General features: G+C 34.6%; 4 protein-coding genes across 6 annotated transcripts in view; 1 reads left to right on the top strand and 3 right to left on the bottom strand.

Annotated features, from left to right (window-relative positions):
- LOC127076327 (phosphatidylinositol/phosphatidylcholine transfer protein SFH9) overlaps window positions 1-2,565 on the top strand; it is a 3,284-nt gene extending 719 nt beyond the window's left edge. Inside the window, exons 3-11 of the mRNA XM_051017950.1 lie at window positions 1-55; window positions 145-198; window positions 422-499; window positions 873-926; window positions 1,060-1,119; window positions 1,224-1,319; window positions 1,398-1,499; window positions 1,622-1,702; window positions 2,014-2,565. The exon at window positions 1-55 is cut by the window's left edge and continues 29 nt beyond it. Coding sequence (XP_050873907.1) covers window positions 1-55; window positions 145-198; window positions 422-499; window positions 873-926; window positions 1,060-1,119; window positions 1,224-1,319; window positions 1,398-1,499; window positions 1,622-1,702; window positions 2,014-2,301 — 868 coding nt within the window. The 3' untranslated portion in view covers window positions 2,302-2,565. The remainder of the gene's footprint in view (window positions 56-144; window positions 199-421; window positions 500-872; window positions 927-1,059; window positions 1,120-1,223; window positions 1,320-1,397; window positions 1,500-1,621; window positions 1,703-2,013) is intronic.
- A 19,017-nt stretch (window positions 2,566-21,582) lies between these two features.
- LOC127076337 (WEB family protein At1g12150) lies at window positions 21,583-24,660 on the bottom strand. The gene is made up of 3 exons (XM_051017961.1): window positions 24,213-24,660; window positions 23,896-24,104; window positions 21,583-23,587 (listed from the first exon to the last, which is right to left on the bottom strand). The coding sequence occupies exons 2-3, from the start codon at window positions 24,064-24,066 to the stop codon at window positions 22,013-22,015; spliced, it is 1,746 nt and encodes a 581-aa protein (XP_050873918.1). The 5' UTR covers window positions 24,067-24,104; window positions 24,213-24,660; the 3' UTR covers window positions 21,583-22,012.
- Window positions 24,661-40,176: 15,516 nt separating this feature from the next.
- Window positions 40,177-41,856, bottom strand: LOC127076346 (DNA oxidative demethylase ALKBH2). The gene is made up of 4 exons (XM_051017972.1): window positions 41,543-41,856; window positions 41,285-41,401; window positions 40,667-40,856; window positions 40,177-40,531 (listed from the first exon to the last, which is right to left on the bottom strand). Exons 1-4 carry the CDS (start codon window positions 41,753-41,755, stop codon window positions 40,341-40,343), a joined length of 711 nt encoding a protein of 236 aa, XP_050873929.1. The 5' UTR covers window positions 41,756-41,856; the 3' UTR covers window positions 40,177-40,340.
- A 13,462-nt stretch (window positions 41,857-55,318) lies between these two features.
- On the bottom strand, window positions 55,319-57,386 carry LOC127076355 (protein C2-DOMAIN ABA-RELATED 11). Of its 3 annotated transcripts, none has more exons than XM_051017983.1 (4): window positions 57,260-57,386; window positions 56,879-56,999; window positions 56,033-56,128; window positions 55,319-55,898 (listed from the first exon to the last, which is right to left on the bottom strand). In XM_051017983.1, the coding sequence occupies exons 2-4, from the start codon at window positions 56,987-56,989 to the stop codon at window positions 55,605-55,607; spliced, it is 501 nt and encodes a 166-aa protein (XP_050873940.1). In that variant the 5' UTR covers window positions 56,990-56,999; window positions 57,260-57,386; the 3' UTR covers window positions 55,319-55,604. The 3 variants fall into 3 exon arrangements, with proteins under 3 accessions (XP_050873940.1, XP_050873954.1, XP_050873948.1); XM_051017997.1 differs by lacking the exon at window positions 57,260-57,386 and adding an exon at window positions 57,083-57,232; XM_051017991.1 differs by having other exon boundaries at window positions 56,879-57,260.
- Window positions 57,387-72,089: the final 14,703 nt, after the last annotated feature.

Below are 72,089 nucleotides of genomic sequence, written 5' to 3' on the forward strand. Positions count from 1 at the left end.
CTTGATTCGGTTTCTAAAAGCAAGGGAATGGAATGCTTCAAAGGCTCATAAAATGGTTTGTTTTTGCTGAATGCTTTGTTTTTGCTGAATTGACTGTGATATCTGATTTTTTTTTGCTAATGTGTGTTCTACGTAACGTTTCAGTTGATTGAGAGTTTGAACTGGAGAGTGCAAAATGAGATTGACAAAATATTATCGGTAAGTCTCTATATTGAATCGCCACTTGGAAATTCATATAATATTTTAGAACTTAGATTCTTGTAAGATATAAACAGATTACTCTGATTGTGATACTTTTTATTAGATTTTGTTGCACCGCGTTTTTATATTTGTTATTGGCAAAATCTTATTACCATATATATCTTTTGTAAATGACAATTAGTTCTTTACCTTCGATGCTTATATTGCGATTTATTTTCAGAAACCAATAATCCCTCCAGATTTGTATAGAGGTGTGCGCGATTCTCAGCTCATAGGATTGTCAGGGTACTCACGAGAGGTACTCATCAAACTTAATATTTTCTAATTTCATTTTCATCTTACTTGTACTATAAAGTGTTTGTTTGGTCTAAATGTTCAAATTATAATATATCCAAGGTTGTTAAAGTTGTAATTATGCCGATGAATTTCCACGCTTTTCTCCTTTTAATTTTTCCGCAATTCCCCCCCGCTGGTTAAGCGGTTCCTACAAACTAAGGCATACTGGATTTGGGCAATAGCAGACACTAGGAGTTGTGAAAACATGTCTCTTTGTTTAGGGTGCCAAAACTTTGTTGCGTGTGTGAGCGTGCGTATGCGTGTTTACATGTCTTGTATTTTACGTCGTGAAAGTACAAAGTCACTTAACTTGATTTTCTCTGCACCCTTTTCAGGGTCTTCCTGTCTTTGCAATCGGTGTTGGACTTAGCACATTCGACAAAGCATCTGTAAGTTTCGTTAATTAGAAAGGGGAAAAGAAACATGGTTTCTTTAACACACTGTTTACTACTTTATCTTAAAGTCTCGTATTCGTGTTCTTGTTCATATATATTCCAATGCTTGTGTGTTTTTTGATTGCAGGTCCATTATTATGTTCAGTCTCACATTCAAATTAATGAATATCGGGATCGTGTAGTCTTGGTGAGTATCAATCATTCAAGTCTAACAATATTCTTTACTCGCATAGCTTTTCTGTTTGTTTAGCTTCCATTCTTTTGTTTATTTTGACTCGTATATGCTTGTAGCCTTCTGCGTCGAAGAAGCATGAGCGCCCTATTACTACATGCGTAAAGGTTTTGGATATGACCGGTCTGAAGCTATCAGCTCTGAATCAGATTAAGGTATTTTTTAGTTGAATCAGACTAAGGTCTTTTTCGAATACTTTCTGCATCACTGAGGTGTCTTTGGCGTTGTTGCAGCTGTTAACCATAATTTCATCCATTGATGATCTGAACTACCCCGAGAAGACAAATACTTATTACATTGTAAACGCACCGTACATATTTTCAGGTTGTTGGAAGGTAAGAAGATATTAGTATTCATTGTGACTCAGATTTTTTATGATATTTTCTAGTTATTATATCGGTTTCGGTTGAGCACCTATTGAAACCTCACGATAATGTTAAACACGTTGCGTTTGCAGGTTGTGAAGCCGCTTTTACAAGAGAGGACTAGAAAAAAAGTGCAAGTCTTACAAGGTTGTGGGCGAGATGAGCTGTTGAAGGTAATCTATTTACTTATTTTAAATTTTCGATTATTTTCAGACGACTATTTGAGTATATAACACTACACATGGATCCTTATAGTGTCATCATAATAGAAGAGAATTGCAAAAAGATGCTTCGATGGCAATTTTTAACGCAAGACGCGAGACATCGGCATATACTTATTCTTGAAAGTCCTTATTGCATAAAACTTTGGAATATGCTTATTCTTGAAAGTCCTTATTGCATAAAACTTTGTAGACCAATCTCTGAAATGCCTTAATATATTGTTCTTTGTTCAATTTAATTAACTTTGAATTTTGTTATGTAGATCATGGATTATGCATCTCTACCGCATTTCTGTAGAAAAGAAGGCTCGGGATCATCGAAACATTCAGGAAGTGGGAGTGAAAATTGTTATTCCTTGGATCATCCCTTCCATCAAGAACTCTACAACTACATCAAGGAACAATCAAGAATCGAAGCTAGGGGACCAATGAAGCAGGGATCTTTTCATGTAGAATTTCCGGAACCTGCTGCTGAGGAAGAAGCAGATATTGCCAAGACTATAGAGTCAGAGATACACAAGTTTGAGAACAATCTTGAGATTGTTGATTGATGATGGTTAACAATTTACGAGTTAAATATCATCGGTGTCTTCGCAAATCTGGTTTTTTTGTTGTTGTTGTTAGTCCTATACATGTTATCATTTGAACCAAACCAGTGTAGTAGTAGTAGTACAAAAGGTTCCTTCACATTTATCAGGATTATGTAATAGTAGTTAGATCTATAAGGTTAGAGAATAGTTGAAATAAAACTTACAAGAACTTTGCATTGTGTCATAATGCTAGGTATAAATTAATGTAAAATATATTATTTACTATATGTGGTTTCTTCTATGTTCGACTATAGTTCAATCTTTTTGCAATGAGCTATGATACCATTTTAAAGAAAAACTTTACTTGTTTTTGGTAGTGTATTTTTAGATGTCATAACATTGAAAATTCATGTTATTTTTTTTTAATGTGTATGAAGTGGTATTGTGGATTGTGAAAAGTTTTATGTAAGGTTTTCAAACTAGAGTTATGACATCAATGTGTTTTATTTATACGAATTTAGCTCATATTAAATTGATTTTTTATATGTGTGAAAATGATGTCGGAATTATAAAATATAATAGATTTTTTGATCGATAAGAAACCCACAAGGATAGAAAAGAAGAAAACAATAAGAATACAATGATATTGGTTATAAACTACTATTCTTTACTTTCTCTTTGAAACAAGATTACTAATGTTACATAATAGCAAATAATCTCTCTCACTCTAATTAGGATTAGGATTTGCATTATACAATAATGAGAGACAAATATGTTATTTATAAGAAAACTAACTCACTAAACTAATGAGTTTTTATACATATGTCTATTACACAAGCTAACTTAAACAATTAAGTATAACAAACAAGCCTAATTTAACATGCTAACAATCCTAGCATACTTCGACTACAACATGTGAACAGACTTCGGCGACATGCTAATGATTCTATCGGATTGTCGAACCAAGAAATTACCCTTCTGCCATACTAGAGTTCAATCAAGTATCTCACAAATCTCCATCTTGGATCAAACTCTATAACATCAAGGAAACAAACTAATCTTCATGCAACTTTATCAACCGCATAGTCAAATTTTCTTTATCCTTTAACGCAACGTCCATGACTGCGGCTCCCTTCAGCGCTTCTAAACAACTATGTTGAACCAGTAGAACTTTCATCTTCAAGCGCCACAGACCGAAATCGTTCATTCCGGTGAACTTTTCAATCTCATACTTTGTTGACGACATCTTCTCCATGCTCACCGCACCAATTTGTTGTGAAAACGACGTCGGAATTACAAAGTATAATTGGTTTCTTTATCGGTAAGAAACCCACAAGGGTAAAAAAGAAGAAAACAATAAGAACACAATGAAATGGGTTATAAATTGTTATTCCTTACTTTCTCTTTGAAACAAGATTACAAGTATTACATAATAGCAAATAACCTCTCTCACCGTAATTAGGATTTGCATTATACAATGATGAGAGAGTAATATGCTATTTATAAGAAAACTAACACACTAAATTAATGGACTTTTACACACAAACGCATTACACAAGCTAACTTAAAGAACATGTTAACTTAAACAATTGGCCATAACAAACATGCCCAATTCGACATACTAACAATCCTAGCATAATTCTACTACAACATGTAGACAGACTTCGACGACATGCTAATGATCATGTCGGATTGTCGAACCAAGAAACTATTCTTCGACCATACTAGAGTTCGATCCAATATCGCACAATATGATTTATATCATTTCCAAAAAATCTTACCACTTTAAGCACTTAAAGAGTGTCCTTGGGGCATTAGTTAAGATTTCTCTTTATTTATTTAATATTATAAATTTATCAATATTTTAAAATTTAGCTTAATTATAAATAAAAAATATATCAATGTGAGAAAATGTGGTGCTTTCTCTTTTGTTATGCTTGAAAGAGCCATTTGTAATCAGAAAATATTAGATAATTGGAACACAGTCAATTGTTTCACTTTCATGAAGAATCACTCATATTATTATCTTATTCTTCTCCATTGTGACAAAAGTAGGTTTGATTCGACTAAGTCATTCAAATTTCTGACGGTTTGGACTCTGGATGATAGTTGCAGAAAAGTGATTGTTGATAATTGAAATACTAATGGGGTTGATTGCCTTTGTTTGTTTTATTTGTTAAAGGGAGATCTCTTAAAATTATTATTAAGAAATGGAACAAAGATAATTTGACAATATGCATCTTAAAGTCACTCAAACTACTGTTGAAATTAACATGATACAAGGTTTGGTTAATGATGTATGTTACAATGATGATTTTGGATTGAATAAAATAATGCCTAACTTCTATTAGACCATTTTTGAAGGAACAATTTAAGAAATAAGTGGTTTAACGATGGATATAGGAATACAAAGTTTTTTCATAACACTGTATTTTATTACATTTGAATTGACTTATTTTTATAGGCAAAATGACAAGTAAGATGTTTCAAAAGTTGTTGAGCACATCTTGCCTCGACCTCTCCTTCAAACTGAGTAAACAGTTCATCCAAAGGTGTATGACGAATGTTAGTCTGAACAAAAGTTTGATCAGAATAGAGATAAGAGTTTTTGTCTGGGACTGCAATGACCTCAACATCTGATTCAGATTGTCAGACTAAATCATCAAATTCGATCATGTGTTTGATTCTAGAGTTTATTACAAGATTTGGTCTAGTATTGATCAGTCCAAGGTTCTGCTGAAGTTGCTTTGAAAGAAATACTTGATTGCCAAATTTGTGTAAACAACTTGTTTAACAAAATGTCTTGACTTGTTGTGAGACATCATGGTGAGCGTGCTACTCGAATTGGATTCTGATTCACTTTAGATTTTATTCAAGATTTTATTCAAGATTTTTTTCAATTTTAATTATTTCAGAAGCCATCCAAGAATGTGTTTAAAAGAAATATTTTAATCCAAATAGGTTGAAGAAGATTTCATTAAAATATATATCTATTTGGAAAATATTTTATTTGTATATGGTTAAAAAAAGAGATCTGAATTTGCATTAATTACAAGATTGAGATTTGTATTTAATGAGAAGACCTCCCTCATTTTATTAAAGATGATTTATTACACGTTTATGTCTTGACTTGTTGTGAGACATCATGGTGAGTGTGCTACTCGAATTGGATTCTGATTCACTTTAGATTTTATTCAAGATTTTTTCAATTTTAATTCTTCCAGAAGTCATCCAAGATTGTGTTTAAAAGAATTATTTTAATCCAAACAAGTTGAAGAAGATTCCATTAAAATATATATCTATTTGGAGAATATTTTATTTGTATATGGTTTAAAGAAGAGATTTGAATTTGCATTAATTACAAGATTGAGATTTGCATTTAAAGATCTCGATCCTTTTATTAAATATGATTTATAACACGTTTATGTTTTGAAAGATATTTTATTCCGAATCATTTATTTGAGGGTTTGGAATTCTTAACTATATCAAGTAAAGTTATTATTGAATTTGTTTTAATTAAGATTCAAAATTTCCTTTATGAAAATACGCTGAAAGCAACATGTTAAGCAAAACGTTCGATGATATTTTGTGTGACGTCCTCTCTCGAACTATTTTCTTGACGTGCAAGCTTGATTGAAGTATATCTTGCGCTTTCGAGATTTGTTTCCTTTTCTGTCCAAATTAGAGATATGAGTGTGTTAACATGTGTTTGAATTTGGAAAAGATTTATCCTAAATCTATTTTTAGCAAGAGCGCATTTGGTGTTCTGATTTGTTCAAGATTTGTATCAATCAAAGATCTCAATCATCATAATGAAGATTTGATTGTTTGTGCTTTTGAGATAGTAACAAAAATTCTTGACAAAATCCTAGTGGTCTTTCTAGATGGATCGTGGTGGCTATTTAAGGATGCAATCTCCTTTGTGAAGATTTAGACCTCAAGGAAAAATATCTACTATACAGGAGAATTTTAGTTGAGTTTTATACTTATAGTTTGTACGCTCTATTCTTGGGCATTAATTTTAAATCCTCCTAATAGGGTTTTGAGTTGTATTAGAGTTTATCTTTCATCTTTGTAAATTAATAAACACTTGGGAGAGTGCCCAAGTTAAAGTGAAAGGTGTCTCAGATTCATGGGGAGTCCTGATCGAATCTTCACATACAGTATTAGGAAAATGGAATTGGACGAAGTGAGTTGAAATAAGACCAATTTCACTTCTGCCTATCAGGAGTGAAGTTCCTTTAAGAAAAAGTCATGAATAGAAATTCATGGGTTGTATTAGGAAAAGAGGAATTGAATTTGGTGAGTTCAAATCTGACCAATTTTTATTTTTGACTATTAAAAGTGAATTTCCTTTCACTAGGTTAATGACCTACAGGCGTAGGTGATTTTTCACCGAAGCGGGTTACCAATTCTTGTGTTATTTATATTTTTCTTTATTTTATCTGTTATGCATTTAAATTTTCATACACATTGTTCCCTCATTGTGTCTGACATCTTGTCATCCGAAGAACATGATTTCACAATCAAGTTGAGACACGCCAGTAACAAAATTAGTACAATGAGACATGTCTATTTTTTTGGAGTAGGGAATTGAATTAGATATGATAGTAACAAAATCACTAGACTGAGTCATGACAATATCTACAAACATTTATTTAGCTCAAAAAACAATTGCAGTTATGGTGATCTGGTGGATAGAACTGTCCCATAACTTATAACTCATGCGGATAATAAATATCTCACTAGAATGTCTCAACCATAAGACATTAAGAACGTAGTGCATAATATGAATGATAATTCTGCTCCAGACTTTGATGGCTGATGTTTTTCCAAGCCTAATGGGATATAGTAGGGAAAATGTGATCATTTCAGTGAATTAATATTTTGAAAAATATTGGATCCTTCCTAATCTTAAATTAGTAAGTGTGACTTTGATACTTAAACATCATAGAGAAAATTCTATTGAGAAGTATAAACCTCTTGCACTTATAAATTTTTAATTCAAAATCATCATTAAAATCATTGCATACTGGTTGACGATCTTAACTCCTAAAGTTGTTTCACAAAACCAAAGAGGCTTCATTAGGGGGCAGGCATATTTATGAGTGCATTAGAATTACTTCAGAAGTCATTAATTTATTGGACAAAAAATCCTTTTGGGGTAGTATGGATTTGAATATATATATCACAAAAAGCTTTTGATACTTTAAATTGACATTATCTTATTAACGTTTTTGTTCAACTTGGCTTTGATAAAAAGTTTTATGATTGCAATCTTACCATTCTCCACTCAGCCAAAATATCAATCATGATACATCGAAAAGTTGCAAGATTTTTGTTTGTTCTAGAGGAGTGAGGCAAGGAGATCATATGTCTCATTTTATCTTATGTGTTGCTGAAGAGACACTTAGTAGAAAATTATCTATGTTGAATGTAAGTTGATATGTATATAGGTTGGTAAGACAACCATTTCTAAACACACTTTATTTTATAGATGATTTTAGTAAACAATTATCTTATGATTTATGAATAATCAATCAATCTTCTTGTTAAGCTGGATTCTTGCATCATAAATTTTGTGTGGACATGTAGCATTGATAGTATGAAATTGATTACAATATCTTGAAAGATCATTTCTCAACTTTGTCTGAAGGAAAGAGATATTAAAATAATAAATAAAGTTGGTTATTTATCTCTTTGCTGGAAGTTTTTGACTACCAATAATCAATGGTCTTGTATGTTTATTAGTAGGTATTATAGGCACACAAAAATCAATCATGCATTATATTTCTTTTTCAATATGACTTGGAAATAAGCATTCCTTTTCCTTTCTGGAGAAACATAGGAGATGACAGGTCGATAATGAAAAGGACATTGATTTATGGACTACCAATTGGTTGGGATGCAAAACTAAAGACTTGTACTTGGTATTTCTAGTGGATATTCAATTTATACAAATTGTTGAAGTCAATTCAATTATCCAAGACATCAATTGGAATATTCCTCATGTCTTATCCATTTTGCCTCCTCAAATTATTGAAAATATTTTGAATATTAACTTGTCATTTGATAATACTACTACTGATGAACTCATTTGAATAGGATCTTCAAATGGTTATATGTATTTTAGAGATTGAAATTCTAGTTAACAGACTTTCGATGTCACACGGGATGTTATGACATCCAATTCTGCGCAGACAAGAATTATGCAGAACTTAAAAGTAAGTGCAGTAAATAACACAAGGAATTGTTTACCCAGTTCGGTGTCACACACACCTACGTCTGGGGGCTACCAAGCCAGGGAGGAAATCCACTATTAGTAGTATTAATTCAGACCTTAAACCAACTGTTTAATCCTATCACTTAATACCTACCCAATGCAATTTCAATCTTACACTAAGATCAGAGTTCCTACTCACTCCCCCTCAATCACCTCAGTGATTACAACCTTTAATTAAGTTTAAAGATAATAGTGAAGTCACACTTCAAACAACTCTTGATTGTGCTTAACAGCTTTAATCAAGATACACAGCACTCACGCTTAAAAGCTTAGAGTGACACAACACTTACAACTCAATGAACACCCTAGTCCAATGCAATCATCTAGGTGATAATTGTTTGGCTCACAAGATACACCTAATACAAGACACACAAAAAATACAGCAGTGAAGTATGATGGAACAATAAAATCTTCACGCCTAAAATCCTCGAGTTCTGAATGAAGGATTGCCATCCTTTTATATTGCAGCACTTGGGCCTTGTACTTGTATTTCCTAAAATTAAGGTCAAGCTAGTTAACCTAATTTCCGCATATTAGGGTACTAACAAATAGCCTATTTGTTAGGTTCATTAATTGTAGCTCAGTTGTTAGTTTCCTGGATTTTAGCTTAGCTGTTGGATTCCTGAAAAATAGCCTGAGAAAAATACTGAAACAGAAAAACTAACCATCCTACAATTTAGCATATGCTGTTAGGAATGAATGTCACAACATTCAGTTTGACGTCCAGAACATAGACCATATGCTAAGTCTGTTATTTTTCTGAAAACAGACTGTACAAAATGTTGTACTGTAAAAGACCAACCAGTCTATACTTCAGTACCAGCTTACAGTAATAAATGTCAAAACATCCAATTTGACATTTACAGAATGGGCCTTATGCCAGGTCTGTTATCCTCCTGATAAACAGACTGAGATACATACTGAACTGTAGCAGAAAACCAACCTGCCTATTATTTAGTATATGCTGTCAATGATGAATGTCATAACATCCAGTTTGACATTCAGACAGTAGGCCTTATGCCAGGTCTGTTATTCCCTTGATAAACAGACTGAAATTAAATACTGAGTTATAGCAGACAACCAACTGCTCTATACTTCAGTATCTGCTGTCAGGGATGAATATCATAACATCTAGTTTGACATTCAGTAAATCCTATATTAGCTAAACCTGCAGCAAACTACTCAAGTGTGTCATGACATCAGAGTACAGTTAGATGTTCTAACACACAATGCAGTCAATCAAACATCTCCACAGCATGTCATGACATTAGTCAAGACATTAGAGTCCAGCTAGTGTTTTAACATAAAATGCAGCCAATCAAACATCTACAAACTCCCCCTTTGGCAAATTTTTGGCTAAAACAACTTGGCATCACAACAAAGTTCACAACAACGGAAAACACACATCTAGCAGGGAAAAAAACTAGCTAATACACTCAGAGCAGCTGCACACTCAACACATATAGAAGTTAAATAAAAACTTCTAACAGCAACACACACTTCTAACAGTAGCACACACACAGAAGTTAAATAAAAACTTCTAACAGCAGCACACATACATATAACACACTCACACTCATCACACATAGAAGTGGAACATCAGCTGCAGCATAACCTCTGGATTAGAGGATCTTCAATATCTGTTTAATTAATCTGTTGTCCTGGGGCATCACAGGTGTTACTCCCCCTTTTTGTCAAAAATGTTGCCAAAGCAACACCATAAATTACAGACCAAAATAAACAGAATTACACACAAATGACAGAAATACAGGAAATGATTTAATCATCTGACTCAGAGTCAGCCTCAACATCAGTGCCATCATCAGGACTGGCATCCTCTTCACCTTCTGCACTTTGCCTTGCAGCTCCTTCTGTAGCCTCAGCAGCTTCACCAAGCACACCATCATCAGACATCTCTAATTTGATAATCAACTTTTCCAAAGTGAGCTTCCTTGCCTCTAGCTCTTTGCAAGTCTCTCTGAGTATGGCAATGACAACAACTTTATCTGGTTGATTGCCAACACTTGATGTCTCTCCTGTTGTCATGGCAATGTCAGGGACATGCTTACCCAGGAACAGTTTATAATTGAAGGCCAACAGACTCTCTCTTCTTTTCACAAAGTCATTCTCTGTCAATATGTTTGGAAATTGATTCAACACAATGCCACATATGAGGGAAGGAAAGGCTATATGCCCCTTCACACTGAAGCTCCCAGCAAGTTTCATGGTTTGATAAAAAATGTAGGTTCCATAGTCAAACTTTTCTTTGGTTCCAACAGCATAGATGAACTTTCCAAGCATCAGAGCCACAATGGATTTGTGATTTGTAGGCACCCAGTTGGCAGCTCCAATTTTGTGTAGCATAACATACTTCACACTGAGTTTGCTAGCCACCAACTTACCTTTAAGAGGCCACTTCCTGACTTGATTTGCAGTGATGACTTGATAGATTCTGTCGTCAGTCACTTCAAGCTCAGGTTGAGCTACATCAGGTCTTCCCAAATATAGGTTGATAACTGAGGGAGAGAAGTTCACACACTTGCCTCGCACATATACTTTTCTGAATTCTCTGGACTTTCCATCTGCATATTCCTCAGACACATTGACAATAAACTCCTTTACTAAAGTCTCATAGCACTTTGGGAGTTGAGTCATAGTTTTCATTAACCCTGCCTCTTGAATAAGGTCTACAATCTCCTTACACTCCAGGGCATTCTGAGCCAGTTCCCTCTCCAAGGCCAGCCTCTTGTGATAGACATACTTCCACTTGTTCACACTAGAAGCAAAATGGAATGACACGTTGTCAATAGGTACCTCAGGGACACTAGCAATCAGCTTGCTAACGGTTGGCTTCTTCTTTGACAGAGATGTTGTGACATCACATGGGACATCTGAATCAGACTCCACAACAGCAGACTTGGTCTTCATTTTCTTGGGCACCTCTTTGCTCCAAGATTTCGTAGGTCCATGCCCTTTCCTCTTGAGGGAACTCTCTGTCACCTCTGGATTGGAAGAAGTTGCCACATCAATCTTCCCTTTTGGGGACCTCTGTACCACAGTCTTCTTTTCTCTCCTAGTCCTAACCTTTTTGGCTATGCTAGGGACAACTGAGGTCAACAGTTCATTATTTGAGAACTCTTCCAGATTAACTGTGTCAGCTTTAGGGTTGTCACTGACATCATGAGTGACACGGACTGCCTCACTACCCACTTTCTCTAAGGGTTTGTCAGTATTTGACCCCTCATGAGCATCATTTTGCTCAGCCTCGTCAGAGGCATTCTTTCTTAAGACTACTGCGTTTTCTTGACATGCCACATTATCAGGTATGATAGTGTTTAAGAGAACGGAGACCCCAGGAACCTTATGATTACCAAATAGAATCCCAGTCACCATAGTTGCAATGGCATTGTGCACATACCTGGAGCCTTCCCTGGTTTGTTCATCAAGTGCGATTGCTGAGGAGAATCCGGAGACCGTTTCTTTAGGTCTTCTTGCATGAGACGTCTTTGCAGCGTCAGCCACAGGATCTTCCCGGTTAGGGTTGCAAGACTCAGAGCTGGAGAAATCAGACATGGTTGTGTAGGAAGTTGAGTCAGATTGGTGCGACATGATGAATATCTCGGAGGAGAGATGAATAGTTTCTTTGAGAGAAAGTTTGCAAGACTGAAAGTTGAAACGATGGAATAGGAAACGCTTGTTGCACGAGCAATGTCTATTATTTGTTGACCAATCAGAGTGCACTATCAATTGTTTAATATGTTGACTTACTAAACAGTAAATAACTAACATCATTAGTTGCTATAATTTCTCAGAAGCGCACATTCCCTCTTTGCCCCTAACTTTGTCAAACTGAGTAGCATCCAATGTCATAACATTCTGAGTGACATTGTACTCAGTCTGCATCTGGTTCATCCATACCAGTGGTGAACACCTGCTACCAGAAGCTAGGTACTTAGCTTCTGCAGTGGACAATGATACACACTTCTGTTTCTCCCTTGCTACTACACCATTTTGATGAGGTCCAATAGGTGAGGATGACTCATGGCTTTCAATCTGACATTTTCCACAGCCTTTTCTTTCATCCATGAGCAGATTTGGGATTCCTCTAATTGCTTCCTTGGATATGATCTTCTTCATTCCTCTTAAATGAAGTTGTCCAAGTCTTCCATGCCACAACTTCACTTCCTGCTCTTCCTTGGCCAAGGGGCACTTTGAGGTGTAGTGTGAGACTTTAGATTCCCATAGATAATAGTTATCTTTGGATCTGGCTCCTCTCATAACTTCCTGATTGCAGCCATTCATCACCACACATCCTTCCTTAGTGAACTGTACATTGAAGCCTTGATCACATAGCTGGCTTATGCTGATGAGATTAGCAGTTAGTCCTTTTACTAACAGCACATTACTCAGTTTTGGAACTCCAAGACAATCCAGCTTACCAACACCCTTGATTTCTCCTTTAGCTCCATCACCAAATGTCACATACCTGGTAGCATGAGGTTGTAGATCCACCAATAAGTTGCTCATCCCAGTCATATGTCTTGAGCAGCCACTATCAAAATACCAGTCTTGTCTGGTAGATGCCCTTGGAGATGTGTGAGCTAGTTTAGCAACCCATTGTTGTTTCTCAATGGGGATGTTATGCTTAGATGCCTGCTGCTTCGGTCTGACTTAAGGTGTCTGATTAGCAACCCATTTTTGTTTCTTAATGGGGGTATTATGCTTAGATGCCTTCTGCTTAGGTCTGACTTGAGTAGTCTGGTTAGGATAACCATGCAGCCTGTAGCAGAAAGGTTTTATGTGACCAAATCTACCACAGTAGTGACATCTCCATCTCTGAAATTTCTTCTTCTGATGGTTACTCATCTTGGTTCCCTGATGTTGAGACATCGGTTGTGACTTCTGCTTGAGTTTCTGAACTTCAGCCTTTGATCTTTTGAGTTCAGTTGAGGATTTCTTAGCAAAGCCTAAACCAGACATGGTTCCTGACTTTTATCCCACCTTTAGAATCTCTTCCAAGGTGTCAGTTCCTTTATTCAGCATTTTGATGGATTTAGTCATTTGTTCTAGCTTAGATGTCAACAAAGATATCTCACCATTCAGACCATCTATGACAGTCAGCTGCTTCTGTTTCTCACCTTCCAGCTCTTTGATGAGTTTCTTCTGCTTTTCTCCTTGGATACACACTTCTGCATTTTTAACACATAGTTCTTTATATGAAGCAGCAAGTTCATCAAAGGTAAGTTCATCTCCACTTGAGTCATCATCAGAGGCACAGACACTGGTTAGAGCAGTGACATGTTTAGCAGATTCTCCTTCAGATTCACTCTCAGAATCTCCTTCGGACCAGGTGACAGATAGCCCTTTCTTTTGCATCTTGAGGAAGGTAGGGCATTCAACTTTAATATGACCATAACCTTCACATCCATGGCACTGGATTCACTTGCCTTGAGTGACCTTTTCTTCATATTTTGACCTTCTACTGATGTCAGATGAAGAGTTCTTGACATTAGGTCTACCCTGTTGATCAACCTTCTTTATGAACTTGTTGAACTGTCTTCCAAGCATGGCTATGGCTTCTGAAATGCTTTCATTCCCTCCAATATTTCCTTCTTCTGAATCCCCTTCAGTATTTGATACAAAAGTTATGCTTTTGTTCTTCTTTTCAACATCCTCACATAAGCCCATTTCAAAGGTTTGGAGTGAACCAATAAGCTCATCAACCTTCATATTGCTGATATCTTGAGCCTCTTCTATGGTTGTGACCTTCATGGCAAATCTCTTTGGCAATGATCTGAGAATCTTTCTTACAAGTTTCTCTTCAGCCATTTTCTCACCTAAGCCACCAGAAGTGTTGGCAATTTCAAGAATATTCATGTGGAAGTCATGAATAGTCTCATCCTCTTTCATCCTCAGATTTTCAAACTTGGTGGTCAGCATCTGAAGTTTAGACATTCTCACCTTGGAGGTACCTTCATGAGTTATCTTGAGGGTATCCCAAACTTCCTTAGCCAGCTCACAGTGATGCACCAGTCTGAAGATGTTCTTACTTATTCCACTGAACAATGCATTCAAGGCCTTAGAATTTCCAAGGGCTAATGCCTCTTGCTCCTTGTCCCACTCTTCTTCAGGAATTTGCATACTGACTCCATCTTTACCTGTCTTCGTTGGATGTTCCCATCCTTTGTTGACCGCTCTCCAGACTTTGCAATCTAGAGACCTCAAGAAGGCTATCATACGAGGCTTCCAGTTATCATAGTTAGAACCATCCAACATGGGTGGTCTATTTGAGTATCCTACATCCTTGTCCATGGTACTAGAAAGTAACTTCCCTAGATCTCACCCAGAAATTAACAGGCAGGGTGTTTGCTCTGATGCCAATTGAAATTCTAGTTAACAGACTTTCGATGTCACACGGGATGTTATGACATCCAATTCTGCGCAGACAAGAATTATGCAGAACTTAAAAGTAAGTGCAGTAAATAACACAAGGAATTGTTTACCCAGTTCGGTGTCACACACACCCACGTCTGGGGGCTACCAAGCCAGGGAGGAAATCCACTATTAGTAGTATTAATTCAGACTTTAAACCAACTGTTTAATCCTATCACTTAATACCTACCCAATGCAATTTCAATCTTACACTAAGATCAGAGTTCCTACTCACTCCCCCTTAATCACCTCAGTGATTACAACCTTTAATTAAGTTTAAAGATAATAGTGAAGTCACACTTCAAACAACTCTTGATTGTGCTTAACAGCTTTAATCAAGATACACAGCATTCACGCTTAAAAGCTTAGAGTGACACAACACTTACAACTCAATGAACACCCTAGTCCAATGCAATCATCTAGGTGATAATTGCTTGGCTCACAAGATACACCTAATACAAGACACACAAAAAATACAGCAGTGAAGTATGATGGAACAATAAAATCTTCACGCCGAAAATCCTCGAGTTCTGAATGAAGGATTGTCATCCTTTTATATTGCAGCACTTGGGCCTTGTACTTGTATTTCCTAAAATTAAGGTCAAGCTAGTTAACCTAATTTCCGCATATTAGGGTACTAACAAATAGGCTATTTGTTAGGTTCATTAATTGTAGCTCAGTTGTTAGTTTCCTAGATTTTAGCTCAGCTGTTGGATTCCTGAAAAATAGCCTGAGAAAAATACTGAAACAGAAAAACTAACCATCCTACAATTTAGCATATGCTGTCAAGAATGAATGTCACAACATTCAGTTTGACGTCCAGAACATAGACCATATGCTAAGTCTGTTATTTTTCTGAAAACAGACTGTACAAAATGTTGTACTGTAAAAGACCAACCAGTCTATACTTCAGTACCAGCTTACAGTAATAAATATCAAAACATCCAATTTGACATTTACAGAATGGGCCTTATGCCAGGCCTGTTATCCTCCTGATAAACAGACTGAGATACATACTGAACTGTAGCAGAAAACCAACCTGCCTATTATTCAGTATATGCTGTCAATGATGAATGTCATAACATCCAGTTTGACATTCAGACAGTAGGCCTTATGCCAGGTCTACTATTCCCTTGATAAACAGACTGAAATTAAATACTGAGTTATAGCAGACAACCAACTGCTCTATACCTCAGTATCTGCTGTCAGGGATGAATATCATAACATCTAGTTTGACATTCAGTAAATCCTGTATTAGCTAAACCTGCAGCATACTACTCAAGTGTGTCATGACATCAGTCAAGACATCAGAGTACAGTTAGATGTTCTAACACACAATGCAGTCAATCAAACATCTCCACAGCATGTCATGACATCAGTCAAGACATTAGAGTCCAGCTAGTGTTTTAACATAAAATGCAGTCAATCAAACATCTACAGAGATGCCTACAACTCTATCAAAAGGGATCACATCGAGACTTCTTGAACAAAATTCATTTGACATGCCTGCATACCTCCTTCTAAGTAATTAGTGACTTGGAAGCTAATGCACAATGTTATTGCAACAGAAGACAACCTGATTCAAATGGGGTTGTATATGGTTTCGAAGTGATCTCTCTGTAATCATGATGTGAAAACTACACACCATTTATTTCTTAGATGTAGGTACACCTTCTAGAAATAGATACAATGCTTGTTTGGAAAAAACATTGATAGAAGTAGTTATAAAAGCTTATTCATACTTGTAGATAGAAGTTAGAGCTCTCACATTTAAACTCATTCATGACTCCCGTCTTAATAAATCTTTAGAAAACTTGGCAAAAAAATGATATCAAACTTCAAAATGATAAAATTGACATTGATAGATACATTATTCATGTTATATATATATATATATATATATATATATATATATATATATATATATATATATATATATATATATATATATATATATATATATATATATATATATATATGACATTTACTTATTTCAAGAGACACATTTATCCATCAATTTACGAGTTTAAAATTATTAAATGTCTGTCAAAATTCTTTTGCACCTAAAATCTTATAAGTTAATTGGTTATTTTCTAGTTATAATTAGATCAAGTGCAACCCCGTTAGAGTTTTAAGAGTGAAGACTGGAATATCAACTTAAGATAGCATATTTAGAGATAATTTATGAATACTTTTGAGAGTTTTCTTAGTTAATATTGGAGTTTGTACCTCATTTCTTAGTTAATTAAATGGAATAATACTTTTAAGATTATATATTTCTTTAGATTCAAGATATCTCACATTGTTAGAGAGGGAAATGCATGTGCAGATAAATTAGTCAATGAATGTTATTTTGTTGATTACGACACTTAGTTAAATTTACTTCCTATTTACGTTTTTGAATTTTTTTAAGAATACGTTGGACATGTCAAATTGTCATTTTTGATAGTTGTTTGATGGTTTAAGTTTGATGTTCTCTCGTTTATTTTTTAAATTAATAATTCACCTTTATTAAAAAAACAAATCAAATCATCAGGTCATATTCATAAATATTAATTTACATAAATTATATCATAAAAATATTTTTTTAAAATGTTTTATAATATTTTAAAAGTTAAAATTATTCAATAAACCTATTGAGAAAGCTAGATAAAAAAGAAGAAATTAATAAAATTGATAATTTATTGTAATTTTTACGAAGGCGACAATACTACTATCTCGTACAATTTAAAAAAATATCAAACGAAAAAACAACAAACTCTTTTAAATATAATTTTTTATGTAATAATTACAACCCATTCAACTATAATTTTTATGTTAAAAATCGTAAAACCTTTCACCTAACTATTTTTTTCTCTTGTTACTTTTATTTAACTTTTTTTATTTATAATAATATTTTATTTCTTTTTCTATCCACTATTTCACGTAAGACTTGGACGAATATTCAGTTTCTCACAGACAAAAACCAGAGTTATTTTTTTTCTTCTTAAAATCAAATAAAATTTATGTTATTTGCTTTCTCCATCTTTACTTTCAATTATCTTATTCATGTGAGTTTACTTCGTATTGCCACGACTATTCAACTTTAGATTTATCCAAATTCAACTTTACAAGCGATTTATCTCAAAATCTATATCTAAAAATATAAAATTAAACGAAGTACATATTAAAATTCAATTTTAACTCCCATAATTTTACCCTAAACTGAAATCTGTAGTGGTTATATCATCATATTAAACTCCTAAATTCAAATATAAAAGTATATATTTGAATTATTAGACATGAAAATAGGTTGGCTATTCAAAAATTGTTCCATACCGTTCACAATACCCGAGACAAAACGTCCGCAGAATATGTATACCATTTCTTCTTTAAAAGCATATAATTTTGTCCATTAGAGCTTTGCGAACAATTTAGATCAATTTGACGGCCGACCGTAATTCACACATCACTTCACACTTTCTGTTGTTAACCGTTTCTTCTATATAAGAGGAAAGACACACCATTTTTTAGGGATTCAAATTCATTCTCACTTACACACCTGCCTCGGCTCCGGAACAAAAAAGAAATCCCTTATCTACGCACATCCTCGATATAAATTTTTTTGAGGTCATTACAGAAACCTCTCAAACTTCAAAGCTACGATGGGACCAGGGATCGAGACGAAACATAGAGCACTTGGATGGTTGATTAGATTACTAACTCACCCACAGGGTTGTAAAGTGCAACTTATTTACATTAAATTTGATTGGATCGAAAATGCCTTGGTATAAATCCCTCCCGAATGGTAGCATAAACTCTTTGAAGAGGAAAACCATAACAATGTCCATACTCAATAGGATACTTTAAGATAAAAAGGAAGTCCTACACGAATACATTAACGACTTTACCAAAGTGGCAGTTGCCTGGGAGGCACTGATGACAAATTTAAGTGATGGATTTTTGAAAGGCACTAGAGGCCAGACTGCATTTTTCGAGAGAAACTAGGGCTCAAGGAGGCCCATAGCCTAAAATATTTATTAAGCAGGGCACAACCTTACATCAAATACGAAGAGAAACTCTTGGCCATGGGAGTCAATCGAGGAGTGGGAAGCACTTGACCCAACCGGACACCAGAGATAGACATTGGCCGACAAAAAGAAGAAGGAGAACCTGACCCATAATTCAGATTTTACGCTTACACTCACTTGAATACCCCGAGGGAAAATTTTGGAAAGAGTGCACAAATATAGAATTCAAGGAAGTCGATATCTGAAAATCGTACCTGGTTAAAGAATCTTTCCGAACAGATAAATCCAAGTACTATCGTTCCGTAAAAGCCACAACCATAACACTAACAATTACATCTAGATGAAAGATGCTATAGAAGGATTGGTACAAAAAAGGAGGATTGTGGAGTACACCAGAGATAACAAAATAGGAAGTGAAAGCTCACCAAAGAAAAAACATTCCCCTAGAGGTAACAATTCCCCAAAGAAAATTGTCAAATTTGTTTCAAGAAGGGATCATAAACGAGTTATTTCCTTTGGTGATTACGGATACAATCACCAAATTAGATGTCTCTTCAGTGCTTATCAATGGCGAAAATTCCTATGACATCGTGTACTCGGATATTTTTTAGAAAATGGGGTTGAAAATGATAAGTTATGGCCCTATGAAGGATCCGATCCACAAGCCTCCAACAACACAGTAAACTGTCCTTGGGGTACATTGAGTACAAATATCATGGTGGATTGTTGCTTTCGAGCAATGAATTAAGTAGTAAAAAAATCACAAAGTTCTTTCTAGGAGTTTATACTCCCGTTTGGGAGGGCCTTAAACCATGTCATTGTAGTTCCTTTAAGGGTTAGCATAAATAGTTTGCATTTTATGTCCCATGGGATTGGTAGTAGTCAAGTCAGATGTTGACATGTTTGATATGCTCATTTGGGTCTCCTATTTGTCATAGTTATCCAAGTTTGGAGGTTTCTTGAGAGATTTTGGGTTCCTAATATCAAGAATGCACTTTGAAAACAAATTCCTCTTCCTCTAGGAAGCCTATGTTTTGACGTCGTGCCTTTCGCCTCTTCGAGAGTGGCGTGACAATGAGTTGTGGGGATGGCTAATCTCTGGTGGGGTGTGACTACTTCCTATTCCCTTGGACTCGCATGGTGGTATATGGTGTTTTCGACACCATGTACGATTTGCATATTTTGGGACTTCTCTGCTTGGAGAGATGGTGTCAACACAGACAAGTTCTAGCTCAACTCCTTGATCGTTATGTGAGTCTGACTTGCGTACAGAATGGTCCCTGGGAGGTAGGGGTGGCAAAACGGGCTCGGCCCGCTGGGCATGCCCGTTTTGCCCGCACTTTTGTGCGGGGCGGGCCAATGATTTAGGCCCTCACCCTCAAATGTGTCCGCCCCGCCCCGCCCCGTTTTTTTCGCGGGCTTTTGCGGGCACGTGTATTTACATAAATTTTTGCATTTTTAGGCTTAAAAAGTGCAGTGTCCGCAGGCTTTCCACGCTCCACCCTCACTTTTTTGCGGGACGGGTCTAAGTTTTAGGCCCACATCCTCAACTATGACCGTCCCGCCCCGCCCCGTTTTTTTGTGGGCTTTTGCGGGGCGGGCCTAAACGGGGCGGGCATGCCCGTTTGCCACCCCTACTGGGAGGAGCATAATGTAAATTTTATTTTATTCATATTACTCTTTCAGTCAAAGAGTCTAAATTATATTTGTGTACTAGGTTATAGACATTGTTGAGCAGGTCGTTAGCTTGGCTTGTAGATGTTAGATGATTTGCAACATCTCATGCCCGAGAATCAACGGTTGCGGAGGAAGTTGCCTCGAGGTCTGACCTTGAAGTGGTTATTGAAAAGATTGGAAAATCGTAGTGACTTGGAATATTCCTTGGTCGATTGTAGAAAGGATTGGATTTTGTAGAGGAGGAATATAGAGAGAAGTCACTAGAACAGGATCATCATCGACTATAGAAGGAAGTTAATTCTGCCTCGTGTGATCACGAGCATTGATCATTGCAGCGGACACATGGGAGGCATTGCATTGAGAGGCTGATCGAGTAGCTTTCGTTGTTGTCATGGTTTCACGAGTTTTATCGATGATTCAAACAGGAAGGAAATCAAATGTTTTCTAAATTGCGGTGAAAAGACATTGGTTTCTCGTGAAAATTTGCGGGAATTAACTGTTAGATTTCCATAGATGGCGCCACTATTCCTTCAAGAACCATAAATAGTTGATAACAAAGTGAAATAAGGTTCAAGTGCGGTGGAGTAAGTTTCTGATGCGGTGGAGCGAAATGGACATGCAAAGTTAGCACTCCAACGCTCAAATCAGTGAATGATCAAGAAGTAGTTTGAGTGTGATAATGATTATAATACCTAACAATGCTCCCTAACTTTATTCAGAGTAGCACAATGCTCCCTAACTTTATCCTTCTCCCAAGCAAAAAGGCACCCGTGCCACCTCCAACCACCACCGTCAAAACTCCATCCAAACCCATACATCTTAGCCACTGAAAAATTAATGTTTACCATTAACTTAAACAACCTACTAAACCTGTCACCATCTTAGATGATACATAAAATATGCTAGAAAATCTTTTAGTATTCATTATTTTATTTACACGGTAGATCAAACATTTAATTCACATAATAATTTAGATACAGGTAGAATTTTTTTAAAAACATTTTGTTTGGTATTGAAAAGCTTAAATCTATACATAGAACAACTGCATCTATATTTCTTCTTTGGACTGTGGAATAACTTGTCTGCTTAAGGTCTCAGAAACCAGAATGTTGACAATATGAGCCTAGACATTTGCACAATATTTTCTGGATGATGATAGAAACATTGAAAAATCTTCAAATTCAACTGGTAGAGTTGGTGACAAAAGTGATTCTTGTATTGCAAGCAACCTCCCAATTCTCAATAGAAAGACAAGAAATCCAATGCTATAACCAATGCTCTTTTGTGAGGGATTCACTTTATCAATTCTGAGCTTGAAATGCCTTAAGTTCTAGCTTTGTAGTGAGATCGGTCTCGAAGAATGATCTGAATCAGAAATCCCTTTTTGTTCTTCGCTGCGCTTTCTCTTTAACTCACCTTCAACCGCGAGTTTTGCTGAATCCGCCATCTCTGCATTCCTCAATGCCAAATCTGTTGCTGCTTTTATTTCTTCAATTGCTTTACGATTAGCTTCAACTTTTTTCTCAACTTCGTTTCTTCTCGTGTTGATCGCTTCGACCTGAGCCATTGCAGTCGTTTCCGTCCTCTCAATCAAATCTTCTGATTCCTTAATCTTACCGCTCAAGGCAGCAAATTCGGCAACTGTCAATATGATCTTACCACTCGTATCTGAAACCGAGACTCTACCTTGTGAGTCAGATAACAACTTCATTTCCGCAACAGCTCTTTTCTCTTCTGCTTTTGCTTCTTCAGCCTGTTTCAATAAAAGCTCTAGTTTCCTTTCTATTTCCTCGGACAAAGCTTTGGATTTCGCGATTTCTTGTGACAGTTCCTGAGTTTTTATTCTCATCTCTTCTTCTTCTTTTCTTGCATTCTCCGTCTCGAACGATAACTGCTTGATTTTCATTTCTGTCTCACGACAGTGTCTCTCATTAGATTCTTTGCTCTCAAAAGAATCTTCTTCTTCTTTGCTACTTTGTAGTGAACCGGTTAGGTTCGCGGCAAGTGCTTCTGATGCTTTTTCTTTCTCCCTAAGCTCATCTTGTTCTTTCTTCACTTGTTCTAATTCCGTCTTTAGCGAATCCACTATGTTTCTCAGTAAAGTTTCTTCTTCAGAAATTTCCTGTAATGTCTTTGTGGCTTCTTTGATCTCCAAAGTTATTAACTCAACAGAATCCATCTCAGAATCATGAAACTCTTTCATTTTCTCTTGAAGAACTTGAATCTCATCGCTCGCCTCCACGAGTTTCGCCTCGAGGCTTTGCGTGTCTTCAGCATCATACTCGTTCCTTATTTCCATCAGTTTCTTCTCAATTTCTTCCTTTGAAGCTTTGTACGAGTTTAACTTTTCTTCTTTCTCTCCAACCGCTTTTATCTGTTCTTCTTGTGCTTGCGCAGTTGCTAGCTTGAATTGTTCAGTTGATGCTTTCATGGTTGCAATTTCCTTTGAGAGTTCATTGATCTTCTCCGAGTTCAACTTCGCTGAACGCTGCGCTTCGCCTGCTGCCTGAAACGCAGCCAACTTCGCCTCCAAAGCAGCATCGAAATCTTGTCTGATCTTGTTGAGTTCTTGCTTGGAAGCATCAAGTTCTTTAACAGTTGTAGTGTACTCTTTTCTTGCATGCTCTAGTTCTTGTTTCCAAGCTTCGTATCCTATCGCTTTTTGCGATAACGCTTTTTCAAGTTCTTTGGCTTGATTCCTTACAACCTCGCTTTCTTCTATAGCAGATTGTTTTGATTCTCTCACATTGTTGAGTTTCTTTGTCAATTCTAGAAGGGTCACATTGGCCTTATCGAGCTCGGAAAGCGCTTTGATTTTTGTATTTTCAGCGCTTTCGAGCTGTTTCTTTATTTTGTTCAATTCTCTTTGAGCCAACATAAGCTGAGTCTCCTTTTCCAATACATTCTGTCAATCAAACAAATAATCACATTGTTATAAAAATCACAAAATCACTTAATCACGTTTAATCGCTAAATCATGTAAACTTGAAAAACTTCTCATATTGTGCGTGTGTCATGTATTAAGACGCTCTTTGCATAAACAACTTAATTAAGCATTTACAACTTAAGCGCTTTCTATGCAAATGCTTATACATAAACTATTTCTATAAGGTTTAAAAAGAAATCATCTACAACTGCAATTCTGATCACAATAATAAAGATCGCATCTGATATCAAAATCTCGATTCCTAATACAAAAACGATGATGTTTACCTCTGAAGATCTTCTCTTGATAGAATTACGTTTGTCCTTGTTGACACAAACTTCACCAAACAAACTAACAGCAGCTTTGACAGATTGAAACGGTGCTCGCGTGTCGATCTCCCTCTCCCCAACCGGAGAACCTGTATCCTTCGGAGAAGTTTCTCGGGTACGGAAACTCATTATATGTATATTTTTTGTTACTTTCAAAATTTATATCTCTGCAAGATAAATAGCAATGAGCATTGTTAACATAAATCTTGTTACACAAGATTCTATAATTGCATGACATAACATGTTACCTATGATAAAATAAAATATATGTTTACCTTAATGTATGTATGATGCTACAAGAAAATTCTTTTGATGAGATAGATTTAAGAATATTTTTGCAAAGGTGTTGGAATTCAAAAGAACCAAGATGAAGAATTTGATTCCTTTTAATTTGAACTTTTATTTACCCTTTTGAGACCGTTGAAAAACAAAGAAAACAGGCTAAAATATGGTTGGTTAAATTTGATTTGATGTAAAATATAATAGAAAATATGCTATTTGTAGGTTGAGAAGTGTATAGAGCTTTGTGGCTGTTTTAACAATAAATGCCAACCTCACAGTGTTGTAATAAAAAAAACTCTTCCATATCTGTATTTGGAAAACAGTATAATGGAAGATTCCATAGTAAATATAACTTGACAAGATTTTTAGAACAATTTTAACAAACGGTTAGTTGGTATAGTATGTTGTCATGTCATAAAATCACATGCATTTGACACAACTGTGAGTTTCTGTTAGTTAGTAGCTCTTTTTCTACGGAGAAATAAATAAATTTAAATGATTTTGTAATGCGGTTGATATGATATATCATTATTAAATTGTTACAACTCTCCATATATATTAGGATTCCAAAAATGGGATGTGACCTAATTTTGATTAAAGCTTCTAGATCTAGATCCATGATTATTATTAATACAATTAATTGTGTTCAATAAGGTTAAGGTTTGATCATGTCATCATAACAACTACTCATTTAATGATATAAACCTATAACCACCAAAGAGGTATTGGTCTTAACATAGCATCATTTTTAGACACAAGTATTAAGAAAAGGAGAGGTCTTAAGATCCAAGGTGAGGTTGTGCTTTCCAAGTACCAATACTACATGTTTTTTTCTTTGTAAAAGGAAATGGGTTTTCTGTCTTTGTTTATGGTAAGAAGTGTGTATCAAGATATAAACATTTAGCAAAAGTAATACTAACAACACATTTTCTAAAACACACGTTCCAACACATTCTCTTTTATTAAGTGGATCCTCTCAACTTTTTCTCACTCTCTATTACTATAGTTTTTATTTGATATGTATAACAAAATATTTAAGATTCATTAATGTCACAATATTATATGTATATTTAAAAATATATATATAGTAATGGAAGAAATTTAAAAAAAAAATTGTTAAGTCAGTTCAATTGATAGTTATGTAGAGACATTTAATTTAATTGCAAAATGAGTACGAATTTGAATCCATGAAACCTTACTTATTCACCTTTATGGTGTAGGAAGGCTAGTTGCGTGTATTGAAAAAGAAGTCATGGGTCGGAAAACATTTTAATATTTTACGCAGATTTCTATTATTTTTGTTTTGGACTAAAAGTCGATTAAGGTTTCTTTAAGCCCATTATGGTTTTTTCCTTGTATTTAAACACTTTTGGAAGTGACTATCATGATTATCTTTTATCATAATAATATCAATACTTTTCTCTATCCGGTGGATTCCAAAGTTTCAACTAGCATATTTGTCGCTTGCAAACCTTAGCTTTCATCCTAGGTTTAGCGTTTGCTAATCCATCAGGTGGCATCAGAGCAGGTTTTCTCCTGTTTCTTTTCGTAGTTTGATCAACCATGGAAGATCAACCAGTGACTAGAACAGATCTTGGGAAAATTACAACAGCTTTTACCATGACTCTAACTACTTTAACTGGACAAATAACGACTTTAGCAAATCAAGTGAACAATGCGAACAAAAACGGGAATCAACGAAGAGACAAGGGAGGATAACATATTAGGGTTCCACGAGGTGGAAACAATTGTGTCGTTATTGCTGAAAATTTGAGTTCTGAAGAAGAAGAATCATACAAGGAGGCAATTGATCTTGGGAATCAATAGTATAACTATAACTATCGAGTGAAGGTTGATATTCCATTGTTCTACGGAACGATAGGAGTGGAAGAGTTTTTCAATTGGCAGATCGATGTTCATAGATTCTTTGACGTTATGGGCGTCCTTGAGAATAAGCAAGTTAAAATGGTGGCGATCATACTGAAGAGTATTGCTGCTGTCTGGTGGGATAAACTTGTTGTCCAGAGGCAGAGGCAAAGGAAGGGGCTAGTCAGAACTTGACGAAGAATGAAGCAATTGATGTTGGAGTGGTTTTTACCAGGGGATTATGAACAAATCCTTTATAAGATGTATATTGATTATTGTCAGGGCAAGATAATTGTGACATAATACACAGTTGAGTTCCTATGTTTTCTAAGCGCAATGAATTGGGAGAATCAGAGTGCCAGAAAGTGGCTCGATACATCAGTGGCTTATAGGGATCCATGTAGGAGAATATAGGTTTATAGGTTGTATGAACCATGGTTGAGGCATCTAGCCTAGCTTTGAAGGCGGAATTTATGGATAAATCCCCTATAAATTTCTCATCTTTTAGAAGGTATTCACCCCCAAAATAACTCTGAATCAGAAGGTGACAAGGAAAAGAGTGAAACAACCAAGAATTTCAACCGTGGAAATAAGGGAGCTAGCAGCTCTAGCAGTGTGTAGTAGGGTAAAACACTAGTCCAAAGGCAGAATAATCCACATACTAAACCCACTGAAGACATGTGTTATCGTTGTAATGGAAAATGTCACTTATCAAATGTTTATCCAATAAGGAGAGTCAATGTTGTTGTGGAAGAAAGGGTAGAGAAGGATGAAATAGAAGGAACTACAGTTGAGAACGATGAATATGCAGAGGTTGAGTTTGCAGAGAAAGAATCTGATGAGTGGTGTAAATTTTGTATTATAGAGAATTTTACTAGCATTCAAAGATGAAGGGAAACACAAGAGTTTGTTCAAAACACATTATTCTATCAAGAACAAAGTGTGTAATCTGGTCGTGGATAATGGCAGCACAGAGAACTTGATGTCGTGGAAATTGATAGAGCCCATGAAAAGCCATACACCATCGGTTAAGCCCTAAGGAGAATTAAACTCTAAGGGATAAGATTAAGGATTTGTTGAAGAAAGAATTCATTTGTGAGATCATGAGTCCATATGCAGTACCAGCCCTTCTAGTTCTTAGGAAGGGAAATCAGTGGTGAATGTGTATTGATAGTAGATCCGTTAATAAGATAACTATCAAGTATCGATTCCCAATTTCATGTTTGGAAGACATGCTTGACGAGTTGACATGTTCTAAGGTGTTATCCAAGATAGATCTATGTAGTGGATATCATCATATCAGAATCAGACCCGAGGACGAATGGAAAACAACTTTCAAGAGAAAAGATGAATTGTATGAGTGGTTGGTGATTCCTTTTGGGTTGTCAAACGCCCCTAGCACCTTTATGAGATTGATGAATCAGGTTCTGAGTTCATTTACTGATTCTTTCGTAGCGGTTTATTTTGATGATATTCTAATTTATAGTAAGACAAAGAAAGAGCGTTTGAAGCAATGTTTTAAAAACTGGACCGAACCGGCCGATTCAACTGGTTGGACCGAGAACCGGAGATGAATCTGGTTGGGTCAACCTTTCAAAACTGTTAATGGATCAAAATCGAAGTAAAATAAAAAAAACTGAATTGAATCATCCAAAACCATTCGAATCAAAGAACCGAAGCCGGTTTTGTAGAACCGCTTGGTTAAAAAAATGCATCAAATTAACATTTTTTATTTTTTTTTTAAAATTCAATATGTCAATATTAAAACTTAACATACATTCCCCATACAAACTTCTATATTTTGTCACTCAATTATAGTTTTTCTTTCAACCATATTCCATCATCATCACGTTGTCTCTTTTAAACGTAGTGATATCAAACATAATATTGATTGTCGTTCAAGTCAATATTGTATGTTGTTGCCAACTAAGACTTGTTTGTCGTAGTTCAACTCAAATTCATTTTTTTGCTGTTTAATGAAGTATAATGTATTATTTATTTTTAGTAGTCTATCTTATTTAATATAGATATTCTTAATTATTTGAATTTTATTTTAGTTATTATATTCTATTATTTTAATATTGGTTTGAATTAGTTTAACTTATTTTATAGTAATTCTTTAATTTGGTCAAATTATTATTAAATGAAAGTTGAAATGAAGTGTAGAACTATGTTATGTTATTATATATATTATCGATATTGTTGTATTAACTTTGTAATAGATTTTTGAAATATTTATTTTATCAAGTTGTGAACGTATGATTATGTGTGACATATCTATTTTAATTTCATATTATTAGTTATTTAATAAACGTTTTGACCGTAGGTTTAACCGGTTGAACTAATTAAACCTTAAACCTCAAGTTTCATCGGTTCGATTTCCGGTCCGGATGTTAAAACATTGATTTGGAGCATTTGAATCAGGCGTTGCAAGTATTACAGGAGAAACGGTTGTACATTAATCTAAAAAAGTGTACATTCAACACCAACAAATTACTCTTCCTAGGCTTTGTTATTGGTGAAGAAAGGATTCAGGATAATGAAGATAAGGTTAGTGCTATCAGGGATTAGCCTTCGCCTAAATCAGTGACTGAGGTTCATAACTTTCGTGGTATGACTACCTTTTATAGGAGGTTTATCAAGGACTTAAGGGTTATCACTGCACCTATTACTAAATGTTTAAAAAAAGGGAAGTTCAATTGGGGGTTTGAGCAGAAGCAGAGTTTCACATTGATTAAGGAGAAGCTATGTACCTCCCCAGTATTAACACTTCCTAATTTTGACAAGGTGTTCCAAGTTGAATGTGATGCTAGTGGAGTGGGAATCGGAGTCATGTTGTCTCAAGATAAGAAACCAGAGGCCTTTTTCTAGCAAGAAATTAAGTGATGTTCGCTAGAAATAAAGTACTTATGATCATGAATTTTATGCAGTCTTTAGAGCTCTATGCCAGTGGGAACATTATCTGGTTTAGAAGGAGTTCATTTTGTTTACTGACCATCAAGCTTTGAAGTTTCTTGACATCCAGAAGGTGAGATGAATGCTCAATGGGTAAGTTTTTTGCATAAATTTCCTTTTATTATTCAGCATAAGTCAAGAGCTCTTAACAAGGTAGCTGGCACATTAAGTAGCAAGGCCTCCTTACTAATTACCTTAGCGCAAGAAATAGTAGGCTTTAAGTGCCTGAAAGAGTCGTATGAAAGTGATGTTGAATTCAAGAATTTATGGGCCAAGTGCAGTGGAGAGCATTCTTGTGCAAATTTTCATATTCGAGATGGTTATCTTTTTTAAAGGGGGTCGATTATGCATTCCTTGCTCGTCCTTAAAAGAGAAGTTAATATGAGATCTGCATGGTGGTGATCTTAGCAATCATCTGGGTAGAGATAAGACCATTGTTAGCCTAGAGGAAAGATATTATTGACCACACTTAAGGAGGGGTGCCACTGTTATAATCAGGAGATGTTATACTTGTCAATATCAAAATATTGATCTTTATATGCCTTTACATATTACTAATGATATTTGGCAAGATTTAGCCATGGATTTTATGTTGGGCTTACCTCTTACACATAGAGGTGTAGATTTTGTGTTTGTTATATTAAAAAGATTCTCCAAGATGATACACTTCATTACTTATAAGAAGAATGTTAATGCGTCCAACATAACCAAACTATTTTTCATGGAGGTTGTGCGTCTTCACGTGGCTCCTACATTAATTACTTCAGACAAGGACATCAAATTTCTCAATCATTTATGGATTACTCTCTGGAGATTGTTTAAAACTGCGCTGAACAGGAGTTTTATAACTCATCCTCAAACAAATGGATAAACTAAGGTAACTAATAGAACTTTGGGGAATATGATTCGAAGTGTTTGCGGGGACAAGCCAAAATAATGGGATTTAGTTTTGCCTCATGTCGAATTTTCTTACAACAACGTTGTGCATTCAGCTACATGGAAATCACCATTTTCTCTGGATTATACTTTTGTTCCTAAACATGTGATTGATTAGGTTAAGTTGCCTAAGGTGACTGGAGTTAGTGTGGCTGCTGAGAATATGGTTGAGGAGATGGTAACTATTAAAGAAGTTGTCAAGGCTAAGTTAAAGGCTATTGGGCAGAATAAGACAACTGCTGATAAATGCAGAAGGATTAAAGCTTTCAATGTAGGAGACGGTGAAGGTGTTTTTACGTAACGAGAGGTTTCTGGTTAGTACTTACAGCGATCTGCAACCACGCAAGTATGACTCGTTCAAAGTGACCCAAAAAATCAATGTTAATGTTTATGTGGTGGTTGTAACACCCCGATAAAATATGATAATTATTTAATTTAAGTTTAATAGTATATTATGATGATAATATGAATGAGAAGGTATTATTTAGATAAACCATTCATATATATTATTATTAGTATATTTATTAATTTAATTAAATAATTGGAATATTATTGGATTATTATTATTGGAATTATAAGTTGGAATATATATAAAGAGTTCCATTTGGTAAAAAGGGTTTTTCACGTGAAAACCAGAGAAGCGACAGAAAGTGAGAAAAGGGCAAAGAGGAAGAGCAAGAGAACAAGGGTTGAAGAAGGGAAAAGCTTGAAGCTAAAGGATTGCCGGATTAACTCAGGTAAGGGGGTTTATCGTCGTTTAATGGGTATTATGGGTTAACATGTAATGGGTAGTAATAAGCCATTGAATTGACCCTAATTGGGATGAGGAATGCTGTAAATGGTGATGAATAAGTTATGTTAAAACTGTAATTGAATCTATATGTGGGTGAATCGTAAATTTCTGGACGTGTAGCTTTTTACGGAATTGAAATCGGAGGTCCGGAAGTCCTCCGACGGCGAAAAATGCGGGGGATTCTGCATTTTGTTCGTGTTAGCGCAGGAACAGCTTTCTGTCTTGCGTTAACCGGTTAACCCAGGGTGTTAACCGGTTAATACTGTTATGAATTATGAGAAATTGATGTCTGTCTTGCGTTAACCGGTTAACCCAGGGTGTTAACCGGTTAACACTGTTAAAATGTGCCAGGAAGCGTGTTCTGTGTTGCGTTAACCGGTTAACCCAGGGCGTTAACCGGTTAACACTGTTTGGAAAGTGGAAAATTGATATTCAAATATTGTGTACATATTTGACGTTTGGCCTATATTGGTGTATGATATAGTAGGGATCATTTCCCGTTGTTTTGAGCAGTATAGGTATTAGTAGAGTGTGCTAATACTGTGATTTATTATTTGGCATGATATGAATATGATTCTGTGATAAATATGCTGATGATGTATGATGGTATGCATAATGCTGTGAATGTATCTGTTATGTATGCAATTGTGGATGGACTGTTTATGGCTTAGAGTGTGAGCATATGTCCATTGTGGATTGTTGTTGATGGTTGCAAGCTAGGTGATTTAGCGTGCATAGTATGGCCTTTATGGTGGTAGCTAATTCCCATGGTGAGGAATTAGTGAGTGAGTTATTGTGGATTGTTGTTGATGTTTGCATGCTAGGTGATTTAGCGTGCATAGCATAGCCCTTGGGGTGGTAGCTAATTCCCATGGTGAGGAATTAGTGAGTGAGTCACTAGGTCTCAAATGAGTGGGACTAGTGAGCTTGGTAGCCGTATCTGGATTTGATCGGTGAGGTTGAACTATGTGTTCACGAATAATCGGTACCGCATGCATGGAGTCTCATTGCATAATGTATGTATGGCGTATAATATGAATGGACGTATTCCAATATTATACGTGTGTTTTGTGTTGGGTTGAGTATGATTATGATTTTGAGTTGATGTTGCCATTGCTGAATGTGTGATCTGATTTGGGTGATGAAATGTGTTAAATTACTTAGCATTACATGATATTTTATAATGCTTATTATATCGATTGAGGAACTCACCCTTACAACTATGTTTCAGGTAACGAGCAGTGATTGAGTAGAAGCTAGTGCTTGGAGTCTAGTGTAGTTCCTTAGTGGGTCATGCTCTGGTAGATGTAACATCGGGACAGGATGTTTTACTTTGTTTTCATTTTGGTTGTTGAACAACTTTACATGTAATGTGTTACATGGTTTGCATGATTGATTAGATCTCTATCCGCTGCGAATTGTGCAATGTTTTATTTTGATTAATAAATGAGCATGACAAGTTATTATGGTGAATGGTGTGAAGTGTCAAGTGTGACACCCTTAAATTGCACATCTACTCTGATTTATATTTTGTTGAATTAATTAATTATTGGGGTATTTTAGAAGGGTGTTACATTAGTGGTATTAGAGCATGGTCGGTCGAGTCGAGTCGTAATTATTCTGTTTCCCTGTACGTGATAGGTGTTGTGTAACCCTATCAGTACTTATTGTTTTAGCTTGTTGGGTTTTCAGAATAGAGATGGCTGGAAGAGGTAGAGACGATGCTGCGATTGCTGAGGCTCTGGGTATGCTAGCTGGAGTACTTGGAGGGAATCCGAATGTTGTGGGATTGGGAGCTGCTCGTCAACTGAGTGAGTTCCAGAAGAACAATCCTCCAATGTTTAAGGGAGCATACGATCCAGATGGTGCTCAGAAGTGGTTGAAGGAGATCGAGAGGATCTTCCGAGTGACTGAGTGTGCCGATAACCAGAAGGTCAGGTTCGGTACGCATATGCTGTCAGAGGAAGCAGATGATTGGTGGGTTGCTACCCGCACTGAGTTGGAAGCTGCTGGGAGTGCTGAGATCACTTGGGCGGTGTTCAGAGAGAGATTCCTGAGGAAGTACTTTCCAGAGGATGTCAGAGGAAAGAAAGAGATAGAGTTCTTAGAATTGAAGCAGGGCAACCGGTCTGTTACTGAGTATGCTGCTAAGTTCACAGAGCTGTCGAAGTATTACACTCCCTATGATGAGGCTACTGGGGAATTTTCAAAATGTGTGAAGTTTGAGAATGGGTTACGTCCCGAGATCAAGGAGGCTATTGGGTATCAGCGGATTAGAGTGTTTTCTGACTTGGTTGACTGTTGCAGGATTTTTGAACAGGATACCAAGGCCAGAGCAGAGAGCTATCAGCAGAGGGTTGATAGGAAAGGCAAGAATCAGAATGATCGTGGGAAACCGTATGCAGCTGGCAAAGGTTTCCAGAGACAGAGTGGGATGAAGAGACCTAGTGGGGGAGACTCCAGTGCCCCTGCTAAGTGTTACAGATGTGGCCAGGCTGGACATCGTATCCATGAGTGTACCAGTGCTGAGAAGAAGTGTTTCAAGTGTGGAAAAGGTGGTCACTTGGCTGCAGAGTGCCGGTTGAAGACTATGACTTGTTTCAACTGTGGAGAGGTGGGTCATATCAGTCCACAATGTCCTAAGCCGAAGAAAGAGAACCAGTCGGGAGGCAAGGTCTTTGCTTTATCGGGTTCTGAGACTTCTGCAGATGATCGTTTGATCCGAGGTACGTGTTATATTAATGGCTTTCCTCTTATAGCTATTATTGACACAGGTGCGACTCATTCCTTTATATCTTTGGATTGTGCTGTGAAACTTAAATTAGAGATATCTGAGATGCATGGGAGTATGGTGATTGATACTCCTGCGAAGGGTTCAGTGACTACTACTTCAGTTTGTTTAAATTGCCCTTTGAGTATTTTTGGTAGAGACTTTGGGATGGACCTCGTGTGTCTTCCACTAGTGCAGATTGATGTTATCCTGGGTATGAACTGGTTGGTGTTTAACCGAGTTTATATCAACTGTTTTGATAAGACTATGATTTTTCCTGAGATTGAGGAAGGAAAGAGTTTGTTTCTATCAGCAAGGCAGGTGAATGAGGCAGTAGCAGATGGGGCAGAGTTGTTTATGCTGTTAGCGACTTTGGAGGCTAAAGATAAACAGGTGATTTGCGATCTAGCTGTGGTGTGTGATTTTCCTGATGTGTTTCCTGAAGAAGTGAATGAATTACCGCCAGAGCGTGAAGTTGAGTTCACGATTGATTTGGTACCTGGTACTAGGCCGGTGTCGATGGCTCCGTACCGTATGTCTGCTGTTGAGTTAACTGAATTGAAGAGTCAATTGGAAGATCTGTTGGATAAGAAATTTATTCGTCCGAGTGTGTCGCCGTAGGGCGCACCAGTGTTATTGGTTAAGAAGAAAGAAGGTACTATGAGGTTGTGTGTGGACTACAGGCAACTGAATAAAGTGACGATCAAGAATCGGTATCCTTTGCCGAGGATTGATGATTTGATGGATCAGTTGGTTGGTGCGAGTGTGTTCAGCAAAATAGATTTGAGATCGGGGTATCATCAGATACGTGTGAAAACTGAGGATATTCAGAAGACTGCTTTCAGAACCAGGTATGGACATTTTGAGTATTCTGTAATGCCTTTTGGTGTAACGAATGCGCCTGGGGTATTTATGGAGTATATGAATAGGATTTTCCATCCGTACCTAGACAAGTTTGTTGTGGTGTTTATTGACGATATTTTGGTGTATTCGAAATCTGAAGAAGAGCATGCTGAACATTTGAGAGTGGTTTTAGGAGTTCTACGAGAAAAGAAGTTATTTGCTAAACTGTCCAAGTGTGAATTTTGGTTAGAAGAGGTTAGTTTTCTTGGTCATGTGGTTTCAAGAGGTGGTATTGTTGTTGATCCTTCTAAGATAGAAGCAGTATCTAAGTGGGAAGCTCCGAAGTCGGTTCCTGAGATAAGGAGTTTTCTTGGACTTGCAGGTTATTATAGGAAATTCATTGAGGGATTTTCTAAGTTGGCGTTACCGTTGACGATGTTGACTAGAAAGGGGCAAGCGTTTGTTTGGGACTCAAAATGTGAAGAAGGTTTCCAAGAGTTAAAGAGAAGGTTAACTACTGCTCCTATTCTGATATTACCAAGTCCATCGGAACCATTTGAGGTTTACTGTGATGCTTCATTGTTGGGTTTGGGTGGTGTTTTGATGCAGAATAAGCAGGTTGTAGCTTAGGCTTCGAGACAACTGAGGGTTCATGAGAGGAACTATCCGACACACGATGTAGAGTTGGCAGCTATGGTATTTGTTCTGAAGTTATGGAGGCATTACTTGTACGGGTCAAGATTTGAGGTTTTCAGTGACCATAAAAGTTTAAAGTATTTGTTTGATCAGAAAGAGCTGAATATGAGACAGAGGAGATGGTTAGAGTTTCTGAAGGATTATGACTTTGGTTTGAATTACCATCCGGGTAAAGCAAACGTAGTGGCTGATGCATTGAGTCGGAAATTATTGCATATGTCTATGTTAATGGTTAAGGAATTGGATTTAATTGAGCAGTTTAGAGACTTGAGTTTGGTGTGTGAGAGTACTCACAATAGTGTTAAATTGGGAATGTTGAAGTTAACGAGTGGTATTCTGGATGAGATTAGAGAGGGTCAGAAATCCGATGTGCTTTTGGTTGATAAGTTGACTCTAGTGAATCAAGGTCAAGGTGGTGAATTCAGAGTTGATGAGAATGGTATTTTGAAATTTGGTAATCGGATGTGTATTCCGGATGTTACCGAACTTAAGAAGAGTATTCTTGAGGAAGGACATCGTAGTGGCCTGAGTATTCATCCTGGGGCTACGAAGATGTATCATGATTTGAAAAGGTTATTTTGGTGGCCGGGAATGAAAAGAGAAATTGCGAGTTTTGTTTATTCCTGTTTGACTTGTCAGAAGTCAAAGATTGAGCATCAGAAGCCGTCTGGGCTAATGCAACCGTTGGCTATTCCAGAGTGGAAGTGGGATAGTATCAGTATGGATTTTGTTTCTGGTTTACCGAGGACAATTAAGAATTTTGAAGCTATTTGGGTGATTGTTGACAGATTGACAAAATCGGCTCATTTCATTCCGATCAGAATGGATTATCCGTTAGAGAGATTAGCTGAGTTGTATATTGAGAAAATTGTAAGTTTGCATGGTATTCCGTCGAGTATTGTTTCGGACAGAGATCCTAGATTTACATCGAAGTTCTGGGAAGGTTTGCAGAGGGCTTTGGGAACTAAGCTGAGATTGAGTTCTGCATATCATTCGCAGACTGATGGTCAGACTGAGAGGACGATTCAGTCACTAGAGGATCTTTTGAGGGCTTGTGTTTTGGAAAAGGGAGGTGCTTGGGATTGCTATTTACCTTTGATTGAGTTTACCTACAACAATAGTTTTCATTCGAGCATTGGTATGGCACCGTTTGAAGCTTTGTATGGTAGGAGATGTCGGACACCTTTATGTTGGTATGAGTCCGGTGAGAGTGTTGTGGTTGGACCGGAGATTGTGCAACAAACTACGGAAAAGATTAAGATGATTCAGGAGAAGATGAGGATTGCTCAGAGTCGTCAGAAGAGTTATCACGACAAGAGTAGGAAGTCACTTGAGTTTCAAGAGGGAGATCATGTGTTTCTTCGTGTTACTCCGATAACTGGGGTTGGTCGAGCTTTGAAATCGAAGAAGTTGACACCTCGATTTATTGGTCCTTATCAGATTTTGGAGAGGATAGGGGAGGTAGCTTATCGTATCGCTTTACCGCCGTCACTTGCGAATTTGCATGAGGTTTTTCATGTGTCTCAGTTGAGGAGGTACATTCCTGATCCGTCGCATGTGGTCCAAGTAGATGATGTACAGGTGAGAGATAACCTGACTGTTGAAACATCACCTATGAGGATCGAGGATCGAGAGTTGAAGCAGTTGCGGGGTAAAGAGATTTCTTTGGTAAAGGTAGCTTGGGGAGGACCAGCAGGTGGCAATGTGACTTGGGAACTTGAGAATCAGATGAAGGAGTCTTATCCAGAGTTATTCGCTTGAGGTATGTTTTCGAGGACGAAAACTCTTTTAGTGGGGGAGAGTTGTAACACCCCGATAAAATATGATAATTATTTAATTTAAGTTTAATAGTATATTATGATGATAATATGAATGAGAAGGTATTATTTAGATAAACCATTCATATATATTATTATTAGTATATTTATTAATTTAATTAAATAATTGGAATATTATTGGATTATTATTATTGGAATTATAAGTTGGAATATATATAAAGAGTTCCATTTGGTAAAAAGGGTTTTTCACGTGAAAACCAGAGAAGCGACAGAAAGTGAGAAAAGGGCAAAGAGGAAGAGCAAGAGAACAAGGGTTGAAGAAGGAAAAAGCTTGAAGCTAAAGGATTGTCGGATTAACTCAGGTAAGGGGGGTTTATCGTCGTTTAATGGGTATTATGGGTTAACATGTAATGGGTAGTAATAAGCCATTGAATTGACCCTAATTGGGATGAGGAATGCTGTAAATGGTGATGAATAAGTTATGTTAAAACTGTAATTGAATCTATATGTGGGTGAATCGTAAATTTCTGGACGTGTAGCTTTTTACGGAATTGAAATCGGAGGTCCGGAAGTCCTCCGACGGCGAAAAATGCGGGGGATTCTGCATTTTGTTCGTGTTAGCGCAGGAACAACTTTCTGTCTTGCGTTAACCGGTTAACCCAGGGTGTTAACCGGTTAACATTGTTATGAATTATGAGAAATTGATGTCTGTCTTGCGTTAACCGGTTAACCCAGGGTGTTAACCGGTTAACACTGTTAAAATGTGCCAGGAAGCGTGTTCTGTGTTGCGTTAACCGGTTAACCCAGGGCGTTAACCGGTTAACACTGTTTAGAAAGTGGAAAATTGATATTCAAATATTGTGTACATATTTGACGTTTGGCCTATATTGGTGTATGATATAGTAGGGATCATTTCCCGTTGTTTTGAGCAGTATAGGTATTAGTAGAGTGTGTTAATACTGTGATTTATTATTTGGCATGATATGAATATGATTCTGTGATAAATATGCTGATGATGTATGATGGTATGCATAATGCTGTGAATGTATCTGTTATGTATGCAATTGTGGATGGACTGTTTATGGCTTAGAGTGTGAGCATATGTCCATTGTGGATTGTTGTTGATGGTTGCAAGCTAGGTGATTTAGCGTGCATAGTATGGCCTTTATGGTGGTAGCTAATTCCCATGGTGAGGAATTAGTGAGTGAGTTATTGTGGATTGTTGTTGATGTTTGCATGCTAGGTGATTTAGCGTGCATAGCATAGCCCTTGGGGTGGTAGCTAATTTCCATGGTGAGGAATTAGTGAGTGAGTCACTAGGTCTCAAATGAGTGGGACTAGTGAGCTTGGTAGCCGTATCTGGATTTAATCGGTGAGGTTGAACTATGTGTTCACGAATAATCGGTACCGCATGCATGGAGTCTCATTGCATAATGTATGTATGGCGTATAATATGAATGGATGTATTCCAATATTATACGTGTGTTTTGTGTTGGGTTGAGTATGATTATGATTTTGAGTTGATGTTGCCATTGCTGAATGTGTGATCTGATTTGGGTGATGAAATGTGTTAAATTACTTAGCATTACATGATATTTTATAATGCTTATTATATCGATTGAGGAACTCACCCTTACAACTATGTTTCAGGTAACGAGCAGTGATTGAGTAGAAGCTAGTGCTTGGAGTCTAGTGTAGTTCCTTAGTGGGTCATGCTCTGGTAGATGTAACATCGGGACGGGATGTTTTACTTTGTTTTCATTTTGGTTGTTGAACAACTTTACATGTAATGTGTTACATGGTTTGCATGATTGATTAGATCTCTATCCGCTGCGAATTGTGCAATGTTTTATTTTGATTAATAAATGAGCATGACAAGTTATTATGGTGAATGGTGTGAAGTGTCAAGTGTGACACCCTTAAATTGCACATCTACTCTGATTTATATTTTGTTGAATTAATTAATTATTGGGGTATTTTAGAAGGGTGTTACAGTGGTTCTCTCGGACTCCATGAATATATATTCAATAATTTCAATGTTGTTGAGATTCATGAATATCAAGCAGATACGACTCTTTATCAAGAAGAGAACTCGGGGTCGATTTCTTCAGAGGTGGTGAGACTGATGTAGGAATGATGGATGTGCGTATCGAAGAAGAAGTCGCGCGTCAGAAATCATTTTAATATTTTACACAGTTTTTTGTTTTATTTCTGATTTGGATTAAAACCAGATTAGTGTTTCTTTTTTTTATGTATTTAAACACTCTTGAGAGTGACTTTCAGGATTATCTCTTATCATAATAATATTCAGTGTTTTTCTCTATCGGATGGATTCTAGAGTTTTATCTGATAGGTTTGTCGTTTGCAAACCTATGCTTTCATCCTATATCTAGTGCTTGTAGTGTTTCCGACTACGTAAGGGATATATTTTTTATTATTAGACTATTACACAAAAATAGAAAAAAAATAGAAATGTATCTGATCTTTTATTTAAAGTAATATGACCTTTTTGGCCAGTGAATTTTTCTTGAGTCCATACATTTTTCATTGCGTTTCTCTCTTCATCTCCTTCATTCTTTTATCTTATTCTTGATCACTAACATAAATGTTTTAAAAAGTAAAAAGATTTTATAAAATTAATCACGAATTTTAAATATCACAATTCACCATCCACTTATCCACTTATGTTTGAAGTCTGATCAACAAAATATTATTTATATTTTTCATTTATGGCCTCAATTTATTAATCGAAGGATGACGTGATTAACATACTGCCTTCTTTCGGTGTAAAGAAACCTCTTTTCCATCTTGAATCCACAACTCAAAGGACTCAAGTTTTTTTTATAGAACCAAGCTTTAAAGTGGTGATCTTCTTCTACAACTACATGGTGCTGAACTTTTGAGGGACGAGAAGGGATCGAGGTTGCAGGACCAACCTCCTCTAAACCTAACCACATCTTTGAAAGACACACCGACCTCCGCCTTAAAGATATAGAACGATTTTCCCACCTAGGATTAGATTGATCACTTCTAGCAAACAAAGCCAAATGGCTTCTTAACTTGAAGCTACCAATCCACACTCCATTGAGATGATCGTGAACTTAACATTCTTCACTTCAATATACTAATAAAAAAACAAACCTACCTCCATTTTTATGGAGAAGTTGAAGATCACGTCAACCGATTCACTTTTACCACAAAAGCTACTATCATGTTTGATTCCATGTTTCAGTACAAATTATCGCTGCCATGAATCTTCACTAGATCAAAATTGTGGTTTTGTGAAGCTAAAATTTCTCACTCCTATGCAATCGCACGTCTACACGGTAATATCTTCACCATAGATAGAAATTGTGTTCCGAACTTCTTAAACTGTTCCATATATACTTGATAGAAACAAGACAGGCATTCCACATATAATGCAAGATGCAGATTACAACAATGCATAAGCATCTTCTAAAAACCGGCCTTTATCCCAAGCCAATCAAAAAACTCGCCTAAAGGTGAGATTAATGCGCGTTGCTTCCACTTTTGCACGCTTTGGTACAGAGTGAATCCAATCTCGCTGTGTATAGCCTCTCATCACCAAAAGAGATCCATGCTTAAGCCTAAAAGTATGTTGATCATCATGGACACTCTTCTTTAACCGCTTGCTCGCAGGTTCATCACTTCCATCTGAAAATCCACATCAAATGATGGTATGTTCAAGAACACTGTCGAATTACACATCGACATAGAAAGAGAGACTCTGTAACCATATTTCGAAGAAGTGCAGTGATAACTAAACTCTAGTTACGGAAGGAACCATACCACGGGATTTTTTAGATGGCTTCTTCTTCAAAACAAAGTCACGGTCACATCCGAGAGAAAGAGAAGCAATTTCGGGAGTTGGTCCATAGAGCTTCTCATCATCAGCATGCCAACCAACATAGTCATTACCACCCTTATACCTATTCAAGAGTAAGCTATTAAAACTGCTTCCAGGTAGAGCTTTATGTACCTGGAAATATTAAAGAGTTTGTTTGAATAAACACTTAAGAAAAAGTATAAAAAAAAACTAATTAAATAAAAAAATCTTACAACAACAGTAAGTGCTTATAGTATAAAACTTATTGCATAAGCGCTTATATATAAACTAATTTTATAACAACAACAATAAAAAAGCCTTATCCCATGGGGTCAACCAAAGAGGCTTTTACTAAAGTTAGCTTCTACATCTCACTTTCAAATGCACTTTTACTTAGCTTCTCTATAAACTTCAACAGGCTCAGAAGAACTTATCTCTATGCAAAAAACCATAAAACTTATTTTGATTGAGAAAATTCTATAAGCTAAAAACTAATCCAAACTGGTACCAAAGTAGCATCAACAAACACAAGTAAAAAACTCATTAACAAACAATTAATGCAGATTATAAATAATCCTTACAGCATCCAAGATGTCTTTAAGCGGTGGATAATCATCCCATGAATATGCATGTGGCTGGTATCCACTGTAACTCAACTTAGTCAATCCTGAAGTTGCAACATAACATGTGTCTCGAGGCTGCATATAATTACATGACAACAAAATTTACAAATTGGGATTAATAATTAGGAGCATTGATTTGAAAGGTGAATGAAGAGAAAGATGAAAGTTTGTAGGGAACCCAGAATTTGGGGAGGGTTGAAATGACGAGAGGGAAACCTGGAGGAACGATTTACCGAAGACGCGAATGGTGGGTCTGGTCCATGGGATGTGGTTGTCGAGGTAATGGAACCATTTCCATGATTGTTCGGAAGGTATTAACCTCTGAATGAAAACGACGTCGCTTCCGTTTCCGAGATCCACCGTCTCAGCCTTCTTCGTGGTGTCGTTAGGGTTTGCTTCTGACACCGTCTTTAGCTTCAAGGCGCTCATTGATGATGACGACGAGGAGGACAATATTTGGAAAACGTTTTTTTACAACAAAATAAAATTGTTAAAAAATGCCTTTTCTTTGAAGGGTTATTCATAAATTAGCGCATATAACTATTTATAAGAAGAAGAAGAAAATTCGAAAACTTAAACTTTTGTGTTTTTTAAATATGTTTTATGGAAAAGATGAAAAAATAATTTTGATTGATAATTTATGAAGATATGCAAGTATTTAATTTTATCAATTTTTTTTTAAATATGGTTAAATGAAATAAAGATAATGGTAGTTTATATCCTAGAACTACAAATTAAGAATTAAATGATAAAATATTATTTTTGAAAATTATATATTAATTTTAATAAAAATATATAATTAGTAATTTAATTATTTTTTAATACCAACCTTTTATAAGTGGATTTTTTAATTTATATCTTTAAGGGGCCGAAGATAGCATTAAGTTGATATTTTTTTAATTATAATTTGTTAAAAAAAATAAGTATTTTTTTTTTATAAATAGTTACAAAAGGAGAGTACTCTTTTTGAGGGGAATTTTACCTTGACAACCTTTTAGTATATCCTACAGCTCACATATAATATTATAATATTCTGATTTGAAGAATTTAGTATTTTATTGTGTTATGTTGGTCTAAAAAAAAGAAAATAGGAATAACAAATTTAATGTTTGGGAATGGAAAAAAGAAGAGTGGGTTTAAGAAAAACAGAAATATAAATATATATCTTATTTGTAAATTAAATCATCAAAGATAATTGATTTAATGGTAAATCATATTGTACCTCAATCAAGGTTGTCACGTCAGATTCGTACAAAAATAGACGTCGTTTGTGAAAATTTAATGGAAAGGACTCAAATGACGTTGTTTGAAGACAAATACTACATTGATACTTTTAAAACTTAAGAAATCAAAATTGATCTCTGAGGTAAAGTTAAAGAACTAAAACTGATATTCTATACAATGTATAAAAAAAATAATAAATACTTTTATAATATTTTAAGTATTTATTTTTTATTATGAAATTTATTGCAAAAGTACATTAATTGCATATTTTGAAATATATGCATTTTATGATTTTTTAGCGATTTTTAAAAAGATTCATAGGTAAGTTTATACATTTTTGTTTGATTTTTTTAAATATCTCATAATATATGTGAAGTGTACTAAAAAATTTTAAATATCCGATAAAAAATCATTTTTTATAATATAAGTTTATGACCTTTATCTATGGAATTTATTGGAGAATTTGTTGCGAAAATTCATTACTTTTGAATTTTTTTACACATTTTAGATTATGAGTTTTATGTATTTTATCGGACTTTTAAAAAATCTTGTAAAAAACATTTTCAACTAGATTTTTAATTATAACTATTAAATTTTTCGTCTTTTTCTTGGCTTTTAGAGAGATTTTTTAGAAAAATCCGTAAACTTTTAGAGACATATAAAAAATTAGATGAGTATTTTTGATATTATCAAAATATGTGGGGTGTCAAGATCCGTCGCGTTTTTTTAACGGACTGAAATGGAGTAGGCATGCATGTTTGTCACCCATAATACTCAATTGTCCCTATTTATAGGGGTGGACAGGAACTGCCTACCGGTCCAACCCAATTGAAACAAAAAAGGGAAACTGGGCGGGTTGAATCGCCACAACAGGTCAAACGGTTGAAAGATTCAGTTTTAAGGGGGTTGATATGGGCGGGTTGGGTGCCAAAAGCTGACATGAGAGCATCCTGACCTGCCTGAATGGAAGGGTAAACACTGTCATTTTAGCAATAGGGGAAGGGTAATAGCCAATATTCATTTCCCCATATTTCACTTTTAGTTTGTTTCTCTCTTGCTCTCTAACATGAAAGGGAAACCTTAGCATAGCATCCACCATCCCTCACCCTCTTCTCACCAATCACCACTGTTCCTCACCATATTCTCATCAATCACCACCCTCTACCACCATTCTTCTCATCATTCACCACGGTCTCTCACCCTATTCTCATCAATCACCATTGCCCCTCACTGTTTCGCTTATGAGGTTCAGGATCGGCCACTGGGCCAAGCCATTAAGACTAAGGCTTTAGGCCCCCAAATATATATTTTTTTTATCAAAACAATTATGACCTACAAAAAAGGGCAAATTCCTCCTATCAGTAAATATATTTACGCAGCATGAAAACATAAAAGGAGTATTCAATGTTATGTCGTTCTTGAATCGTAACTTTTCTTCTTTCCAATGTTCCCATAATAACTCAGTAACGCCCTCATATCAGTAAATCCATCAATTTCTTCAAAAATTTCTCCTATCATTTAATTTTTGCATCAAACTTTCCACTTTAAAAGAATGGGATGCCTTCCAATTTTCACCATAGCTCTTCACATGTTCGTTGTCAAACTGCAATTGAACATTTCCTCAAAAGCAAAAAACTTTGAAACTGCAATTGCAGCAATTCTGCGGATTTATATTTGTGATTTACTGATTTTACGAACTCTGAATCTATGTTTGTGATATTGTAGCGCTGACATATCACATTATAGTCACTTCTACAGAGACAAAGACGACTTCCTATTACCTGACTTCTTGAGTTCTTTCTTATTCTCCATCTCTAATCGTTGGTTTGTTTTGTTGTTTTGGTTGACGACAAACAAGTTGTTCTTTCTTTTATTCTCTTTTGGTGGCAAATAGGTTCTTTTATTCTCTTGTTGAATATTTTTGTTGTCACTATTTTTTTAATCTATATTTCTTTGTTATTGTTTAATTATTATCTTGTTTGGTTACTGTTTGATTATTGTCTTGTTTGTATCTATTTGTTTATTCTCTTGTCTAATTTTATTGGCAAACATCTTTTATTCTATTTGTTTTATTTTGGTTCTATTTTAGTTGTTTATTTTATTTTTATTGTATTTGCTTGCTTACTTTCAAAATTTGATTGAATCGTTTACTTGTTTTAAAATATATAAATGTCAACTCAAAAATATGAATCGGGCTATTCGAAACTCAAAAATAAAAAAGTTGAAGCTTTTGATTGAACACAAAAAGGGCTTTAGACAAATATGTTAAGACAAACCAAAAAAGTAAAATTGAAAATACCGGTGATTGCTCAGTGAACGAACAAGTTAATAATGTAAACCATAATTAAAATGAAAATCGAGAAGAGGTAGTTGATGAACAAGTTAACAATATAGGTGTTAATGAAAATAGAGAAGAAATAACTGGTGAAAATAAAACTATAACTAGGCAAGATTGTATTGATTCTAACACTCACAATGAAAATCGAGAAGAAGTATTAGAAGAATCATCTCATAAAAATATATATGACCCAAGTCAATGGATAACTACGCAAATTTGAGAGATTTATTAGGAGAGAACGGTCCTATAAAAGTTATCGATATAGGTTTTCCTAAGGATGCACATGCAAGACACGTTTCTTCATCACTTTACATACAACAATTGTCCAACGGAGAAAATCATGAAAGAAGATGGTTGGTTTATTCTCAAAATTTGGATAAGGTGTTTTGTTTTGTTTTATTTTGTAAATTATTTCATTCTCTTTCTAGTACAAGTAAGTTACCACATGAATGTAGTAATGATTGAAGAAATATTAGTGCTAAGTTGAAGAGTCATGAGATATAAAATAATTGACAAGCATGTTCAAGAAAGAATTAATAGAGAAAGAGAACACTAGAAAAATTTATCAACGGTTGTTAAAACTCTTGAAAAAATTAACTAAACATTTCTTGGAACAAACGAAAAGATTTATCAAGAAAATAATAGAAATTTTTGTATGTCTAATTGAAATGATTGCAGAATTTGATCCTATAGTGCAAGAGCACGTTCATCGAATAAAATATGATGTTACTTCATAACCATTATCTTGGACATAGAATATATAATGAATTAATATATTTGCTAGCAAATAAAATTAAAACAAAAATTATAAAAAAAATTATGGACTCAGTATTTTTCAATGATACTTGATTGTACTCATGATATAAGTCATCAAGAACAAATGTCTATTGTATTAAGATGTGTGGATTTTTCTTCAACCCCAATACAAGTAGTTGAGTATTTTAAAAAAAAATTGTAGTAGATGATACAACTGAAAAATGTATTTTTGATGTTATTATGAATGAACTAAATATACTTGGTTTTGATATTAGTAACTTAAGAGGACAAGGTTATGATAATGGTTATAATATGAAAGGAATACATCAAGGTGTTCAAAAAATATTTTTAGATTTTAATCCTAGATCATTTTATACACTATATGATTGTCATACTCTAAACTTGGTACTTTGTGATATGACAAAGTGTTGTTCCAAAGCTACATCATTTTTTAGGGTGGTGCAACGTATTTATACAATAATTTCTTCTTTTACTAAAAGATGGAAAATTCTACTAGACCATATACCTAGTCTTACTTTCAAATCATTGTCGCAAATAGATTGGGAAAGTTGTATAGAAAGTGTAAAAGCTATAAGATTCTAAACTTCACAAATAAGAGATGTTTTATTAAAATTAGGTGAAATAAATGATGAACTTAAAATAAAAAGTGAAGTTGAATGTTAAACAACTTATGAGCTTGAAAATTTTGAAATTTTGTTAAGCATGAATATTTGGTATGAAATATTGTTCGCAGTAAACTCAATTAGTAAACACTTTCAATCAAATGATATGCGCATCGATGTTGCTATAGAGCAATTGAAATGACTTTTTTTTTTAATTATAGGAAAGATGGTTTTGAAAATGTCATAATTTCTGCAAATGAAATTGCCATCGAAATGGATATAGAATCTAAGTTTCGTGAAAAACATATTATTCATATAAAGAAACAATTTGAAGATATTATTGACAATGAAGTTTTAAAAACTCTTGAAGAATCATTTAAATATGACTACTTTTTTTTTACATATTAGATCATGCAATTACATCATTTCAAAATAGATTTGAACAATTTAAAATATATCAAGATATTTTTTATTTTCTATTTAGTATTGAGAAATTATGGTCATTGAAAATAAAAATTTAAAAAAATATTGTCTTAACCTTGAATATTCGTTAAAACATAACGACAACTCTGATATTGATGGATTAGATTTATTTTAAAAATTGAAACTATCAAGAGAAATCATGTCGAAAATGATACACCAATTAATATACTTAATTATAAAATAAGACTAAACTTCTTTCCGAATGCATCAGCAAAAAGAAGTCTTTCAAAATTAAAATTAATAAAATCCTATCTAAGATCAACAATGTTTCAATAAAGATTAAATGGATTTTACTTTATTATCGATTGAAAAAGAAATGTTAATTGAAATTGATTATAATTGTTTAACAAATTATTTTATATCTAAAATAGCTCAAAAGTTCACTTTAAGTCTCATGTAGTATTGGGTCAGTCCTGCTGAGGTTCTAACTCACATATTTGACTCATATCTCCCAGCTATCTCTTTCACTTCTCTTTTAACTCATATCTTTGTGGTTTCTTGGGAAGGTTCGAAGACTTTTGGAAGTTTGAATCGAATGTGACATTGTTTTCAGCTAAAGGTTCGAAAACTTTCTTTGAATCGATTTGTTCTATATGATTTTGTGATTTGTGTTTTCTATTTGTTTCTTACCAAAGTTGCAATCTTTTTGGTGATAGGGTTGTCATTTTTTTTGTGATAGGGAGAGGTAAAAGTTTGAAGACTTTTTTGGATTACTTTTGTTCTGTATTGCTTTTTCTCTTGTGATTTTCTTTGAATCGAATCTGACATCTTTCTGATTTATTCTTGTGATTTGGATACATAGATCATGGTCAAAGTAGCGGTCAAATAGGCATGGATAAAGTGTTAGAGAAGGACCAATTTAACTGTAAGCCTTTGTATTCAACTATTAATTGTCTAAACAATTTATGAATGTGTTTCTATTAGTTTATTGGAGTAATTTTAAATTATGAATAATGAATCTATAATATAATTTTAGTTTAGCATAAGGAAGTTGAATTGGTTGGTGCAGACAGAATGAAACTTTGAATTGTAACAAGACACTACCTTGGTTGAAAAGAAAATATAATGTGTTAGAGTAAAATATTAATTTCATTTCAGCCGTGTGAAAATGATATGAAAAATTGAATTTTTGGTGTTAATTTTTTGGAGTTAATTCTTGGTGTCAATTGAATTCTTGATGTTAATTGAATTCTTGGTATTTAATTGCTTGGAGTTAAGTCTTGGTGTTAATTGAACTCTTGGAATTAGTTTAACAAGGTAGTCAAAGATGCACATCTTTAAGTTGTACTTTGGGCAAGTAACTTCTTCTCTATGGATGTAATATGCGTCTCTTTCTGTTTCTTTTACTATTTCAGCTAAACTGCATAGTATAAAAATGTGTGATTAGAATTCTAGTTTGTACAAGTGCTAGAGCTTTGGCTTTTCTTCTCTTGATCAAAATGCACTATGAACTACAAAATTAACAGTTGTATGCTAATTGAGACTTATGTGGTTAAGTATGCATAGATTAATGATTCAGGATGCATAGATTAAGATTTTATACTCTTGTATGCAAATTGAATTCAAAGGAAGCACCATATTTGTATCTATGAATTGACGAGTTTATAATCTTTAGGTGCTATAGATCTTAGTATATCTGTTTTGAACTAGTGCTTTGAGAATTATTTTTCAGAGTTAGTGCTTTCATATAGCTGAACTCGTAAGAGTCAATTGCTGTGAAAAATTGTTGATTGGGTGATTTTATCTATTCATATGTTAAAATTCGTCGATTATTTCCTTCTATGAAGTCATGCATAATCTATGCTTGATTATGAAGCACTAGTCCTACATTTAGACTTGTAACTTATCATGTGATAGTCATGGACGTTGATGTGGATCTATGTGTTGTGCATGTATAAGTATCATATGGATTTCTTAATGACAATTGTGGTTTTAATGATTGTTGTACAAGTGACTTTAAGCACAAGAAGTGGGTGAATTGTAGTAGTTAAAATTCGTGATTATTTTTAAATTTTTCTTGATTAAACTTAAACTTGTGTTAATAATTTCTTAAGAGTAAATAGCACTGGAAATTAAAACAATAAAAAGAAGAAATTAAAAGGATATGAATTGAAAGATTGCACCAGAGATTTATACAAGTTTGACCGAATATTGACCTAGTTATGTCCCCAAGAGGTCTTTTTGAGAGTTTGACTATAAACTTTGAAGTTTTGAAGGTTATGCCGACAAACTTTTATACAATCAGATCTTGAGATTTTTAGAGGTTTATCCCCCAAACAAAGATAGCTTTACCGCAGGCTAAGCTAACAAACCTTCTTAGACATTTTCAGGCTGATCTTAAAAACCAAAAACAAAACTTTTTTCGACAAAGCTTAATAAACCAAAACAGAGATTTTATGACTGATTTATCTCATGAACCAAACTCAATCTAAGAGTATCACACTCTCAAGATTTTAACAAATAGCACGCCCACTTATAAACTTTTCCTCACAAGCAAAGTATCACTCGAAAGAACTATGGCGACTTTAAGTGGAAAAAAAATCTTAGAGAGAGAAAGAGAGAAAATAGAGAGATAAATTCCAAAGAAAATGTAAAGTTTTGGAAAGTGGCGTGAAATTAAGAGGAGACGGATCAACTTTATATAAGACTTGAAGATTCTTCTTTACAAATATGGTGCAAAGTGTGTGTGATTTTTCTTAGTATTTAGAAGTTACTTCTTTACATTTATAAAACTTTGGTCACTCAGACAAACATAACTTAACGAGCTTTCGCACTTTATTTAAGGCTTCAAGATTCTTTGTCACATGCATCGATCTTATAAACACTTCAATCTTGAGTCTCTTTTTTTATGAGGTTTTAATTTGTTTTTCTAGTTTCTTCACCACCATTTGAGTGTTTAACGCTATTGTCACTAACTTGATCATCATCGTTGTTATCATCAAAACTTTATAGAGGATACTTGCAAACACACATCCACATTCTCCCTCTTTTTGATGATGACAACGCATCTCTCAGGGGAGGTGGTAAAATAAATACATTTGGAGTGGTTAAACTCCCCCTCAATTAAGTAGAGAGTATTTAAAATCAACTGATTGGTAAGCTTTAGAGAACTTCTTCCCTTTGATTCTTTCTCGAACAGAACTCAAAAGTCTTTGAACCTTTCTAAACCGAGAGAGAATTTTGTTGTGTAGTTAGTTTTTGCTCAGATTTCTCCAAGAGATAATTATTTTCCCTTAGGAGTGTTTTGAACAACCTTTTTTTAGTCTCCTTACACCTTAGACTAGTATTGGGATCTAGATGCATGGCATCACTTTGCTTCACAAACACTTAAAATCTCACCCCCAAAGTTAGTAATAAATTGAATAAGCAATTAATAAATCACTTACCAGAGAATCAATTAGAGTTTTCCAATTTTTAAATCTCTATTAAGTGTACTACCTCAAAGTCTCAAGGTAACTTGAGAAGCTTCCCTTTTTAGGGAACCAAAAACCGCCGTCAATTTTCCTTCTCTACGAATCATTTTTATGAGAGCTTTTCTAACTATATGACTGATAAATCCATTACAAATTTACCATTTTAACTTTTCGTGGTCATAGTCGTTGAACAATAGGTAATTTCGTTGAAAAATACAATCAATGTCTTGATTAAATCCATCAGGGTTGACAAGCGCCGTCAGGTAAACACTTCTTCTTGCACATTTAGGATAGTATAAAGAGCTCTCACATCTTTAGATTTTAATCTTCATCATATCAAAAATAAATTTTCACGAGGATTCATTAGAAGTATAAAGAGCTCGCACAAGAAAAATATATGTTTGGTTTCCTTATAAAAATAGATTTTAATGTGCTGAAAATTGACTTTGTGAATCCTTATAAAAATTCGGCGCGTTCCCTTTTTCAGCCATTTCTTTGACTTCCTCTGACCTAAAACACATGTTAATCCTTTTCCAAAATATCATATTATTAAGAAGATATTCCTGAATTCTCATAAATCTCATTTGTTGATAAACTTGTAAAACTTACTAAGTTTGTTACTCATAAACACTAAAAGATTAACAAATTTAATGTAAACTTAAGGATAAAATATAGTAAAATGGTGACTAACCATGCATCGACTTCATGGGTCTTTTTCCTTCATCTTACTATAACCTTTACATTTTATTTTATGTTGATTATGTCACCAAGTATGTTGAAGTTATAGTTTGAATGGCTAATTGTGACCATCGATGAGGGAAATATTTTTTCAATTAAAATATCTTGAAAGTGTGTTGGAAAAAATACAACATGAAACACAATGTGTCAACTCCCTATCACCCTCAAACTTATGGAAAGGTTGAAGTGTCTAATCGACAACTGAAACAAATCTTAGAGAAGATTGTGGCCACTTAAAAGAATGATTAAACAAAGAATTTAATGAAGCTCTTTGGGCATATAGAACAAATTTTAAAACTCATTTGGGGTTGTCATCATATCAGTTGGTTTATGATAAAGTATGACATTTATAGTGGAGCTTGAGCATAAGGCCTATTAGGCAGTCAAGTTCTTAAATTTTACTGAAAATTCTTGCTGGAAGGAAGAGGTTGTTGAAATTGAATGAGTTGGAAGAGATGAGGCTGCAAGCATATGAGAATGTGGTTCTTTACAAATAAATTATGTAATGGTACCATGACAATAATTTGGTGACGTAAGAATTTCATTTGGGACAACTTGTTTTGTTGCTCAATTCAAGGTTGAAGTTATTCTCTGGGAAACTCAAATCTAAATGGTCATGTTTGTTTGTAGTCAAAGAGGTATCATCTTATGGAACTGTGGTCATATTTGTTAAATGGTCATATTTGTTATACACACAGAGGCATAGTTTTTTGGCACTCTAAGCTTTTTCAAGCCACCTTATATTGAAATTGTCTGTTGTTAAACCCCTTTTGAGCCTTATAACATTTGTGTTGGATGATATAGCCACATTATAAGCCTATTGACTTGAAATATTAATTTTTCCACCCTATTTAGAGTTAGATAAAAAAAATATTTTTCCTTGTTATTGTAAATGCTTAATTTTGGGTTTGCTCTTAGAACTAGCAACCTATAAAGCTTGAGATTGGGGTACTAGATAACTTGTTTATAGAAAAATTATAAAAACAAACGTTAAAATGACTTCTTCAAAAAAATAGAATAAGTTGTTTTTTAGTACTCTTGATATGGTTCTTTAGTACCCTCAACCTCTAACTTAAGATACTTATAAGAATCTCTTGGGCCTAGCTATTAAGCTCAAAGAGAGTAATACCCACTCTCAAGATAATGAGATGTGAGTAGTCAACTCTCTATATTGTTCAGGAGAACATGGTTTCCCATTTTTTAAATTTCGATCTCGTACAATTATGGATATAGGGACACATCACCTTGTGTTTTCATAGAAGGTAGATGATATAGGAAATGGGTACCACAACTAAATGACGGGTGGTCGTTCCAATAAATGGACGGCTAGGAAGCTGGCAGGGACAAAGTATTACATCACCTCTCCTTAGAGACCTCCATATGCCTCTTGTACATCTTTTTACAAATACACCAATACATAGTCCTTCAAACACGGACGTTTGGAAAGGTCAAAGTGATTTAGCCTAATCACCTCTTCTCATTTGGTGAGTCCCTCAAGTGTACCTAGGGTGATTCCCTCATGCTTATCTAAGGCAGCTTTCCTAGGCGTAGACTGGGGTAAACTTACAGGTGTTAATGGGAAGATTTTGTTTAGTTTCATTTGCTATATTTTTTTGTTTTCACTAACACTATCTTATAGCAAAACATAGTTATTACCGACTATATTGGTATGTCTCTATAACTCTTGTATCCGACTTTATAATATTGTATATGTTTGTTCTAGAGTTGTGCTTTGGTTTACTTATTTTGTCCTTACTTTACTCATTCATCTCCAGCATATGTTTTGATTGTTCTTCTTTGTATTTAAGTTTTTTTAAATATGTGTTACTAATTATGTGCATTTGAGCATCTGTATATTTTTTCATGCATTATTTATGATTATTAATGCATTCCTTTACATATTAGTTTGTGATCACTTAATTGTTTGTTGTTAAATGTTGGTGTTGCATGTCTATTTGGATTTTGTTGAATGTAGCATGATTATCTTCGTGTTTTGTATCTGATCTTTGTTGTTATATATTCTTCTTAGATGTTTAGCTCATGTGTTCATTGGGAATTATTTGTTTGTAGTTGGTTAATTATTTTTTAGATGCATTTTGATCTATCTCTTTTTGATGTTGTCCAAGGGGTAGAAATTGTAATGTGAGTCTAGCATTGCTTTATGTGTTTTATGTTGTGGTTTGTGCACAATGTTTCAGGGGGAGCACAAGTGTTTTTGCTTTTTGCTCAAGGTCGACTCAATTCCAAATGAAAGCTTGTCAAGCATCAAAAAGAGGGAGAATATAGTTGCATGTCCCTAATACATTCAGGGGGAGTATCCCAATACAGTGATTTTGTTACTTGTCTTATCGATTTCATTCTCATTTACTTTCGATTATTAAGTCTCCTTCATAATTGCACATCTAAATCAAGTTTGAATCGATTCATTTTTTTTAGTATGCATAAACCAATTGTTATATTCGAGTTTTTATCGTGATGGTTTAAGTAATTTGTATGAGTTGGTGAAAAAGAACCATAGGTGATATCAACTCAAGTCATGTGGAAAGTGAAATCTTAAACAATTTTGAAAATTTGAGATTTCTTGTGTGTGATTCGAATCACTCACAATCCATGATTTGAATCAACAAGATGGGATGCAAAACAAGAAAATTTGGGTGTCTGTGATTCAAATCACAAGAATGGACCTTATTTGAATCATGTTACTTTGTGATCCGAATCACAATTTGTACATGATTCATATCACAAACTTTTTAGTTGTCACTGCAATGTCTGATTTGAATCAGGCTTAACACATTATTCGAATCATGAACATGTGTGACTCATATCACAGTCAAATCACGGGATTTCATTATGAGATCTTGTTTCACACTACTTGCTCACTTAATTCAAATCATGAAATACACTTGACTAGAATCTAACTAACTTTTCCGTCCATTTTTGTGCTTAATCTGAAGCACATATAAAAGTTTTTTGTCATCTCATTTCCAATATAACAATTTTGTGAATCTTATAATCAACATTGTGATTTTCTATGAAAACCAACTCCCTCTCACTTTTGAAAGTTCAAACACTCTTGCAACCATTTTTCTTTCCTCTTCAAATACTTTTTTATTTCAGATCATGATCATGAGAGATCTGTAATTTGATTGAAAGAAACGTTGTCTTGAAACTAATTGTTCTTGAATATTGTTGAGAATTTCAGGTAGCTTTCAAGATTGAGGTTGTTGTCATTGGTGTTGAAAAATTTCAGTGAAAAGAAGAAGGTTTTTCTCTCCAGATTTCCTTGATAGTGATTGTGTGGAAGACTACGGACAAGGAGAAGTTCCTCTCAAATCTTCGGACAATTCATCACTAAAAGAATTGGTAGGATCAAAGGGTTGCTACACATGAAGGCTTGAAGCAGATTGATGATAATGGAAGATTCAAGAAGCGTTAATCGAATAAAGATTATGCATAAGAGTTTGAAATTACGTAGTATATAAGTCAAGATTCAGATAGGAGAATTTACATTTCTCAACATTATTGTGGATTGGTGATTGTATGAACTCTTTCAAATATTTGTCAAATAAAAGATGATAGTGCAGGTTCCAATGGGAAGCCATTAAAGAGTCCACATAGGCAAAGCGAGGACGAACGCTGAAGCACTATAAATCTCGGTGTCATCCATCTCCCTTACTCTTGCATTTAATTTTCGTAGTATTTGCATGCTTAGGTATTTCAATTCTAGCGTAGTATATCATTTATTCTATTGGTAGCAATTTATCACCTAAGCTTAGATTTTATTAGAATTTAATACCTTATCGGGCTGAATTGGTGATTAAATTCTGAGAAATAATTGAGGTTAGAATTCATTAACATTGAATAGTTGTATAAACACATCTCGTGGATTATACAACTGAATCAATTGAATACTTTATATATCATCACATATTCATCTTTGGAGTTTGTGAATCGATTTAGTATTAACGTGATCAAATTTCGAAAAGTATAATTTTTACATTTTCGCTTCAAACCTTCCGCGCGCAACTTTTGAAAATCTCTGATATTCAGTTTTTGAAAAAACGGTTGAATTTTTTTTATAAAGGTCTATTCACCCCTCTAAACCGTTTTTCTACTTCTATATTCACACTCAAGAGATATCCACACCCGATCAACCCCATTTCTTAACATTAACCATCAGGGCTCTTGGGAGTTTTCTTTTCATCTCCAAAGTCACTGGCTTTTCTTCATCTCCAAAGTCACTTTGAGAATATACTTTTTGCAAAGGGGAAAAGTAATATTCTTGTCCTTGAAATAACTAGGTCACAGTGAGATCACATTGAGATATGATTGAACAATTGTACGTGCATAGTCTTTAGACTGTTGTGCAAAATTATAAGTATACTGAAATATAAATATAAAAGCTAGCCTAAGAGAGTTAAGAATATACTCATTCAATTTTCTACTGCTTTTTTTCTCTCTTGAAAAAAAGTATAATAAGCACAACACACACCCTAAAAGGCCAAAGAAGCCATAAATCACAGCTTGTTCATTTGGAAATGCAGCTTCAAATATCTCTTATCTAACCAAACACTAAACTGCATTAGAATATGCATTTTTTTCATAGATAGATACACTTATAAAACAATTAATCAAAACCAAGCCACAACAACATATAAAATGTTACAACTATAATCTAGTTAGAAATCTACTCTCTTGCAATACTATTTTGAAGTTGCAACAGGTTTGGTCAACTTGAGTGTCAATTCTAGTTCCCCGGATTCAACTTCACGAAGCCTTAACCAAACATTCTGCACAACCGCGCCATTAACGCAATTGATACTGCTTTCGCGTACAAGACAGTTATCAGTATCAGGTATCACCTTTCGTAATGTTGTCTCGCCAGAAGAGACTTTTAAAATATCTCTTAATCTTGCTGCAGAGACTAATGGTTGAAGGTTGATAAATGCATTTCCCATCTTGTCATCAGCTTTCAAAAGATCTTTATCAAATACTTCCTATATTACAATGCAACTTTGTTAAGAAAATTGATCAATGTGCATCACAGCTATAGTAAAATACACCAACTAGAGTACCTTCCAAGCGAAATGGAGTACTAAAGTAGGCATTGTAAGTATGAAGAAACTCTCACCAAATTGAGAACTCCCAAGGGTTCTGTCAGAATGAAATTCAGCTCTTCATTCCAAACAGGATTCAAGCAGCTATTAATGACCTTGGTCTTTGCAGTCTGGTACAGTTTAATCAATGAAATCATTTAATATTATGATATAATAATAAGATATATAAAACCGACACTTCTGAAAAAATGCGTGTCTTTGTTAGTGTCTGACGTCCGAAACTAACACTAACACTTACGATCACGTTTAATGTGTTTATTTTTTATTATTAACAGTGTCGACATGTCAATGTCGGTGTTATGTTTCTGATGTCTGTGCTTCATAGATATTAAAGCTTAATATCATTTTTGGTCTCGTACGTTAACCTCGGGGTTCATTCAGCAGAAATCAATCCCTAAATTTGTCGTTAATTACACGAAAAAGACAAACATGGTAAGGGACTAAAATGAACCCCAAGATCTTAAGGGATCAAAAGGTATTAAACCATATAATATACTGCTAGGCAATGTTAAGGTCCATTTAGAAGATCATGCATCTTCAAACAAATTTTATAAGGACTTTATCTAATGACATGAGTACTAATATAGTATTATGAATACACTTGTAAATATACAACATGCCTATAAGTGTGTTTAACTACTAGCTGCCAAAAACAGCTTCTGATCATAAGCATTTCACCTCTCCAAAATAGCTCATTCAATAAGCAATTACTTGAACTGTTTATCCAAATATGTTATGTCAAGAGCTATATGTAGCACCAACACTTAAGCATAATTGTGTGTCCATTACATATCAGTGTCGAGTCCAGTGTTGATGCATAAACAAAGTAAAGATGAAAATGGAATATAAATCATAGTTACCTGATTCCCTAGTTTGAGAACAACATAAGGATCACTTGTCTTGAAATCCCTAATCACCAACCTTCTTCCTTGCACAACTATGACTTTTAGCACCCCCAATTGTTCACTCATTATACACCTCCTAACAAAAAAATGAGTTTCTTATAAACTAAATAAACCTAGAAACCAGCAATTACAAATCAGAGAAAGACAAGAACTACAGACAATAATAAAAAACCATTAATAATTGAGTTGAAGAATGGATATGGTAAATAATACTAAATAAACCACAAGATCCAAACACTAAGTAGTGAAAAGATGAACTAGTTTTGGCATTTAGCAACATTGATTCAAGTTTTACTAAACAAAAAAAAGAGATTGAGTAAAGGAAGAAGAACTCACCAATGAATGAATAATATGTGTATGGTTTATGTGATTGAGCAATCAGCATCATGAGAATTTATGGATGAAAGGATTGGTGGAACAAGAACAACCTTGTTCTTTCACCGGCAGTAACAGGTGGTCAAAGGACAGGTGTGTGTTTTTAGTATAGTGAATGTGTGATTGTAGATGTGAAACAGACACGTGTCGGTCAAAGTCATTATTCTGAATATGGACTGTGTGTACTTGTTTTGTCTTCTGTTGTGTTGGCTGTAGGTTTGACCAGTCTTATTCTTGTTTGATTCCCTTACCACTTTTTTATTTTTCTATCTAACTTACTTTTTCTTTTTAGAAATTTAAGTTTTAAAATCTGAGTAATTTTAAAATAATAGTGAACTCTTAGTTAATTGTTGTTAGAGATGAATGATTTGAGTTGCCTTAAATCAATTTAATGGGTGGTTGAATAAATTAATGTTTTAAAAATGACTGATACTTTCAGATTCAACTAATTAAATATCCGATTAAATCGTTTATTAAATAAACTAATAATATAAAATTAAATTTCATCAATATATCACGCATAATTATAAGTTTATTATTTAATAAAATAAATATTTTAAAAATTTATTATAAATTTAATACAATAATATCGATAGTGGATATAATAAGAGAATATAAATGTTGACTTCATTTCAATCATCATTTAAGAATAATTCGTACAAATTAAAAAAAAAATTATAATAAAATAAATTAAACTAATTCAAATCAAAATTAAAATAATAGAATAAATAATTAAATAAAATTAAAAAATTAAAAATATCTAAATTAAATAAGATAAAATATCAAAAATAAATAATATAATATCCTTAATTAAACAATAAATATCAAATTTAAATTGAACTACGAAAAATAAATCATAATTGACAACAACAAATAATATTGATTTGAACGACAAATAATATTGAATTACACAGCGTGATTATGTTTGAAAAAAACGGCGTGATGATGATGAAATGTGGTTGAAAGAAAAATTATAACGGAATAATAAAATTTAAAAAGTTTATATGATTATAAAAAAGATACGATTTTTTTTTTAATCGGGAAATATATGTTATATAAGCTAATACATCGAAGGAAAAATGTTAGGATAATAATATGATAAAGGAAAAGGCAAATTTACCGAGATAACCCACATTTTCGAAGAAATTCCCAAAATAACCCAGTTTTCAAAAAAAATCCCAATATACCCCACCTTTAGAAGGAGGCGCCAATTGGATTGGCGCCCCCTCTTAAAAATTGCAAGGAGGCGCCAATTGGATTGGCTAGGGCACCTGCCCTAGCCAATCCAATTGGCGCCTGTGTGTAATTTTTAAGAGGGGACGCCAATCCAATTGGCGCCTCCCTTAAAAAAGCCTCAAATGAAAAAACTTCCAACATGAAAGTTGTAGATCTTTTCAAGACAATGAATTTGAATATAAATTTTGCATCATTTGGATTTTTTATGAGAAAGTTATGGGCAGTTGAAGTTGGACTTATGAGTTTTTCAACTATTATCTGACCGATAATGTTTTGTATTATTGCATGTGTTTCTTTTAGGAATATGAATTTTTGTCCAACATAACATTTGAACTAGACATCTTAAATTTTCCAATTCACTTGGTCCCACCTCAAAATAATAAAAAATGAGTGAGTTAGGTCCCTGCGAACTTGACCCAAAATTAGGGTTTATGTCAAAACAAGTGTATGTGAAATTTGCCAAAAGGGACAAATTCAAGCCCGTTAGTTTGAATGATAAAAGCCTGAAATGACAAAACCTTCAACATAAAAGTTGTAGATCTTTTCAAGATAATGAATTTGGACTAAAGTTTTGCATCATTTGCAATTTTTATGAGTTAGGTATGGGCACCTGAAGTTGGACTCTTTGACATTTTATCTGTTATCTGACCTATAATGTTTTGTATTATTGCATGTGTTTGTGTTAGAGTTATGAATTTTTGTCCAACATAAGAAGTGAAGTAGACACCTTAAAGTTTCCAATGCACTTGGTCCCACCTTAAAATAATTAAAAATGAGTGAGGTAGGTCCTTGCGAACTTGACCCAAAATTAGGGTTTCTGTCAAAATATGTGTATGTGAATTTTGCCAAAAGGGACCAAATTCAAGCCCTTCAACATAACAATAACAAGTCCTTGAATTAGGGTTTCTGACCTATAAATTTGTGTATTATGATATGTGTTTATTTTAGAATTATGAAAGAAACCTAATGTTTGGAGTTTACACAAAGATAAATTTGACATAATACGAATTGATATTAATAAAATTTGGATTTTACACAAAGAATCCTAATGGTGATGACCGGGATCACCTAACCGACCTCCGGTCCCACATCCCCTAGCTACCCTAACCCTTGGCCCTAACCCACGTTGACGATTCTGCACCGGTGTTTGTTCATCTGATGGTCCAGGAGCGTCATTACCTCCTACAGGAGAAGATCCGTTGAGGTATTCAGCCAACTCAGCATAGTCTTCAGTATTCAATGATGGTGTACCGGCGTAGCTGAGCTCATGACCCATGCCAGAGAAGTTGGGGTGTGGTTGACTCATGGATGGGCGACCGGGACGGTTGAAGGGGGACATGGGTGACAATGATGGGTCTAGGAAAGGTTGGAAAGGTTGTTGGGGTGTTTGGAAGAGATATGGTTGTGGGATGTTTTGGTATTGTGATGTTTGGGGTTCTTGGCTACGGTAGGTGATGGGGCGGTTAGTGTTTTGGGTAAGGCGACTTTGGTAGGGTGATGGTGTGGGTGCGAAGCGATGTTCGGTCGAAGGTTGATGGTCCATTTGTTGGTGGTGGTATGGGGGATGTTCTTGGTTTTGGGGTTGGGTGAATGGCATGTTTTGGTTGTATGTTTGTGTGTTTGTGGAACAGAAAGTTTGTCGGATAGGTGGTTGTGAGTAACCGGGCTGAGAATGTTGTTGGGGGTTAGATGTTGATCCTTCTTGTGTGTAACTTGTCTGGCGTGGGTCGTAGAGGTACATATCATCGGTGATGAATTGAAATCCAACTGATCTATACCAAGCCATATAAGTACGACTTGGTTTTACCTCATTTGGCATGACTGCATCAGTTAAGACATGGTCATGACGGTGCTTCCACTTGCGACACTCTGATCTTGCGAAGGTTTGCCAAGGGTTGTAGTTCCATTGGTCGTTCACTTTACGCATATGCCATTCTCCTAGGCTAGCTGGGGGATCTGGGATATTCTGGACCATACCAAACTGCAGCTTCACACGGTCGGTGTTGTGCAGCTCCACTGTTGTGAACCGTATTATCGGTGTGCATGTTGTCCATACGGCTGCGTCTTCAGGGTTGATCTGATGCTCATGATCCATATTAAGGTATGGACGCCAAATGAACTGAAATGTTAAAGACGATAGGATTTAAATGAATGTAGAAAAAGTCAACATAATATGAAGAAATAATGAAATTATTTTGCTTACGTCTGCCGGTCGAAGGTGATCCAACAGGTTGCGATATTGAGTAATACAATGTCTCGGACATCTGCTGTAATTCATACCGCGTGTCGACCATCTACACCAAAAAGTTAAAATAAATTAGTTATGGGTAATAAACTGTAAGGAAGGAAGTAAAGATATAGCAATTTAAACAACTTACTTTTTTGCATATGGAAAAGTGAAGGGGTTGCTATTGACCGGTGCTAGAGACGGTAGTCTTGACCATCCCCATGCTTGTAGCAAAACAGCACATCCAGAAAATGTAGAAGTATCTTTGTGGGAGTTTTTGCACAAAGAACTATAGAGATAGGTTAGACATGCAGATCCCCAACTATAACTACCTATTCTATCTATATGTCTAAGTAAAGGTAAGTACATAATATGCATGCTAGAACCACTACCTTCGGGAAATAAAAAGGATCCTAGTAACAACATAATGTAACACCTAGTTTTGATGATTCGAGCATCTTCGGTAGAATGCTCATCTAAATAAAAACTATTATAATATGACTTTAGGCGTGAAAGTAGTATACCTTGTCCCCTAGCATTATCATATAACAAATCAGTGTTTAAAAGCTCCATGCAAATTGAATTTGCATAGTTGGTCTTACCATTAACAGCTTTGCCTTCAATTCGTAGTCCTAAAAGCATGTAGACGTCTTCTAACGTCACGGTACACTCACCGGTTGGAAACCAAAATGTGTGTGTCTCTGGCCTCCATCTTTCGCATAAGGCTAGAATGAACTTGTTATCTATAGACCAAGATATAATTTTGCTAAGGTGACCAAAACCGGCGAGTTCAACATAAGGTTGAATCATCGGGTCCATTGGGACAAATTCGTGGACTCGAGTTCGAAACCTTGAGACCTCCTATAATAGAAATAATGTAACACTTGACTAAGTCGGTATTTAAAAATAAAATGGGGTTGGTGGAGATGAAACATAAAAAAGAAGTATAAGAAAAAACTTACGTATGTCGCGATGTTTGCAACTGTTCCTCTGTGTGCTTCGCCCATTGTGAGTAAAGACATATTGTTGGGGAGTTGGTGTAGATGAAAATGGAAGATTTTGTTGAAGATGAAATTGTAAAAGAAGTAGTGAGAAATGTAGATGAAGTAGTGAGAATGTTGGTGTGGAAGAATTGTTGAAGGAGTGGATCAATTTATAGGCAAATGGAGGAGTGCATGAAAAATTGTGTTTGTATGGTGTCTCCACCTCATTTGGCGACCATGTGCAATATTATAGTGGGGGCGCCATTCAAATTGGCGACACCCTAGGGCACATGCATGCAAGGCTAGTTCTGAATGCTTGGTTTCGAGGACTGACTCCATGGGGGCGCCATTCAAATTGGCAACCATGTACAAGCCTTAAAGGTAGGCGCCAAACCAATTGGCGCCACCTTCTGCATGTCTGACAAGTGGCATTGTTGTCTCCTGCATGTTGAACAAATGACTTATGGATGGCTTGCATGATTGACACATCATCTCTGACCATCTTAGGTGTCCGACACGTGTCTGTCTTGTCTCCTGCATGCTGATGACTAGCTTCTTGATGGCTTGCATGATTGACACATCATCTCTGACCATCTTAGGTGTCCGACACGTGTCTGTCTTGTCTCCTGCATGCTGATGACTAGCTTCTTGATGGCTTGCATGATTGACACATCATCTCTGACCATCTTAGGTGTCCGACACGTGTCTGTCTTGTCTCCTGCATGTTGATGACTAGCTTCTTGATACCTTGCCTGGTTGACACATCATCTTTGACCATCTTAGGTGTCCGACACGTGTCTGTCTTGTCTCCTGCATGCTGATGACTAGCTTCTTGATACCTTGCCTGGTTGACACATCAACTCACACTGTCTTGCAAGATTGACACGTCATCTCTGACACGTGGCTCTCTAGTATCCTGCATGCTGAATACTCACTTTTGTCTTGCATGACAGACACATCAACTCTTGACTAGCTAGCATGCTTGACACATCAACTCACACTGTCTTGCATGACAGACACATCAACTCTTGACTAGCTAGCATGCTTGACACATCAACTCACACTGTCTTGCATGACAGACACCTCATCTCAGAAATTACTTGCATGCTTGACAAGGTATCTCAGACTAGCTTCAATGTGAGACACTGATACCATCTATTTAAGTGTCTTACTATCACATTAATCTGCACTTGCAAAATACTTTTCATCTCCAAAATACTTTTCATCTTCACTCACATTCATCTTCACTCACATTAATACTTATCATCTGCAAAATACTTTTCATCTTCACTCACATTCATCTGCACTTGCAAAATAGTTTTCATCTCCAAAATGTCATCTTCATCATTATACAGTATCAACGTTCACTGCAACGGTGAAACTTTTGAGTCTGAGCTTCATGGTTTTTGTTTTAGAAACACTGATACCATTAGAGTCACGATGAAGAGAAATGCAACCTTTTTGCATTTCAAAAAAAGAATACAATCCTTTATAGCATCAGGTATTGTGTCAAAGATGACATATCAGAATCCTATATTTTTTGAGAATGGTCAATGCAAGTTTTTCCCCCTAAAGATACGAGACGATGAAGATGTTGAAAGCATGTTTCTTAGTCATGAACATTCAGGCATGGATTGTATCGAGTTGTACATTACTCTACAACCATGTATACCGTCTCAACAGTCTCAACTAACAGATCAGGATCCAGCTGGTGGAGATGCTGCAGATGATGCACAATGGTCAGATGAACTCAACCCAGAAGCAGAAGTAGAGGTCGATGTTGTTGATGAAGAAGAAGAGGAGACTGAGATACAGGTTGATCACATCCTGAATAACGACGATGAAGATGAGGCTCAACAACCACCAATACCTCCTACTCATGCCTATATTCCTCCTCAACATATGACAAATATGGATCTTCACGACGATGAAATGTCCGACAGTGTCTTCTATAATCCGTATCCGAGACCAGTAGGCGAATTAAAGGTTGGAGACATGTTTCGTACCAAAGAGGAATGTGTCTTGGCAATCAAAAAATACCACATGAACAACTTTGCTGACTTTACGGTGAAACGCACTGATTCTAGAAGGTATGTTATCGAATGTCGTAACATGCTTTGTAAGTTTCGTTTGGCTGCATCTTACAAGAAGAAAAATGACTCTTGGGAGATCGCTTCAATAGACCCACCACACAGTTGCGTCGCAACAACCGTTCAACAAGATCACCGTAAACTGAGCACAACTTTGATATGTCGAGACATTCTGCCATTGGTAAATAAAGACCCATCTGTGAAGGTGAGTATAATTATATCCCATATCCGAACAACATATAATTATACTTCATCTTACAAGAAAGCATGGATTGCGAGGACAAAGGCTGTTGAGCAGGTTTTCGGCAACTGGGAGGACTCATTCAAGGAATTACCACGGTTTTTATGGGCACTAAAAACTTATGTCCCAGGAACTGTGGCAATTCTGGAAACAGTGCCAGCAATGATGCCAGACGGAACCTGTGCTACAGGTAATAGAATATTTCACCGTCTCTTTTGGGCATTTGACCCGTGCATCAAAGGTTTCGCTTTCTGTAAACCTCTCCTGCAAATTGATGGCACTTGGTTATACGGAAAATACAAGGGTACGTTGCTCATGGCAGTTGCACAAGACGGTAACAACAATGTATTTCCCATTGCCTTTGCTCTTGTTGAAGGTGAAACGGCTGCTGGATGGGGTTTCTTTCTTCGACATCTCAGAACGCATGTCGCTCCACAAGCCAATCTATGTCTGATTTCTGATAGACATGCTGCCATCGAAAGTGCCTACAACAACCATGACAACGGATGGCATGATCCTCCTTCTACACATGTCTACTATATCAGACACATTGCACAAAACTTCATGCGTGCTATAAAAGATAAGAATCTTCGCAAGAAGGTGGTGAATGTTGGGTATGCTTTAACTCAACCGTCTTTTCAATATTATCGTGATGAGATTCGACTGTCTAATGAAGACGCGGGGAGATGGATAAATAACATCCCGGTAGAGCAGTGGACAAGAGCATTTGACGGTGGTTGTCGATGGGGCCACATGACAACAAACATTGTGGAATGCATGAACGGGGTTTTCAAAGGAATTCGAAACCTGCCCATAACCGCCTTGGTAAGATCAACCTATTATAGGTTGGCTTCTATGTTCGCAAGCAAAGGTGAAAGATGGAGTGCAGTGTTAATGTCCGGACAAGTATTCAGTGAATGTTGCATGAAGGTCATGAAAGAGGAGAGCATCAAAGCTACGACACACGTTGTAACAGTGTTTGACCGTCATAGACAAAATTTCAGCGTCCAGGAAACAATGGGCAACAGCGAGGGGAGACCAAATTTAGCCTACGCGGTTAAACTACACAGAAGTTGGTGCGATTGTGGAAAATTTCAGGCCTTCCGCATACCTTGCTCCCATGTCATTGCAGCATGCGCTTATACTCGTCAAGACGCTTACACCCATTTATCTGATGTGTACAAGGCCAACACCATCATGAATGTATATAGTAAAAGCTTTTCAGTACTACCAATGGAGGATTACTGGCCTCCATATGAAGGAGATATTGTTTGGCACAATGAAGAGATGCGTAGAAAGAAGAAAGGAAGGCCAAACAGCACACGTATAAGAACAGAGATGGATTCCACAGATAAAATGATAAGATTATGTAGTATCTGTCGTCAACCAGGACACAACAAAAACAACTGTCCCAATCAAGGAGCATCATCTAGATCTTAAGCTTATTGTAACATGATATCTAGATCTTAAGCTATTTGTAACATTGTATCTAGATCTTATGCTTTTTATAACATTGTATTTCTGTAACAATCAATCATTATATATCATTAAGTTCTTGTTACAACGAGTTTCATAACCAACATCAGTACAAAACATCTGAAAACATAAATAATTCTAACTGATTACAACAATCAAATTAATATCGTCTCGACCGAACATCATTTCCCTAGCATCCTTATCAGTCTTCATTCGCACCCAACCAAAGATACTGTCAAGTCTCTCAATACTTCTGATTTTTTCCCCTTCTGGTATTTTCCCGTCTAACCATCGAACCAGCTCCCTCTTCAGTTGATCTAACGTGGTGATGTTCCAAAACAGCATCAGCAATTGAGGTTTGTCTCTCGCATAAATCACCTTACCGTATCGGCGACGAACACCAAACATGATAGCCAAATGATTATATGAATTGTGGAACAATAGGTCACACTACGCATCTATTTATAAGACAAAAAAGGCATTTTATGAGGGACTTGGCAATTGAGTTGGCGCCTCCTTTTAAAACATACACATAGACGCCAATTGGATTGGCTAGGGCACCTACCCTAGGCTAGGGCACCTGCCCTAGCCAATCCATTTGGTGCCTCCATTCAAGTTTTAATAACAGTCGCCATATGAACAACTTTCATGTTCATCAAAAATCCATTTGAAACTTGGAAGCTCATCATTAATTTCAAAACATTATAGGTCATTTTGACATAAACCCTAATTTTGGGTCAAGTTCGCAGGGACCTAACTCACTCATTTTTTATTATTTTGAGGTGGGACCAAGTGAATTGGAAAATTTAAGATGTCTAGTTCAAATGTTATGTTGGACAAAAATTCATATTCCTAAAAGAAACACATGCAATAATACAAAACATTATCGGTCTGATAACAGTTGACAAACTCAGAAGTCCAACTTCAACTGCCCATAACTTTCTCAAAAAAATTCCAAATGTTGCAAAATTTATATCCAAATTCATTGTCTTGAAAAGATCTACAACTTTCATGTTGGAAGTTTTTTCATTTGAGGCTTTTTTAAGGGAGGCGCCAATTTGATTGGCGCCCCCTCTTAAAAATTACACACAGGCGCCAATTGGATTGGCTAGGAGGGGGCGCCAATCCAATTGGCGCCTCCCTCTAAAAGTGGGGTATATTGAAATTTTTTTTGAAAACTGGGTTATTTTGGGAATTTCTTCGAAAATGTGGGTTAATTAGATAAAAAATCCAAAGGAAAACATGGATTGAAGTTTTAAGTATATTGTATTGGTTTTAAAACTGATCCAGTGTATTGAAGTTTGAAACGGAGAAGTAAAGTGGTGGATAATAAATAAGCTAATGCATTGAATATAATATTTTATAAAATTAGTATTTAAACTATATTGTCTAAAATAAACTATGAAATGATATTAAAAAAATATATTTAATTAATATTTAATTTGTTTAATATTATATTGAAGGAAAATTGAGAGAGATAATAATAAATTAAACTATTTTAACTGATTTATAAAAAGAAATTATAAATTAATAAAAGTAAGTAATAATTTTGTGAAACAATAATAGTTATTAAATATATTTTTGAATTATATGAATTTTTAAACTATAAATTAATTTATTTTGTTTGTCAAATAGAATTTCATTTTAGTATATTCGTCAATTGGTTCCTTATTACCAAAAGAAAAAGTACAGTTACTCATTCAGATTAGCATAGTATAAATTAAATAATTCAAATGTTAATTAGAGAAACCAAAATGATAATAGATATGAGGTCTTCAACTCATAAAATCGAAGGGATCTATTATAATATATTATAATTGAATCTCATAATATTTTTATTGACAAGTCATTTGTTTATTTGTCATATCATTAAAAATATGATGTGATATTTTTTCAAATAATTCATTCTAAAACTTATTTTATTTATTTAAAAAAAATATATAACGTTTGATTTATAAAAAGAATTAATTAAAATACTTCTGATTTCATATTTTATAACTTATCCCCTTTTATTCTTGTAACTAAAACTCATGTGTATTAATTGATTTATTTGTATGATTTCTTTTTGTTTCTTATATAATATTGTATATTTATACAATTTTCATCCACACCATACATCAAAACTCAAACAATTAAACTCTCATTATATTTTCTATTGTGCATTCTAATTTATTTATAAAAAATTTAAATTAATTAATTTTTAAATACTTCGATAAATATTAAGATAATTTATTCAATTCTTATAAAAAAAATTAAATTAATCAATTTTTAAATAATTCGATAAAAAATATAAGAACTAATTTAACTTCTATAAAAATAAAACTAATTCGTTATCTCTTAATAAAAATTATAACAATATTACTATTCAAATCACTCATAAAAAATAGTTATAAAAATATAATTTATTTTATTTTTCATATACTAATCATAATTTTTATTTTTTATGTATCTATCTTTTTTTTTCTCTATCAATATTTGTCAAATAAATACATTATATTATGAATAAAATAGTTTGTCTCACTTTTAAAATCATAATAACAACAGAAAAAATCACATTGCAATAGTTAAAATAAGTCAAACAATACTTCTAAATAGATAGACAAATACTTCAATATTCTTCTTAAAATATAATTCTTATTTATAAATGTGTTATATGTTAAAAAATTTAACTTCAAATATTAAATCCCATTACAATGCTAAAAACATTATTAAACAATTCTTTTAAATTTAATTTATAATTTTCAAATAGACGAACAAATATGTCAAATTATTTCTATTATATTATTTTGAATTATAATTGCATATACATATTACAAATTAAACCATAAATTTTTAACTATAATTTATAATTCATTATATAACAATGTTCTATAACGTATTATTACATTGAAATAATTGAAATAGAAATGAGAATTCAATTGAATTAAATCAACCGTACATCTTGAAAGTTAATGATAAAATAAAATCTAAATTATAAAATATTCTTTAAAAAAATCAACTCAGTCTCGCGTGTCGCACAGGTCTATTTCTAATTACAATATTAATATTCCAACGTTCAAGTCAATTTATAAATATTTAAGTAATATAATAAATTGTGAATAAAACATGTATGTAAACTTTCGTGAATACATTATATATAGAAGACGGTTATAACCACTTCATGTTACTAGACTTGGAATGTGGAGGTTTGTTAGATCATATCTACCGATGAATAGTCGCATGCGGAGAGGATCGAGTATGGGCTCATAGTTGCAGGTGCATTGGACCCCTATCCTTTGAAAGAACGGCCTAAAACATTAAACATCACTAATAACATAATGTAAATTATGTTTTGATTGATGAACTAGTTCTGAGCATAGCTAAATGGAATCAAATTGAAATTGAGTGGAATAGATCAAATATTCAGCCCAACAGTCGCACTAGTTTGAATAATATTTTCACATTGGTTTAAAATGTGAAGATTTGAACATTTATAAGTGAGAAAACTCATTCATCTATTACCTTAAAATTTTAGGTAAATATGTGATGTGTCTCTCACAAAGATGTTACTCTAAAAAGAAGAAGTCTCACAATGTTCAATGCTCCTTAGTGAAAAATTCTCCCAACAAATAGTATCATAAGCGGCCTTTGGTTCGAATAAAGGGATCAGCTTACTTGTATCGAAAGTCAACGGCGTTAAAACGTTATGTGCGGTATAAGAGTTTGTGGAAATAAGAACTTTCACTTGAGGGGGAGTATTGTGGACTCACACTTGATGGAGAGTGTATTCCAACTTAAATATTGTTATATAAAATGAGACATAACTAATTAGTTGAGATACACTTCAAATTAGAGGCAACGAATATTAAATAATTGAAAAATATATAATGAATTTCATCATATTTTATTATATTGAATTCATTATTTACGAATATTAAATAATTGAAAAATATATAATAAAATGAATTTCATCATAGTTTATTATATTGAATTCATTATTTACAAATATTAAATAATTGAAAAATATATAATAAAATGAATTTCATCATATTTTATTATATTGAATTCATTATTTACAAATTTAAATAATAGAATAAATCACTTACAAATATATTTCATTCCATTTCATTACACCATAGAAATAATCTAAATCTACATGAATTTTGTAACAGACTATTGGCATCCAAGTTAATAATAAATGTTAAGGGATAAAATCAGTGTCATCAAAATACCAATACATTAAAATATCAACATATTAAGTAGTAATATTTACGTCTAAGTCTTTACTCAAATTTGTAAAATATCAAAATTTAATCTAATAGACTAAGGGCATGTTTGAAATGCATCTTAAAAACTCTTTTTTAGTTTTTGAAAATTTAAAATTTAAAAACTTGTTTGAATATAATATTTTGCAAAAGTGTTTTTAAAAACTCTTTTCTATTTTTCAGTTTTTAAAAGCAAAAAAGTGAAACAGATTAGTTGTGTTTTGCTTCTTACTTTTTAGTTTTTAGTATTATAAAACTTGAAAAAAAAACATAAAAATTTATTCTCTTCTTAAAATACTATTAAAAGATTAGATTATCAAATAAGTTTTTTCATTTTCATATTTTCAAAACAGTTTTTAAAAATTAGTTTATCAAACAAATTTTTTATTAATTTTCTTCTTAAAAATAATTTTTTAAAATAGATTTGAAAAACAAATTTTAAGAATTAAAATTGAAAAGTGTTTCAAACATGCCCTAAGTATTTTTTATCAATCATCTTTGATCGTATAAACTAATTTATTATTTGTTGAATTGAAAAGACTAAAATGGTTGGTCAAATAAAAATAGTAGTGGAATCATCATATATAAAATTTGCATTTTTACTTTATCAACGTTAGTCAGTTCAATTCAAAATGTGCGCGTTTTTAACTCCTGACCCTGACAACGCTTTTTCTTAATAAAATGTGTTTTTCTCCTTAAATAATAACATGTGTACTCTTTTTTATAAAGTTATTTTTTACTTGTGTACTTTATTTAGTGTAAACACCAATTCAACTAACTTCAATTATGTGTTAAGAAAAACTCGAGTAGAGTCCAGGTTTCACGATTCAGCATTCCTTCCACCGCGTGCATTTTAATCATTTCTATTGACATGGTCACGCACACTCGGTCATATCAAAACTTTACTTTATATACATTTATCCATCTGACACTACATTTTTATAAAAAAATATCAATTTTATTTTTATATATTTTTTATTAATTTATTATTTTATTTTTACATATTTTTTTAATTTTATTTTATATACAAGAAGAATTTGCAAAAAAAGTTTCAGTAGTATCTTTCTTAAAAGTCTGTTTCACATTTAAAAATTTAAATAATCAATTTTACTTTTTTTATTCATAAATCATGAGGTCTTTTATATATTATTTAACCTATTTTATTATTAATATGCATATATGGACGAATCTATAAGACGTCATATATTTTTTTAATAGCTTAATCTAACCTATTTAACTAAATATGGTTTTAAAAAATTAAAGTCTAACTTTTTATTAAATAGACGAGATTTGGTCAAACTTAAATAAGTAATGCTATAGATCCTTGTACACCGGTCTATCTGATTCTTATATATATAACTAATTAATCCTTGTACACATGGGTAGAGATTAGGTGAAAAGACTGTAACTTGAAGTTGTTTACTGAGAGTCTTTGAACTAATTCTGTTTAATGGATTTCCTTTCTGGCTTGGTAGCCCCCAGACGTAGGTGAGTTTGCACCTAACTGGGTTAACAATTGCTTGTGTCACTTGTACTATTGTTCTTTATCTTTTATCCTGTTTATATTGTTCAGATATTAGTGTCGTGACATTACCTTCGAAATCCCATATCTGATACCAGAATTTCAATTGGTATCAGAGCAGGCATCCTGCTCTGGTTCTGGGTGAGATCTTGGGACGTTACTTTCTGGTACTATGGATAGAGACGAAGGATCTTTTCACAGACCACCAATTCTGGATGGATCTAACTATGACTACTGGAAATCTCGAATGGTAGCCTTCCTGAAATCTTTGGATAATTAGGCTTGGAAGGCTGTTCTAACAGACTGGGAACATCCAGTTATTACTAAGGAAGGAGAAGTTACAACTGATAAGAAGGCTGAGGAACAATGGACCAAGGAGGAGGATGAACTAGCCCTTGGAAACTCTAAAGCATCGAATGCTATATTCAATGGGGTTGATAAGAACATCTTCAGACTGGTGAACAATTGTGAGGTAGCTAAAGATGCTTAGAATATTCTCAAAACCACTCATGAAGGTACCTCTAGAGTAAAGATGTCTAGACTGCAGCTGCTTACTACCAAGTTTGAAAAATTGAGGATGAAAGAAGATGAAAATATTCATGACTTTCATATGAATATCCTTGAAATTTCTAATGCCTCAGGAGCCCTGGGTGAGAAGATGTCAGATGAAAAACTAGTGAGGAAAACTCTCAGGTCACTTCCCAAGAGATTTGCCATGAAAGTGACGGCCATAGAAGAATCTCAAGACATCTGCAATATGAGAGTGGATGAG

The sequence above is a fragment of the Lathyrus oleraceus genome, chromosome 1 (assembly GCF_024323335.1).
Source record: "Lathyrus oleraceus cultivar Zhongwan6 chromosome 1, CAAS_Psat_ZW6_1.0, whole genome shotgun sequence".
Lineage (NCBI taxonomy): Eukaryota > Viridiplantae > Streptophyta > Magnoliopsida > Fabales > Fabaceae > Lathyrus > Lathyrus oleraceus.

Coding starts and splice junctions, on each gene's coding strand:
- LOC127076355 (XM_051017983.1), bottom strand. CDS start 56,989: ATGAGTGAACAATTGGGGGTGCTAAAAGTCATAGTTGTGCAAGGAAGA. Junction 56,129..56,878: donor TTCTCAAACTAGGGAATCAG/GTAACTATGATT, acceptor AAACTGTACCAG/ACTGCAAAGACCAAGGTCAT. Junction 55,899..56,032: donor CCTTGGGAGTTCTCAATTTG/GTGAGAGTTTCT, acceptor ATTGTAATATAG/GAAGTATTTGATAAAGATCT.
- LOC127076346 (XM_051017972.1), bottom strand. CDS start 41,755: ATGAGCGCCTTGAAGCTAAAGACGGTGTCAGAAGCAAACCCTAACGAC. Junction 41,402..41,542: donor TCGGTAAATCGTTCCTCCAG/GTTTCCCTCTCG, acceptor AATTATATGCAG/CCTCGAGACACATGTTATGT. Junction 40,857..41,284: donor TTAAAGACATCTTGGATGCT/GTAAGGATTATT, acceptor TAATATTTCCAG/GTACATAAAGCTCTACCTGG.
- LOC127076337 (XM_051017961.1), bottom strand. CDS start 24,066: ATGAGTTTCCGTACCCGAGAAACTTCTCCGAAGGATACAGGTTCTCCG. Junction 23,588..23,895: donor TCAAGAGAAGATCTTCAGAG/GTAAACATCATC, acceptor TTTGATTGACAG/AATGTATTGGAAAAGGAGAC.